The sequence below is a fragment of the Myotis daubentonii genome, chromosome 2 (genome assembly GCF_963259705.1).
Source record: "Myotis daubentonii chromosome 2, mMyoDau2.1, whole genome shotgun sequence".
Lineage (NCBI taxonomy): Eukaryota > Metazoa > Chordata > Mammalia > Chiroptera > Vespertilionidae > Myotis > Myotis daubentonii.
In genome coordinates, this window is record NC_081841.1 from 219,013,694 (window position 1) to 219,074,641 (window position 60,948).

The window sequence follows — 60,948 nt, forward strand, 5'->3', positions numbered from 1 at the left end:
AATATGTTATTCTTCAAAAACACTCACTTATCCTCAACACGCTTCATTTTGAATTCAACCACTTCGTGACTTTTCTGTAAATCTTTCATGAACAAGGTCTCAGGTGCGTCCTCTTTAATTGGTGAAGGGTTATCAACAGAGAACACTGCCAACACTCCCCACGGCACTTCTTTCAAAAAATCACGGCACCAAACTTTTCCTGAGATGAGCCGTCTGGACGCAGATGAAAACAAATCATGCTCCCAGGCCCGCAGATGCTATTTGAACCCGACCTGTCAAAACAAGGAAGGCTTTCAAGTGCTCCATTAGCGTCATATTCTAGCCTGGCTCTGTTTTAGAAAACTGAGTTATGTGTGCTCTGATTCTGACAAAACTGCTTGGGAAAAAAAGGAGTTTGGGGATCTTGGCTAATAAAACATTTTTGTAGCTACTAGAATTGTTTCATGAAGACTAACAGAAGGTGTCAAATGCCAAGGACTCTGAAGGGTCGCCTCTGTCATCTTGCAAATCTGGACAATGATTTCATGATCCAGTGGGAAGAAGGAACACACACACACACACACACACACACACACACACACACACACACACCGGTCTCAGGGATACCAGTTCCTCTCTTCTCTTCCCTTCTTGGGTTCTTGTCTAGCCCAGAGAGTTGTTGTCAAACTCATGCTTGATTATGTATGGACCTTGTTCAAAACCTTCTCCCACCCTCTTCCTTCCGTTTCTCTCCCAAACCCATGAATATCTTCCCAATCCTCCCTCTGCTCCTATCACAACACACATGGGTGATTCCTGGGTTTGCTTTTACATCTTTGGATGGCCCCCCTGGCTAATATGACTCTCAGTACATTTGCAATTAAAGGTGTTTCTAAGTATGGTATTAAACTTAGTAGTGGTACTCCAGTAGATGTTGGGATGTTTATTTTCATTCTAAAATTTCTATACCATTATACTTATGTATGAATGGAGCTAATTTTGCATTGCCTTTTAAATCATGCTAAAATTAGCATTCAAACTCAAGATGAAACAAAAAATTACTTCATGGGCAATATTCTGCATGGCTCCGAAAGGTGAACTCAGGAGAAGTGAATTCTAATATTCCTGTAAGTTAAACATCATGAAGAAGATACATTTCCTGCCAGAGTGTTCCTAGCAGGCTTCACACACCTACGTCTACATCAGCAATGCTTTAATTATCTATTTTTGTCAGTTTACTGTTCTATTTCTCTTCGCCATTCTATCAGATACAACATCCCTCTGTTGTTCAGAATACATGCAAACGTTTAGCCAGCATCGAGAAGTTGTCTTGCATTGGCCTGACTGATCATCACAACCAAACTTAATTATATCATTTCATTTAAATGTCAGGGTCCACCACTATTGGATTTACAACGTATTTGAAGACGTCCTTATGTCTATTGTTCTTAGATTTTAGAAAAAATCATTCCCAGTCATTTATAGGTTCAAGAAATTCATTCACCCAGTGCACGAAGATGTGCATTTTTCCCAAACCTGCTTTTATCCAGGCACCTCCTGGTCAGTAGTTAAGGGGGGAGGGAGCGGCTTTCCCAACACTCTGTATATCGGAGAGAGATTCTCCGCAGGGACTGGGGCCGGCGTTGTCCACTCTGGACACAGAGGGCTCCCGGGGCACCCTCTCCCTGCTGCTGCGATGCTGACCTGCTTTGGGACAATGGCTCAAGGGGGTCAAGAACTGTCATAGGGGACGCTGTCTATGTATCTCCCTCACCGGGGGATCTTTCACAAGCCTGCGCAGAAGCTCTGCTTGGGATGCAATGCAGCCACCATGGGGCGAGTCTCATAGACTGAATTGAACTGACCACGGATTTGAAGTTACTGCCTTTCTCACTGAGTTCAAGCCAAATGGAATTGCTTCCCCGGCCCGGCTGTGGTCGGTGGCAGGCACTTTCCTCTCTCTGAGCTTAAAGGCATCCAGGCCCTCACTCGCTTTATTTAATGTTCTTTTCACTTCGCTGCAAATGCTTTAACTCTGGCTCCTGCCGGCTGGGAAAGTGATTGGGATTTCATGGGACTGGCGCCTTTTATTTCTGGGAAGCCACACCACAGCCCATAAATTAATACCGGATTATGCTTCAGTGCGTGCTCTGCAGGCTGCTATGGGACTGAAAAAGAGAGGCAATTAAAGGATGAAGGAAAGTATGATGATCAGATGAAAAGTGAGCTGGTGTACCGAACCTGACGGTCTTTATTAGCATACGCACTTTCTTATGTGGAAACCGAGAAACTGACACCACTGTGGTCATCCATGCTGATCAGCATCATTTCTTCTGCCCAAACCCACACTCATGGCCCACGAGGAAAAGGCCCTCCCCTTCGTCACAGTGTGTGTGGGCAAATCTAAATCTCTCTGAAAGCCAGTTCAGCTATTGTGGTCACAGTCTCAGCAGGGCCCGGCCTTCCAGGCATCCCCACCAAGGTGCCAGGCCTCTGAATGAAGCCCTCTTCAACCCTCTGGCCCAGCACATCCAAAAGCAAGTGCTTCCCAGTGAACCTCAGTGAATGTCAAAAGGCCATCATCCAAAAATGAGCAAACAACAAGTGCTGGCAAGTTCACAGGAAAAGGGAACCCTTGTGCACTGCTGGTGGGAATGCAGACTAGTGCAGCTACCGTGGAAAACAGTATGGAGTTTCCTCAAAAAATTAAAAATAGAACTTCTGCTTGACCCAGCGATCCCACTTCTGGGAATATATCCTAAAAATCCCGAAACAAAAATCAGAAAGAATATATGCACCCCTCTGTTCATAGCAGCGTTATTTACAGTAGCTACGATTTGGAAACAGCCCAAGTGCCCATCAGTAGATGAGTGGATAAAAAAGCTGTGGGACATTTACACAAAGGAATACTACACTGCTGTAGGGATTTCTTACCCTTCAGGACAGCATGGATGAACCCGAGAGAATTATGCTCAGTGAAATAAGCCAATCTGAGAAAGACAAATATTACATGATCTCACTTATTTGTGGAATCTAATGAACAAAATGAATTGACCAATAAAATAAGACCCAAAGCAGGGAGGCATCGAACTGACTGAGATACCTTGATCTGGGGGTTGGGGGGACAAGGAGAGGTAAACCAAAGAACTTATATACTTCATAGCCATGGACACAGGCAATAGGGTAGTGAAGACCTGGGGGAAGGAGGGAGGGGCTGGAAGTAGGGGGTAAGTGGGGGCGGGGGGTAACAGGAGACATCTGTAATACTATCAACAATAAAAAATATACATATAAAAAGAAAAGCATGCAGAAGAAATCACCCTGTCTTAATTCTTAACTTCCCCAAATAGTTCAAGATAATAAAATATTGTTGGCAACCTATGGCCCATACCTGCTATAGTGTGGCCTGTGAGCAAGAATAGATCTTACATTATTAAATAGTTGAAGAAAATCAACATAACACTCCTGTGTTTGGAGACAACAAAACCCAATGAAAGTCAAATGTCCATGTCCATCAAAAAAATGTATTGGAACAGCCTGGCATCTGTTTATGTTGTCCTGGTGGCTTTGTAATTCGATGACAGTGGAGTGGAGTGATTACAACAGAGATCTTTCAACTATTTCCTATGTGACCCTTTACAGAAAAAGTTTAATTTCTGGTTAAAGCCAAAATAGGTTAGCAACCACAATCTAAGTGAAAAGTCAATATGGAGCCAGGCATGGCTCAGGGATTGAGCATTGAACTATGAACCAAGAGGTACGGTTTGATTCAGGTCAGGACACACGCCCAGGTTGTGGCTCGATCCCCAGTGTGGGTCGTGCAGGAGGCAGCCGATCAATGATTCTCTCTGGCCATTGATGTTTCTATATCTCTCTCCCTCTCCCTTCCTCTCTGAAATCAATAAAAATATATATTTTTAAAAGTCAATATGGCCCTAGCTGGTTTAGCTCAGTGGATAGAGTGTCAGCCTGCAGGTCCCAGGTTCAATTCCGGTCAAGGGCACATGCCTGGGTTGTGGGCTCGATCCCCAGTGGGGGACATGCAGGAGGCAACCAATCAATGATTCTCATCATTGATGTCTCTCTCTCTCTCTTTCCTTCTCCCTTCCTCCCTGAAATCAATAAAAATCTATTTTTTTTAAAAAAGTCAATATGGATTTTTGCAAATGGAATACCTAAGAAACACATTTTAATGGAACTGTTGATTTCTTAACCACATACCTTTAGAGTTAACACTCAGGGGATGCTAACAACTGAAAAAATGTAACATTGAACTTCCTGTACTGTTTTCTCCCTTACTGCACACCAGTGGCAACATTTCATTGCAATGGGGGGACAGGATGGCTGTAACGTTCCTTTAGCTCCTACCACATGCCGGGCACTGTTTAGACCACAGACAGTAAGTACACACAGATAAAGAGCCTGCCCTCTTGGAGCTCACAGTCAAATGGAGAAAGATAGCAATCAAATAATCCCATGACACAGTCTGCAATGGGTTTATCGAAAGAGCTGCGTGTCGCCCTCTGGGAACTACCCTGGGAACATCTGACCGGGCCTTACATACGTGTCAGTCTGGCAGTGGTGGGTCAAGGTTAACCAGGCAAAATGGGCGGGAATGCCAAAGAGAGGATAATTTTCCAGACTTTAGGACTATGATCCATTTGCAAAACTGTAAGGTCAGTGTGGCTGAACAGTGAGGAGGGTACTAGTACAAGCTGAAGGCCGAGAGGGCAGGCCTTTGCTATCTGTCCCACTGATTACACTTTTATCTGAAGAGTCGTGAAGTGTTTTAAGAGGCGGCCTGGGGAAAGAGAAGGACCCTGGCTTTAACGGCATCAGATTCCCATGTTGAAAACCACTTTGTGGTCTGGAGCAGATGATCCGTGGCGGCAGGTGGCGATACAGAATGGAAACGAAGAAGGGTGGGGAATCACCAATCATTGTTGGGGAAGTAGGAACAAAATCCTCTCCCAACCTAGAAGTCCTGTCCACAAAGGTTAGCAGAGGACCAAACCCTTTCATCGTGTGGTAAGCACTAAGCCCGAATGTGGTGCCATCACACACCACCCGCTAAGTGACTGCAGAGACAGAGGAGACCTCACCCTGGTGTCCAACTGAGCAGCGGAGTGCCGGGCACCAGCCGCCAATCCTGAGAGGACAGGGCAACCCCCCACGGCTCACTCACCCCAGGGGAGTTCCAGCTACACGGAGGACAGCCACGGTCACTGCAGTGCCGGCCACCGGGAGCACACACCCACACACCGCTGCCCGCTGCATCCTGGTGGTGGCCAACGAGGCACCTCGCCCACGTGCACCCGCCCTGTGATGCAGAGGCAGGAGCCTCCCAGGGGGGCTGGCCAGGTGCCATGTGGAGCACCTGCTTTAGGTAAACACAGGACATGCCCTGCGCCGACACCAAGGGAAGAGGTCCTCACAGGAGGTGGTGAGTCCAGCACAGTCTGTGTGGGCCCTTCATCTCTTGGTGACAAAGTGTTCCGGGCCCAACGCCCATTCTTATGCTGCCGAGTGAGGGCAGAAGGACTGCAGGAGACTGTCTCTCCCTACAGGAGCCCATCTGGGAACCCCTCACACACATGCTTTCAAGACAAACAACTAGGCTCCCGAGGGCTTGACTGCACACTGGTCACACACCGTTCCTCCTAACTTTACCTGGTCCCTGGGGCAGCCATCTGTGCAGGCTGGTTAGCTTTATCCAGAGGAAAACCACACTTCTCAGATCCTGCAACCTGGAGCAAGGAGCGCACTGAGGTAGGGCCCAGCCTCCCATGGGCACTGGGAGACCTGGTGCTCTCTGCTCTCGATGTTTACATTTCAAAGAGATGGTTCCTAGGTCCTGAGAAAGGCATTTCTGGGTCAATAAGCTGACAAAGAGTCTATCAGGTTCTTCAAAAAGATTTGCAGACATTTCAAATCGGACAAAGTGCTTACACGTTTTCTAAAGCAAATGGTCTGAGAAAGAGAAGGGCCAGATCTCATCTTCAACAGGGAGAATTAAGCCTCTTATTTTTAATTGGTTTTTCTCCTTATACCTGTCTAAGGGGGGAAATAATGTATTTCAAAAAGGATGGAGTGCTGAGAAATGAAGAGTATCCATTGAATTTCGGGTCACAGATGGCATTGGCGAGTTTCATGGAGACTCTTACTGGGCTGTATCTGGAGTGGAAAGATGTACTCTCATTACATCTTTAATCTTGAATTTACTCAAGTTTCCTCTCTGTCTCCTTTGGGGAACATTAACACACACAGCAAAGAGCCTGCCAGGCCCAGATGCTTCCGTGAGAGACTCCCTTGGTTTGCTCCTGCTCCTCTGATACTCCTCAGATCTCTCCCTGTGCCTCTACCTTGAATAATTGCCTTCCTCAGCTCCATCCTGGGCCCTATTATCCCTTTATTCTCTTCCACACTCTCCCTCCCTCTGCTGCTTCAGCGACTCCTATGGTGCCAACGCTCCAAGTCTGAGCTACAAAGTAATGACTCCCAGTGCGCTCTCTCTCTCTCTCTCTCTCTCTCTCTCTCTCTCTCTCTCTCTCTCTCTCCCCTTCCTCTCCTCTCCTCTTCTTTCTTTCTCTCTCTCTCTCTCTCTCTCTGAAACTTAGACTCTTAGATCAACACCCCTGCTGGATAGCTCCACTGGACTATCCCACAATCACCCCACAATCAGATACAAATGGAATTTAGTTCCTCACTAAACATAGTCCTTCTACCATGTTTCCTGTCTCAGGGGATGGCAACGCCATCCATCCAGTTGTTCAAGAAGTTGGAACTCTCTCATCTGCCACCAAACAGCCTATCAATCACAGAGCCCACTTCACCTCCCAAGTATTTCAGATCTTTATATTTTCACCACCCTCACCAGCAGTTCCATAGACTGCCCATCATTTTCTCTCATGGAAATTATTCCAGCAGACACCTACCTGATCTTCTAACTTCTCTTCATGGATCTTCTCTGATCCACTCTCTAAACCCAACCAGAGTAAGCTTATGATAACCCAAATGTGATAACAAATATCATACTTTCAGCAATGACACTGGTACTCGGATAGAAGACTTACCTTTAACATGTTCCTGCTGACCTCACCAGACCCACTCTCCACCCCGCCCCCCAGTCCTCACACTCTGTCCAACGCTACCCCCTTATTTGCCACTCTCTCTGGTATCCCCCACCTTCTACCCTCCACCACTCTTACAAGTGCTTCCTCACTCTTTTACTCTAGATAGTCTCTCCTATGGGATCACTCTCATCGGAATGTTTATTGCACTAATGTGTCATTGTCCTCCCTATGTGGTAAGACAGAGAACTATTTTTGTGTCAAATACTATCTCCCCAGCTGCAAGCAAAATGCCTTAACCTTAGTAGGAAATCAATAGATATTTTCATATCAAAGGAGCAAGGAAAGAAGCAATAAAACTTATATGGAGTAATGCTGGAATTGGCCGTAAGGGAACCTGCAAAAGTGTAGGATGCTAAGACCGATGAGGGTGGTTTCAAGTTAAAATTCGGGACAGGGCAGACTTGTTACCTGGAGGCAAATAGATCTTGCTTTCTGGAGATTAAAGTTAGAGGTAGAATTAACGACATTAAAGCTTTCATAATAAAAACCCACTTATTAGTGAGGAAAAATGGTCTTTTGTTTCCATTGGGATATGACAGGTAAGTGGTGAGATGAGGCAGGCTGTGAATTGGTCTGCAATCATTCATGCCCTCAGTGTTTTGCACAAGTGTGATAACATGCCACCTAGGATTCTAAAAATGTTCTATTAAATTTCAACTTTCCATGTAAAAATCCTCTTCCCAGATATTTTAAGTGCTATAGCATCAAAGTATAAAATAAAATAAAGAATTTGAATTTTCTTTTTTATTTAACTTTGACTTTGATGAACAATCCAGAATCCAACTCCCTCTCTCTTCCTGGGCCAGGCAGGACAGTGGGAGAGGGTGAAAGTGAAGGGCTTTCTGGCTGCCTAGCTCCTGGCTGTAGGTCCCAGCCCACCACCAGCTTCCTGCATCCTTTTAGGAAAGGAATTTCTTCATACACTGGCCGCTGGCCCAGGGCACATTGAGGTATTGTCTTTCCTGTCGGAGAATGTTCTTCACCTTCTGGAACGGAATGTCCCATGGTTTGGTGAGGTGGGAAGATGTTCCTACGCCAGGGCCTCCTTCCAGGGAGAGAAGAGAAAAAAAAATCTTCTAGGAATTATCCTTGGCAAGATAATTATACCTTTGAGGATTCTCTTCTTTTTTAAAAAATATATTTTTATTGATTTGAGACAGGAAGGGAAAGGGAGAGAGAGATAGAAACTGATGAGAAGCATTGATGGGCTGCCTCCTGCAAGCCCCCCGACTAGGGATGGAGCCCGCAACCTGGGCATGTGCCCTGACTGGGAATGGGACGGTGACTTCTTGGTTCATAGGTCGACATTCAACCGAGCCACGCCGGTTGGGTGAGGATTCATTCTTGACATGACATCAACGGGCGTTTTTTTTCTTCCACATATGGATATTGCTATAATCGGCATGTTCGTTTCTAATGCATAGAAATTAGACCAAATTCTATGCTTCAGGGCAAAAGAAGACAGACGCGGTCTGTGAATATCATCATGTTACGTTTTCGCCTGGGTCTGCGTTGCTCCCTGGCTAACTCTGTGGCCTCGCGGTGCTGCTTCCCACAAGATTTCCTTGGAATCCTTTTCCTTGGCTGCACTTGAGATCCCCTCGCTGAAATGTCCGCTCTGACCGAGAGACCCTTAGGAGGCGCGGCTGGAGGTCGGCTGGACCTGGGGACGGTAAACTCTCCAGCCTGCACAGCGTCCTCGCTGGACCTTGGGATGAGGGGGTTGCCACATCTTTCTTTCCTCAGGCTTCCACTCAATCGGCTGCGAAAGCCCATTATGCCCTGAACACCGGACGCGGCAGGTTCTTTGTGAATAGACTTGCTGTTTTCATCTGGGTTGCTGAGTCAGGAAATTGACGTTCTACTGTTGTGCTTTTAAAAGTATTTGCTGTGACTTCACTTTTTTTTTCCTCCTTCTGACAGTTGAAGCAGGAAGGCGGATTAGCTTTCTTGATTCCAATTATCTTCCCGGTGGTATATTGCTGATACGCGCCGGTGTCAGATAAATCATGGGAGGCGGAAGGGAATGTCACCTGGCGAACGTGACCGTGTTTGAGGGAGGGCTTCAAAGGAATTTCTTGTCATTGATGAGTCTCCAAGAACTTTTTTTTTTAAGACAGAATTCTTTTGAAATATTTGAGTTGGATGCCTTTTTTCCGGCCCAATTTGCTGAAAGATTACCACGCACATGTCAACTGTTGTTTTCAGAAAAGACGATGTAAATTGAGATTGTCAGCAGGGTGTTCTACTTGATATCATTCTACATTTCAGTGGACTGGAAGGGGTTCCTCGTGACACCTGAACCCCCTTTTTCATTTTGTCAGACTGTTGGTCATAACCTAGGAGGACCAGATTCCTGTGCCACCGGGAGAGAGACCGGAGACCAGGGTTGGATAAAATCCCCTGAAAACATGTGTCTGAGCTTCTGTCCTGGGTTGGGAGGTGATGACAGAGGTGGAAGCACCTGTGCCCATTCTGTACACAGGTCCCCCTGCAGTGTCTCACCATCGGTGAAGTTAGTTTCGCTTTCTTTTATTTCCATACTAGAGGCCCGGTGCACAAGTTTGTGCACGGGTGGGGTCCCTCGGCGTGGCCTGTGGGGATTGGGCCGAAACTGGTAGTCCAACACCACCTGCCGCTTCCACTTATCCCAGCCCCACTGCACCAGCTGCGGGCTCACGCCCAGTCAGTCCTGATCGGGAGAGGCTCTCGCTGCCACAGCATCACCAGCCATGAGCCCTGTGTCTGGTGCCTGTCCTGAGAGGGGCTGCGGAGGGCGGGATGTGATTGGCCTTCTGGGCAGGCGATTGGATGCCCTTACTGGCCCAGGATCCGGATCCATCCCGCTGAGTTCGCGCCTGCTGTTGGGAGCCACCTGGCGGCTGCTCTTCTATCGTTTCTTCCTTGTGGGGCGTCTAGGGAGGGGAAGTGGCCGCAGTGCCCAAGGACGGCTTCCAGGAGGCCGGTGGCGCTGTGGGGATCCTGCCAGAGGTTCTAGTCCATTGGTGCCTGGCCTGTTCTCCGGAAATTAGACCTGCAGGACTACTGAGGTTGTGAGTGGCTGCCGCCGGGCTGGTGGGCCACCGGAACAGGTCGGGTCGGTCAGCTGAGCGGCACTCCTGCTGTGGAAGTGCACTGATCACCAGGGACCAGCTCCTGCGTTGAGCATCTGCCCTCAGGTGGTCAGTGTGCGTCACAGCAACCGGTCAGCCAGTCATTCAGTTGCTTAGGCTTTTATATAAATAGATTTGTTTCACAATCACTTATTATTATTTCATAAATGTATGCCATTTGTTTCCCTGCTGCATCACCTTTGTCTTTTTACCACATCAAGAGAATCTGAATCACAGCTCAAATATAAAATGTTATTCCTATTTTTTAAAAAATGTGTTTTTTATTGATTTTTAGAGAAAGAGGAAGGAAGAGGGATAGATAGAAACATCGATAAGAGAGGAAATCATCGATTGGCTGCCTACTGCACACCCCCTACTGGGGTTCAGCTTGCAACCCCAGCATATGGGGAATCAAACCAAAGACCTCCTGGTTCCTGGGTCGATGCTCAACTTCTGAGCCACACCAGCCGGGCACTGTTATTCCTATTTCTGAGGCCAGGATACATCCCTCCACGCTCTGTAAGGTGAAAGAGCCGTGTACAGAGTTCCGATTAACGAGGAAACGGAATGACTAATTACATGGACAACGTGGAAAGTGGCCGCTGAGCATGAAATGTGGGTTCTTTGCCCTATGGGTGATGTCATCGTGTCTCTGTGTGACTTCAGGTATCACTGTGATATCAAACCTTCAGACAGCATAGGTAGCATCCCTGGGATGAGGAGAGATCAGAGCATCTCCCCTTCACCCTAATCGGTGACTCTAGAAAATTCTAAATACCTATCTGGGCAGAGAAACACAAGTTCCCTGTATAAGCAGCCTTTCAACCAGCTAGGCTTGTCCCAGGGCAGCCTGGTTCTCTGCCCGGCACGGCTCTGCCTCCCACAGGAAAGGAAATCTAGGCTCAACATTCAAATTCCCAGAAACATGGCTGAAGCATGCAGCCTTCATCCTGAAAGACCTCCGTAAACGCCAGTGATGTCAAAGGTGCGGCCCCGGCCTCGCCAAGGACCACGCTCACGAGATGCGGCTCATTCATTATCCGGGGGAACTAGTCGGAAATGAAATGTGGGACTGTAGCTTTTTTTTTTAATTGATTACAGAGAGGAAGGGAGAGGGAGAGAAAGATAGAAATATCAATGATGAGAGAGAATCACTGATCGGCTGCCTCCTGTACGCCCCCCACTGGGGATCGAGCCTGCAACCCAGGATGTGCCCTTGGCCGGAATTGAACCTGGGACCCTTCCGTCCATAGGCTGATGCTCTATCCACCGAGCCAAATGGGCTAGGGCAGGAGTGTAGCTTTTAAGACATTTTAGCTGTTTCTGGAGAAGATGGATGGTGAAAACCTCTAGCGTTCGTGGTATTTATCACGACAGCAAACTCTGGGAGCACCAAGGCCACGTCCACATGTTCCCTCGCTAGCAGCTCCCCGGGAGTGTAAACATGACTGAGTGCCTAGAGCTGCCTCGCTGTGGGCTTATCACACATTCTGAGTGATAAAGGACTGCCAGCCAGTCCTGCACGGCCCACAATGGGCTCCCATGGCCCTGAAGGGAAAGTTTATGATGAGTACAAATCACCCCTCAAGCCCATAATACCTCCTGCTGAGCAGTATCACAATAAGGAGGGAAAAGGAAATGAAACTTTAAATGAAACTTTGACTTGAATTTGTATTCTTTCTACTGTTAGTAGAGTTGACACAAATCCAACAATAAACAGTATTATAGGAGCCTGGCCAGCATGGCTCAGTGGTTGAGCATCAACCTATGAACCAGGAGGTCACAGTTGGATTCCCAGTCAGGGCACATTCCCAGGTTGCAGGCTCCATCCCCAGTGTGGGGCGTGCAGAAGGCAGCCAATCAATGACTCTCTCATCATTGATGTTTCTCTCTCTCTCTTTCCCTTCCTCTCTGAAATCTATAAAAATATACTTTAAAAATAGTATTATAGGAAATAAGAAAATATCTTAAATATCTCCTTGAAAAATAGATTTGTAAAATACCAAATTTAACATCTTATAAGATATTTATATGATAACATTTACTTAGTAGTTAAGGCTAGGATAATGGTGAAGCTTTATACATGTTCCCTTCTGAGAGGCTTTTTCACCTAAAGTTTATAATAATTCTAAAAATAGATAATCCCATGGTGTAGACCCATGGTTGGAAAACTGCAGCTCTTGAGCCACATGTGGCTCTTTGGCCCCTTGAATGTGGCTCTCCCTAAGCCTTAGGAGTCCCCTAATTAAGTTAATAACAATGTACCTACCTATATATAGGTGTCCCACAATTCACGCAAGATTTGCAATTGAATTGAATTGCAAATCTTGCATGAATTTTGGGACACCCTATAGTTTGTTTAAAAAATTTGGCTCTTAAAAGAAATTTCAGTCATTGTACTGTTGATATTTGGCTCTGTTGACTAATGAGTTTGCCGACCACTGGTGTAGACAAAGGAACAACATATCACCTTGACTCTTTGGCTAGCCCACGGGTTAATGAAAGGGACAACTAGGAACAGAAACTCCAACTGTTTGAAAAGTGTACATTAGCCTTACTAAGATTCCCATAAATTAATTTTGGAGTTACTGTTCTGGTAATATTGTTGTGTAAAAACTGATCTCTGCTGTTTTTTGTAATATATTTTTATTAATTTCAGAGAGGAAGGGAGAGGGAGAGAGAAACAGAAACATCAATGATGACAGAGAATCGTTGATTGACTGCCTCCTGCACCCTCCACACTGGGGATCAAGCCTGCAACCTGGGCCTGTGCCCTGACTGGGAATCAAACCCTGACCTCCTGGTTCATAGGTCGATGCTCAACCACGGAGCCATGCTGGCCAGGCTGATCCCCAGTCTTAAAGCTGTTTCATTTCATTTTGCTCATGACTTTCTGGACCAGGAGCCTGGGAAGGGCTGGGTTGGGCTGGGCAGGTCTCCCTGGGGACCACCCATGCAGTTGTGGCCGAGAGGTCAGCTGGGGCCCGTCATGTTTGGTCTAAGCCTGAGATTCAGTATCTACAAAATGGGGGAATGACCACTCCTACTGTTAGGCTTCCCAGGGAACCACCGCATCTTCCCCTGCGGGGACTTGATCCCGGAAGTGAGTCAGTTAGCAGTCCTGAGCCTGGTTACAGAGGGAGGGCTGCAAACAGCAAGGGAAATACCTTTGCTGGGTTCTTGCACAGCAGAAACCAGGTGAAGAGGCGGAACTTCAAGGCATGCGCAGTAGGAGACAAAATGGCAACGTACAGCGGCAGAGTCTAGCCCAGAAAAAGAATCAGATTGGATGAGGGCACAGAACCCTGGAAGGTCCAGGAAAGGGATTGGTTTGGGGGAGGGCCCAGCACAAGCCCATCAGGAATTAGGAAGAAGGTTGGACAGCTTGAAAGGCAACCTGCTGATTCCCCCAATCCAAAAAAACACATGGAAGATTATCAGGAATCTCGGGAATGTAGTTGCTACTACAGCCTGCTTGCCTTCTACGTCCCTGAGGGCATATTATTTCCCTTCACCCCAATAAATATTGCCACTACACCTAAACTTCTCCCACACAGGTGCCCTTTGAAATTCCTTTCTCGGGCACCTCAAGAACCCATTTTCACTGGCAATGCTATCTCAGAGTATAACTGTGAAAGCGAAAATATGTATATGTATACCATGGTTGGGCCATGTAAGTATTAAATGATAATTAGAAATATACGGCCCTTCCTTATGCTTTTGAGATAAGAAAGGGAACCAGGGAACAAGAAAGGAAAGAAAGAAGGAGAGAGAGAGGGGGAAATGAATTTTTGAAATGGAAATAAGCCAGGATATTTCAAATAAGAAATTTGCAGTGTAATAAAGTCAAATAAACTGAACACCAAAATTACTCGGTTAACATCAAAAGTGGATGTAAAAATTACATTTGTAGAAATGATCGGAACACATACAAGTAGTATCCACATAATCTGACAAGTTCATGTTAATAAATCATTAGGTAACCATCTGCAAGGGAGAACAACCAACAAAATACAAAATGATGTGCAGACATAATTTCCCCCCAAGATAGTCCCACAGTGCCACTAGGCCCTGTCACAGATCAGAGTGTAGTGAGCTCAAATTTACACCCACAGAGGTTCCAGCTGGCCCAGCAGGAAAACGGAGACCCTGGGACTGCAATGAGATATAAGGGTGGTCTGTGAAGGAAGCGCCATGATCGGACGGCTTAATATTATTTCCCTATTTCATAAAAGTCTGATGCACTGAGAGTTTAAATAATGTATCTGAAACAATGATAAAAACAGAAGAGTGGCGATATTGATAAAAGATAAAAGAAGGGCAGGGATTCTCAAGGCGGTTAAACCTCAGACCTGACCTTTCACTACCTGTCCGAAAGCATCCGGAGAGTTCATTTAGCAAACCCTGATGGAACCGCTCACCGAGGCTGTGAAGTTCTTCCCTGCGGCAGTTCTCAGACAACCAGGCAGACAGTCAAGCTTGAGACATTCATTCCCAGGCACCTCCTCTGCCTGCCTGAAATTCCTCTTCATGTCATCCATCTCCGAAATACTCTTACAAAATTATTACCCTTTTCTTCTGACCTGGAGGAACCCGCACCTTCTCTTTCAGACTCCGAACAGCAGCCTCTTTTTGGTGTTCTAAAGACACACTTAAAATAAAAAGCTTACCTACATTTCTTTTTCTTAAAAAAAAGGGGGGGGGGCGGGCAAGGGACTAGCTCGGAGTATGTACTGATTTAACTCATTCTCTCATAATTAGTCACAAACCTGATAATAATGCAGAAGTATGATCTCTATGATGGAAGAATAATACCCCTCTCCATTTCCATCTTAAGTTCCATGTGGTTAAGTGTCCAAACCATATTTTTTAAAGTATATTTTTATTTATTTCAGAGAGGAAGGGAGAGGTAGAGAGCAATGGACACACTGATGATGAAAGAGAATCATTAATTGGCTGCTTCCTTCACGCCCCACACGGGGATCAAGCCCACAGCCCGGGCCTGTGCCCTGACCAGGAATCGAACCATGACCTCCTGGTTCATAGGTCGATGCTCAACCACTGACCCACACCAGCTGGGTCATCAAATGATATTTTTTGAGTAGTTTTCTCACCCTGGCCCATAAGCTGGACACTTCTGACATCAGCTCCTAGTGTCACTGTCCATCTGAGACTCTCAGCCTTTTTAATTGTTTTAAGGAAGGACAAAGTGTGCTTAGATGTGAGGGGTAGTGTAAAAAAAAAAAAGATAGGTTATGTTTAAACATGTTTTATATTTTCCATAGGAAAATAATTCATAAACAGGAAACTTATTTTTGTAACACCGTTAACCTTTGCTTCATGGCCTAATTTTTATTAGGAAACTCTGTCACTTATAGAGAGCTATTACGCAGTTTACATAAACAAGAGGAACTCTTGACTACATGAGGCCAGAATATCCTGGCCAGTAAAATCCAAAACTGAGCAAAGTGCTCTGCATAAGAAGGCATTTCAACAATTGCAATATGATTTTGTTTGCTTATTAGCAAATACAAAAAATTGGTGGATTCCTCCCCAAGAACAAACTCATGTTGTAATCAATAATCACTTTTATACACCAAAGGGAAGAATAGAAAAAATACTCAATAAGCCAAATGGCTTCAAGATCAAGTACTGTGATGAACTAAGACAATGATGGTGAACCTATGACACGCGTGTCAGAGGTGACACGCGAACTCATTTTTTTGGTTGATTTTTCTTTGTTAAATGGCATTTAAATATATAAAATAAATATCAAAAATATAAATCTTTGTTTTACTATGGTTGCAAAGATCAAAACATTTCTATATGTGACACGGCAGCAGAGTTAAGTTAGGGTTTTTCAAAATGCTGACACGCCGAGCTCAAAACGTTTGCCATCACTGAACTAAGAAGAAAACATTTTTAAACTTATCCAGTGTTAAACCTGCGAGCGCTTCTCTGACTGGGCATGGTATAGAGAGCAATAGGTAATCTTTGTGATTCTGATACATTTACTCTGATAGTTTGAGCATCATTCCACCTATGTGAGTAATTATGAGAGAATGAGTTAAATCAATACTCCAAGCTAGTCCCTTATTTTTTTGTGTTTTTTTTTCATAGAAAATATATGTGGGTAAGCTTTATATTTTGAATTTATCTTTGAATTTTAAAAAAAGCAATGAAATGCAATAACAGTGCAAGGAATTGTCCAAGCGGGGTGATAGCTCATGAACGCCTTGTTTTTATGACTTCCTGATATGTTTCCTTGCAGAACACATATAAGATCTGAATGAGCCAAAAGAGCGATAGGTAAGTATTCTTTGCACATCGAGGAACTTGGGAAAAACCAGAAGGGACCCAGATTTGAAAAGAGGTTCAAACACCAGAGACTAGGCTCCAGTGTCTCAATTTTGCTGCTGGTAGGAACCCCTGGGAAGCTTTAACAAGGATTCTCAGTTGTTCTGTTCTCACTGGTCTGGCTTGGGGCCGGAGCATAGGAGTTTTTAAAACCCCTCCACTGTCCTTTAATATGCAACCAAGCCTGGGAGTCCCCTGTAACACACCGGCACTTTGAGTGTGGTGCCGGGGCCCCGGGGGTTCGGGGGACATTCCCACACGATCCATGAAGTCCTAACATTATCACAGTACACGAACGCCTCGTTTCCCTTTGTCCCCGTGCTGGCATTCCCAGTGATGGCGTAAAAGCAATGGTGGGTGAAACAGCTAGCACATCAGCATAAATCAGGACCTGGGTACCAAGCTATGCTAATCACCGCCATATTTTCCACCATCACACACTTGCGATTCAAAAAAAAAAAAGCCAGTCTCCCTTATGACTGTCCTTGATGAAGCAGAAAATAGTATGAATTTTATAAAATGTCAACCCTTGACTGTATGTCTTGTTAATATTCCCTGTGACAAAATGGGAGTCACGCTTCAGGTATGTCTGTTACATACTGAAGCATGATGTCTTGAGGGAAAGCACTTGTGTGATTGAGTTATGAGCTAACATTAGCCAGTGTTTCCGTAGAACACCATTTTATTTGAAAGAATGGCTAAATAGACTTGGGCACTTGGAAAACATTTTACTGAAAACGAGTAAGAGAAGCCTGGCCGGGCCGGGGTGGCTTAGTGGTTGAGCATCAACCCATCAACCAAGACGTTGCTGGTTCCATTGCCCTGTCTGGGCACATGCCAGGGTTGTGGGCTTGATATCTGGCTCTGCCTCCAGCTCTGCTGCATCGCCAGCCGCACCTCTTCCAGGACTGGACTAAGGGAAATGGGGCTTCGCAAACCCAGGGATGTAATTCCACGACAGTGAAATCACTCCTCCTCCCATGTGACTCTCAGACAATTCTTTTTCTCGAGGTACCATAAGGACCCCACTAGCAACGGAGAAAGGCACTCCATGCATTTCTCAGAGAACATTTGTAAGGAGTTGTGTGTAAGTCTCCGCGGCCACCGCTCTGCGACAAAGGAACAGGCAGCAGGAGAGGAGAAGAGAGACGAGGGGGGCCTGTTGCCTCTGCAGTCTTGGACTTATCCCCAGGCGGGGCTAGTACTGGCCAGAGCAGGAGCGTCACCCCTGGGTTCTGGGTTCTGAGGTGAAGGTGCCCTGCAAGAATAAAGTCAGGAAGATGGATGAGATCAGTGATCTGTAGAAATGGCATCCCCTAAGGAACAGCCAAAAATCTTATGGGGAGAAATTTAGAAACACCCTGAGCAGTGGTTCTCAACCTTGGCTGCACATGAGAATCACCTGGGAATCTTTTTAAAATCCTGATTTCTGGGCCTCATCCTCCGGAAATTCTGTTTCTTTGTTACTAATGTTGTGGCCCCACCCCATAACAAAGAAACAGAATTTCCAGAGAATGAGGCCCAGAAATCAGGATTTAAAAAAGATTCCTGGGTGATTCTCATGTGCAGCCAAGGCTGAGAACCACTGACCCTGAGGAACGTGACAATAGCTGAAGCCTGATTGTACCATGTATTTCCAGCAACACTCTAATCAAGGTAAATGGATGGAGCTGTAACACAATCCAGCCGTACCGTAATCAGTGATAGTGAATGGATTAAGTGCTCTAATCACAATCAATTGTCTTGTAACCCACCTGAAGAAAGACTGTACTCACTCAAGGTGGGGGGGCTGCAGATGGGGAATCATGAAACCAGAATTCACTGAGACTCCAGGTCCTCCAGTGTGAGAAGAGGAGGCCCCAGAGCTGCACTGAGCAAACAGGTGGAACCAGGGCTGTTTCCATGGTAATGAGGACCAAGGGCTTGTTCGCATGTAGATTCTCGCAGGAGAGATGCGCCTATCAGCAACGCAGCAGCTTTTATCAGTTTTGAGGCCAAAGGATTGCATTTTTAGAATTATAATAACAGCCAAAGTACAGTCATGGAAATAAAGTAATTGGATAATATTAACTTAACCATTTATGGCAAGCATGTCAAACTCGCGGCCCGAGGGCCACATGTGGCCCACAACCAATATTTTTGCGGCCCAGCCAATATAACAGATGTAAAAAACATTTTAATAAAAATTTCATAACTTAATTTTTACAATAGCCTGTTATTATTAATAACAGACTACAACTTTGCTAATGCCTGACTACTATAATCATGTTGCATTCATTTCCTTTACGCGCCTTAAGCGCGGGCGCACCATTTCTCTCCACCAATACTAGCAGCGAATATTCTAGCAGTCCCTTGCCATCATTAGTCTTGTACGACTTGTTTGGTGTACTCAACAGGAAATATTTCGCTTTTGGAGAACAAGAAAAATTGGTTTATTTGCATTACGCTTATTAATTTGTGCAGTTATTCAGTGTCTGGTAAGTTAATGTTCAAGAAAACATATTAATTTTTATTAAAATGTTCTATTATTTTATGTTAAAAGATTAGTCATTTATTTCAGCCCTTTGTATTCAGCATGTCTCTATCAAAATAACCTATGTTTCTATGAAAATTGAAGCTTTTTTTTGTGTGTGTGGCCCGCATAAACTTAAACCTTGTTTATTTGGCCTATGTTAGCCTTTGAGTTTGACATGCTTGATTTACGGAATTCCTGCTATATTCCAGCCACTGGCCTAGGAGCTCCGGAGTCAGTTGAGTGAAAGAACATCCATGTCCACCTGGAGCATTCATTTAAAAACGGAAGACAGACGTGTATTAAACAAAAAAGTATACAATAAATCATTGTGTTACAATTTTGATTATTTCTGGTGTTATCGGAGAAATGTGTGGCTGGGCTTCCTCCATCCCTTGCTAGTGGGACTGAGGTTCTTGGGGTATCGCTGGGACAGTATCTCTGGAGGCCCTCATGGGAGAATGAGCTTTTGTTCTGTGGAATTACATCCCGGGGTTTGCGAAGCCCCATTTCCCTTAGTCCGGTCCTGGAGGAGGTGCAGCTGGGATGCAGCAGAGCTGGAGGCAGAGCCAGGGGCCAGAGCTTCCGTTCCAGGCAGGAGCTGGGTCTGGCGTAGCACTAGGCTGCTGCAGTCCATCAGTCCCCCGTGTGAGGCCCACATGGCTGCGGCTACGTGAGAGGATGCAGGGGGGCCGAGAGCACACCCCCTGCCACAGGAGTCCAGAAGCCCCGGAAACACTAGCGCAGCCAGGAGCATACGAGGGCAAGAACGCCAAAGCACAAGAGCAGACCAAGAGGACAACTAGAGAGAAGCACGTATGAAAGACACAGAATAAAAGTAATTCTCTGTGAGTGAAAATCATCGTTCTTAATTATATGCTTATCATCTATCCATCCATCTTAGCCTCCTCCCTCTCTATCCATTTCACCCTTGGTAGGCCTATAAATAAAACAAAAACTAACTTTTATAAAAAAAAAAAAAAAAAAAAAAGGACAAGTGCTAAATGTCATTTCACACGAAACAAGCGTCACCGTAAGTATTCAGAAAGTAGCACCCAAGCTTTAAGTGTCACCTGCGATGATGCATTTCTTTCCTGCGAAACCATCTCCCTTGGTGGGTTAGTTCCTGGAGTTCCGTGGGGGGCCCTTTGCTAGAACCTGAGGTCCCTTCTGACCATATCCACACGGGGAGGCGGTTGGTCGCTGAAAGTGTCTGAGGACAGCCCTGGCAGGACTTACGCACCTCACAGCGGGCCCATCTCAGTTTGAAGAGCTCCAATTTTAAAATTTTGGGTTTTTTAAATTAAACCTATGTCTCTTCATTCTGTTTCCCTGGACCTGTATGAAATGAACACGATTCTGTCTTTTTCCTATTGGGGCTCAGATTTCTGCAGGTGCTCACCATGCTCTGTCCAGCATGCTTTCCTTAGTAAAAAGGGATAGAGAAAAGGAGTCTGCTTTTTTTAATTTAAGAAAGAAATACTTAAGTACCTGCGTCAGTTCACGCGCCACTATACACTCACTGTGTACACCATCATTCAGACATGCGTCTGAACACAGTCTCATTGAGAAGGGCTACCAGGGAAACGTGCAAATCAAATCTGAACTAAAGTACAAACAAATATGGATGATGCAAACTCAGGAAAGGAATTTATTTATTAACTGATTTCTGTATTGTCCTATTTCATTCCATTTCCAAATTTACAAGGGTTTTTTTTTGTTCATTGGTAATATCCTTGCTTTCCTCATTTTCCCCCATGGGTCGACAATTCTGTGACCCTCAGGAGTGTCACCAGGAGAAAGTGTAAGACGGCAGGATGCCATCGCATGCCGGGCTCCGTCCCTGTTGTGTTCCATGGCGACACTCCCACCCAGTTCAAGACAGAGCTGATAACCGCCCTTCCACCTCCACGTCTCCACGCCCGGTAACAAATGGAACGCTGGAGTTTCTGCAGCTGTTTCCGAGCTAATTATCCGCACTCATTTCTGATTACTTAATAGGCCATGGTAGGATGTGTTTGCTGCTATGTTGAGTTTACACATTAGTCTTTAATGCGCTGATACGGTTAATTGTTGTCTCGCTGCTGCCTGCTAATAGGCCATTCCTGAAAATGAGACCATAGCTCAACGGAATTTGCTTGTTTATTTTAAATAAGTAATAACTACCAACTCAGATCCTAGATCCAGCGTTCACCATTTTAAGAATGCACTCTTTAATGCCATATCATTTCTAATGCATTTAAATTATTCAAGTTGGGAGAAAACGAGTTATTAGACTAATGAGTCAATAACCAACGCAAACACTTAGATTTAACATTTCTCCTGCTCTGTACAGTTTCCTAAGTTGTTTTCCGCCACTGGGAGCAAAATAAATTCTTTTTAATGCTGAATATAATAACATAATAATGACGAAAATAGATGCACATTAGAAGCAGACAAGTATTCATTGATATGGAAGCCGAGATGCCGAAGCCGGTGGCTGGGAGGGACCGCCATGTTGATCTGGAAGGTGGATGTGGAATAGCGGTGATGAGACTGCTGATGTGCTCTGCCGTTTTGGGTTTTATGATAGCAGTTGGGCCCCAAAGCGGGTGTGCCGTTTTAAACATTTAGAAGGCAGTGTTTTGGTTGACTGCCCGTCTATTTGTGTTTCTGACGGCAGGAGCGGACGGAAGGGCTCCTGCAGATGCTCTGGGGGTTCCCTTCTCTTTCCCTCTCACAAGGTCCGTTTTTCCTATCGTCACTGTTTCATTTCTTCATCTCTATACACTTCCTGTCTTTTTCCTCCCTCACTGCTCTTCTATTAGAGAAGCCGACAGGATTCAAATAATAAATAGAAGGTGTTTAGACACCCCCAAGCCCTTGGCTCTCATTCTTCAACTTCCAAGAAGCAACAGGGTTCTCGCATTCTCTGGGGGCCCCAGGCCTGGATCTGCCTTGGACGGAAGCTGGTTTGACTTTGGGTGGTGGGCACACAACATAATACACAGATCATGTATCATGGAAATGTACACTTAAAACCTATATATTTTCATTAACCAATGTCACCCCAGTAAATGTAATAAAATAATAAAAACACATCAGAAATAATGTAGATGCCAATGCATGGGACCCTGTAGACGGCTTGGCCCAGCCCTCTGGGTGGAACTGTGAGATCCTAAGACCTGCGTCTCCAGAAACAGCCTTTCGAATCACTGAAGGCCGTAGTCCCTCCTGCCCTCAGAGGGAGAGAGTGGGGTTAGGGGACTGCAGTGCATCACGACTTATACTCACTGTTGGGAGGCAGGATCTCTCTAGAACGCGGTGCACACCTGGGTCGCTCCGACTCTGCATCACCCGATTCTTCGCGAATTAAGGCTTTTAGTCGTCCTTTCATGGTTCCTACTTCCAATCTTTGGATGTGCCACTGGAAACATAAAACTCACCTCAGCACCTCCTTCCTAAATGTTCGGGTCTCTGTTCCTCAAACACAACATGTACTTCCTCATGCCCACGCTTTTTTCCTACTGTTTCCTCTACCCTTCGTGCCCTCTGTCTATGGTGAAATTCAAGTCCTTCTTTAAATCAACTGCCACTGCTCTCGCTTTTCTGAAACTTCCCATGCTAACAGCTGTGATGATAGGAGGGGGAGGAGTACTGTGAATAATAAAGATAATAAAATGAAGTCAAGTGCTTTAACTGACAGGGACTGGGCTGAGTCCTTTAAATGAATGCACTTTATCCTAATAAGGCGCTGTGAGATGGTGCCATTTGATCACCATCAGACCGATGAAGTAATGAGGACCTAGCACAGTGGCTAAGGCTCCATCAAATATCCTGTCCAAGGTCTCATGGTCAAGGTCAAGGTCAAGGTAAGGGGTGGGGCAGGTCCTTGAACTTGCCCTCTGACCCCAGAACTCAATCTTATTCCAGAATCTGAGTGATTAAACCCTATACAGACCGTCTCCCACAACACTGGCAGGCTAGACTCCATTATCCCTTTGCTCAAAGGCCCTCTGCTTGCATCATTAAACAAAATTATAACAAAGAAGTAGATGTTAATGCTAAGACTGACAAATGCCATCACTGAAATAAAATAAACTTGCAGGGTGGTCCCAATAGTAGAGTGAAGATGACTGATAATAGACAGTGAAATTAAAGTCAGATAAATAAAATTTACTCTTACTCAACTTGAATGAGAAACGGAGGGAGGGAGGGGGGGAGAGAGAAAGAGAGAGAGAGAGAGAGAGAGAGAGAGAGAGAGAGAGAGAGAGAGAGAGAGAGAGAGAGAATGGAGCCCAGGATACGTGGGACAGTAACTGCTGATGATCTAATCTTGCATCACTGAAATCTCAGCAGAGGAGGAAGAGTATGGGACTGAGAAAGTGATTGAAGAAATAAGTGTTGAAAAGTCCTCAGATCTGGTAAAAGGTATTACACCGACACACCTAACTTTTTACAGTTAGCATTATGATGGTACCACTTCCCACAAGATGTAGAAACTTGCAATCACATAGGTCCTTCGACCTCTATCCTTATACCATGGTTGTCATATGCCTTATATCTACATACATTATACTAGAAATGTTACAACTGTTTTATGTTAAACAGTCCTATGTATTTTAAAGAAACAGAGGCAACAATAATATTTTCTATTTATTTTGTTTCCATTTTAGATTTTCTGATTGCTTCTTGAAGATTTGAACTTTCATCGGGAATCACTTTCCTTTAGCATTGGCTTCACTGATAACAGCTGCTTTGAAATCCTTACTTGCTAATGCCAACATCTCGGTCATCTTGGGTCGGGTTGGTTGTCTTTTCTCTGAAACTGGGTCACATTACTTGGTTCTTATGTTGCATGATTTGGAGCGGATCCTGAACATTGTGAGCATGATGCAGTGGAGACTGGATTTGGTTTATTCCTCCATGGAGACTCGATGTTTTTGTCTCAGCAGGCAATTAATTGGGTTGGATTCAAATGGGGATTTTTCTTGGGTGCCAGATCTAATCTGGGTTTAATTCTTTTACCGTTAGCTGCTCTGTGTTCAGTCTGCCCCTCCCACATGTGTGTGACTCAGGGGTCAGTCCAGGACCCAGAACTTGGGGCTCCCCCTCTCAGAATGTCTCCTGAGATTTCCCTCTTTCCAGTGGCCCCATGTTGCCCCAAATGCCTGTTAGCTCTGCCGACCTGCGGGAGTGCGGGTTGTCTGCCAGAGCTGTGGCCAGCCTGCCTGACCCTGACTTGCTCCTAGGGCTAAAAACTAAAAAATGGAAAATCACCTCCAGCTGCTCCCTTTTCCACGCCTCGCACCCCTCCAGAACCCGCCTGCTTTTCTCCACATCCCAGTTTTGTTTTTTATTTTGTCCAGAGCCTGGACGTGGGTTCAGCTAGAGCTTACTCCACAATGGAAGCGGAAACCTCCTTGAGGTTTTGACATGACATTTTGTTAAAACTCAAAATTAAGTTTGGAAGAATGTCATTTCTAAACATCTATCCTCACCCTGGCTGGGCAGCTCAGGGGGTTAGAGCATCCTTCTGATACACCAGGGTTGCAGGTCTGATCTCCGGTCAGGGCACATACCAGAAGCAACCCATGAATGCATCATTAAGTTGAACAACTAGTTGATGTCTCTCTCTCTCTCTCAAAATAAAAAACAAAGAAATCCTTTATAAACAATGTCCTATTTTGTCTATCCATCTGGTTCTTCGAAGTTCCTCAGTAAAATTCTCTTCACATAAATCCTGCACATTTCTTATCAGAGAAGCACCTAGGCTTATCATATTGAAATTCATTGTTTCATTTGCCTATATTTCCTTGTAATCACTTTGCTGATTTTGGAGATGGGGTTTGTGGCAGCCATACTTGCAGCAGGCCCTTCTGCTCCTTGTCATGATCAATGGACAGTTTCATTCCAAAAGCACATGCTGAACGTCACATGGCTTCACCAAGACCGTCAACGGTCCGGTCTGGTTCCTGGTCTGCCCTGTAGAGTCGCTGCCCCCTTGAGATCTTTGGGTTAAGATCCCTGATCTCAGGTTGGTTCTCATTGTCTCTTCAGTGCAGAGTTCAAACATATAAGATAACTAGAGGCCTGATGCACGAAATTCATGCAAGGGGCTCAGCCCTCGCAGCCCAGCGGCCTCATGGCCTCGTGGCCCTGCCCACTGGTCGTTCCGGAAGGTTGTCCGGAAGGTCGTTCCGCTGTCTGGTCTAATTAGCATATTAGCTCTTTATTATATAGGATGAAACAGACTCTGTCTTGCTGGTAACCTCACATGCTGTTACCTTCAAGAGCTCTGCATGGACAATTTAGACAGAATGGAGAAGAGGTGCAAGCCATTTTCCATGCTGTTCTTTTTGTTTTTTTATTTTAAATAGATGGAACCACTCTGAATGGAAATTTCCCACAAATATGCAGAAATACCTTAAGACTGAGTTTTTCTTTTCTTTGGGATAAATAATCATCTAGTTACCTGAACTAAATGTGAAAAGTAATAAAAATAAAAAGGAGAGCTAATTTAAAACTAGAAACAAAATAGAGCTCATTATTGAGTTTTTGAAGTTGACTTATTTTTAAAAATTAATTAATAGATATTAAAATCAAGATCAGGAAAATTTAAGTTAACTTGTCTCCTAAAGCCATACAGACACTTTCTGTTCTCCCATGGTATTTTTACACTCTGAATAACCGCAGCTTTCCATGAAAACGCATTGGAAGTTAGGCAAATGTTTGGTATATCTCTAGCATCTAATAGGAACTTGTTTGTTGAATAAAATACAAAGTAAAAAAGAAAATACTATTTTCCATAAAGATCTCATTTCTTAAATGTTATTTAGAAAAACAAAAAGCACCTTTAATCGCATGAGTAGTGGTGACACCTGAGAAAATTATTCATTTCAGACAGAAGAGCTTAGTATTTTATTGTGCTGCCTAATCTCCTAAAAGAAATAATTTCTTCCCCAAAGAAGTTACAAGAGACCAATAGCATGCTAAAAATACTTTATTGTCATTAATAAACACATTAAATATACATAGTAAGCGTAATACACTGTGCATCTGATGGAACTCAAATAGCATTCATCAAGGTTAAAAAAAAAATACAGCCATAGAATGGAAAGATGAAACACACACAGAAAATGAACAGTTTTCAAATGTCGCATGGCTTTGCCATGCACCATAGACAGTCTACAACCTTTCTGATAAACTCCAGGGGAGGGACTGAACATGCGTGGTTTGGAGAGACGAGCTGCCAGATGTTCTGCCGAAGGAGAAATGCTAGCTCCCCGGAGTAGTGTTCACTCCCGGCCGGGTGCTGCCCACTGGAAGAAACTGCACTGTGTTTCTTTACCAAGAGGACACACGAAAAACTTCTTCCCGTTGTTAGGACCCATCTTCAACACTGTTCTCAGGATGGAGCGTTTGCCGTGGTTGCAGAACGGGAAGGAGAGGTCTGCCCACTACCAGGACAAACAGAGAGATAGAAGAGCATGGAGGGAAGTGAGAAGTAGCCAGGGGTTCGACCTGGGTGCCTTCGGTTAGTGCCATATTGCCTTCATTGCTGTGACTATCAATTTGATGTCGTAAAACCGACAGAAGTCATTCATTGTTACCATTGAAAAAGCCTATCTATATATATAAAAGCCGAATATGCTGTGTCCTCTTGCGAGTTCCACTGACTGGGAGTTCGATTGCTCACTATGACGTGTGCTGACCACCAGAGGGCGGCAAGGAATGAAGGGAGGCCCCAGTCAGCAACCAGCAGTTGGCAGCTGCTAGGAACCCTACCTGTGCATGAATTTCATACACTGGGCCTCTAGTCTCCTATAAGAAGCACCTCTTACAATTTTGCTTGGATCACACAGAAAATTGCCATAATTCAGAACTTTTATTTGTCTTGCTGTAAAGCAAACACCAATGTTCCTGCAGATCTATTTTAGTTACTGGTAAAACTATTAAGATCATCTGGTCAGTGTGGGTCAGTGGTTGAGCATTTACCTATGAACCAGGATGTCACGGTTTTGATTCTTTCAGGGCATATGCGTGAGTATTGGGCTTGATCCCCAGTAAGGGGCGTGCAGGAGGCAGCCGATTGATGGTTCTCATCATTGATGTTTCTATCTCTCTTTCCCTCTCCCTTCCTCTCTGAAATCTATAAAAATGTATTTAAAAACAAACACTATTAAGATCAGAGAATGTTCATGATTCTAATAGTAGACTTCCTTCGTCTCCTAAGCAAAGAATGAATCCAATACAGAATTACTCGAACTAATTTAGGCAGTTTCACTGTGCTACTCTTGTTCTTATTAAGTTTGGCCTCAAGATGGGTATCAAGCAGGCTGTGATATGATTAATATTGCTAATATTTCTCCATGACATCTATAAAAGCTTCCCAAGGAGCCAATTTGTGTGGTAGGAGGGAGTCAGTCTTGTGCTGGGGTTAAGATCTGAAATCATGATCAGATTTTCCCTGGGAACTTCCTTAAGAAGATCCTGCATGAAGACAGATACCTTCCCTCTCAACAAGGACAACCTGAACATTGTGCCCAGCTCAGGAACAGATCCGTTTTTCTCTTCTCTGTTATGCACTAGATCAGTGATGGCGAACCTATGACTTGCATGTCAGAGGTGACACGCGAACTCATTTTTTTGGTTTTTCTTTGTTAAATGGCATTTAAATATATAAAATAAATATCAAAAATATAAGTCTTTGTTTTACTATGGTTGCAAATATCAAAAAATTTCTATATGTGACACGGCACCAGAGTTAAGTTAGGGTTTTTCAAAATGCTGACACGCCGAGCTCAAAAGGTTCACCATCACTGCACCAGATGAAGCAGTTGAAAAGCATGTATAGTCAAACGCGAGAGTGACACTCAGCACAGTGGGATGCTCACACTCTGAGGAATGCAGAGTGAGAATGACCAGAAGGACCTGATTGTTGTTGTTGTTAATCCTCACCCGAGGATATTTTTTCCATTGATTTTCAGAGAGGGTGGAAGGGGAAGAGAGAGAAATGTGGGAGAAACACATTGACTGGTTGCCTCCTGAAAGCACCCCAACGGGATCAGGGATTGACCTGCAACCCAGGTAAGTGCCCTTGATCAGGAATTGAACCTGAGACTCTTCAGTGGTGCATGGGCCGACACTCTAACCACTGAACCATACTGGCCAGGCCCAGAAGGACCCAATTCTTGTCTCCCATCTCCCATTCATTTTCAGGGGCACATGCACAGATCAACGAGGTGTGAGGAATCGCCGACATCCGCACGGTTACTGTGCCATCACAACTGTTGGGTCAAGTGCGAGCAGTAGGAGTCGCTAAGTTCACTGTAAACCCAAGGCATGGCAATGGTTTTCCTATGTACGTCTACGCAGGGCACCTGAAGGTTTTGACAACAGCACCGCGATGAAGAAGAGCACATCTGTACCCTGAATTATTTAGCCACCTGGGAAAATTACTCAATGCCTTTCTATTTTTACAAACCAAGGGCAACACTTCTACACGGTGGTTACAAACAGGAGACACTCTACTAATACAAGAGCTATTATTTGATTAAATTTTTTGATGAACCTCCTTGAATTTTAATTCAGGCTTCAGATTTAATGACAACATGGCTATTTAAAATTTAAAGCTAAGACCTGAAAAGGATGGCTACGTGCTACATTTCAATGACTGCAGTATTCAACTACACCAGAGTAAGACTGATAAATCTCATACTTACTTCGAAAAACCCGCACTGCGCTTCCCTGGGAAGGGGACACGTGTAGAAGGGCCTGCCCTTGTTCTCACCGCCCTTGCTCACGACCCGGAGGACACAGAGGCGGTGGTGCTGACTGCAGCGAGGGACGGGAGCCAGGGGCGCACAAGCACCATCCGTCGTGTCCATCTGAGGTTCCCTGTAACGACAGGTGACAAAACAACTCCAGCACATGGTGCAAAGGGGATCACTCACAGCTCCTCACCCCGTAGAATACAAAGTAATTCTATCAAAATATGGACCCTGGTCAACTCCAGGTAATCACACAACTGCTAAGGCTAATTCTTGGTTTTCCCAGGTAAGTCTAACTTCCTTGCTAGGCCATCTGTGTGCCCACAGCAGGTCGTTTAAATATGTACGTAACGGCGCAGCTGCACGGCGATGCAATGCAGCCAGCTTCGCTAGTTTGCATCTGTGATGGTCGGTTCTCCTCGTACCCCACGTTAGTGCGACCCCTTTTATTTCCTCTAAAATACCCTCAGGCCCAGCTGCCCCCCCACCGGGTGAAGTGATGAGATGCAGTCTCATCTCATTGCTTTCTCACCACAGGCCAATGCTCAGCAGTGGCCCTGCCTCGTCAGGGAGTCGCTCCTTCCACTGCCCACTTACAGACGGCTTCCTCACTTCCCTGGGTCAAGGCCACTGTAGTAGCTGCAGCCGCGGCTCAGCGAGGAGCAGGCAGTGGGCGGAGCGGAAACGTGCCCGATTGAAGCGGGCCGGGATCCTGGTGCTGACCATGAGACTTACATAAAGTCCATTAAAGGACAGCACTTTATCGTAGACTGAGAGAACAGGCCCGGTGGCTCAGTGGTTGAGCGTTGACCTATGAACCAGGGGGGTCATGGTTTGAATCCCGGTCAGGGCACATGCCCGGGTTTTGGGTGCAGGAGGCAGCAGATCAATGATTCTCTCTCATCGTTGATGTTTCTGTCTCTCTCTTCCTCTCCCTTCCTTTTTGAAATCAATAAAAATCCTATATAATAAAAGGGTAATATGCAAATTGACCCTAATAGCAGAACGACTGGTCGCTATGATGTGCACTGACCACCAGAGGGCAGACGCTCAATGCAGGAGTTGCCCCCTGGTGATCAGTGCGCTCCCACAGAGGGAGCTCTGCTCAGCCAGAAGCCGGGCTGAAGGCTACAAGCGCGGTAGTGGTGGCAGGAGCCTTTCCTGTCTCCTAGTCAGTGCTAAGAATGTCCAACTGACAGCGTGGGGAGCGGGCCTAAGCCATCAGTCGGACATGCCCCGAGGTCTCCTGGGCTTCCAGAGGGATGTCTGACTGCCCGCTTAAGCTGGCAGGTGGACATCCCCGAGGGTCCCGGACTGCAAGAGGGCACAGGCCAGGCTGAGGGAACCCCCCCACTCCCCCCACCCCTGTGCACAAATTTTCATGCACCGGGCCTCTAGTATATATATGAATTTTTAAAAACTATATCTAGCAGTTATTCTTAATGGCTAAAACACTGGTCCCACTGTCTAATTTATAACCCAGGAGCTGGATAAAATTCAAGTGTATCTATGGACCGTTCTGAAAACAGGCCTCATCCACGTGTTGATGAGATCAGTAACTGAGAGATCAAAAGGCGGATTAGTTACCACACAATTACTAAAGAAAGCGGAGCTGGCTGCCAGGGCTCCAAGGGGACCACCTGCTCTGTGGGTACCATGTGGGGGGCTCCTGCTCGGCGTCCTGTCCGCAGACGAACACTGCAGCTGCCAGACAAGCGGGAAAATGAACTAAGTGGCAGCAATTTGCGATTTATTCCTGGGGAAGTGGCTGGGTGCGGGAGGGCTGCTGGGTAAATGCATCCCATCCCTTGGCACTTATTTTGCTGGCGGATCTGGACTGGTTTAGAGGCTCAGGCCTGGGGTTCTTTTTCCACACGTGCCCACGCCGCACCGTCTCCAAGCGAGGCCGTGAGCTGTGATTAATCACACCACCCGCCTGCTAATGGCTGAGGAAGAAATCACTGAAATTTAAGGTTCCATTAATGTTTTTGTAAGTCCCTAATTCGTTAGTGAAATTGTCTGAGATTTCCCCACAAAGCACCAAGGAAATAAAAATATGCCAGGATATTTCATCTCGGTACAGCAAATGCCACGATACTTTAAAATGATCACATCTGCTGCTTTTATGCTCAAAAAGGCTCCTTGAAAACGATTTTCCTACAGGACTGCTCCCAACTCAGACCCCGTCACCGGCTCCTTCGTGAACTTTCCATCATGAGCCGTGAACTAGGGTTAGGAAGAGAAGGTGGGGTGCTGATCGAGTTCACGCCTGGCCCCCACACTTTAGTTCAAGCGTCCATCATTTGAGAGAGTGATGGACGAAACGTAAGGCAGTCATTATACATGATTATAAACAAAACATTTTTAAAAGTCAGTCAGGGATGAATCATCGGGATTCACTGATGGTAAATTTAGAGTTGGGATGGGAAACTTGAGACAGAAGCATCTACGGACCAAAACTGTCTCAGAAATCGGTTAGGCTTTAAGGATTCCCAGAGGCTGGTCTAGGACAGTGATGGCGAACCTATGACACGCGTGTCAGAGGTGACACGCGAACTCATTTTTTTGGTTGATTTTTCTTTGTTAAATGGCATTTAAATATATAAAATAAATATCAAAAATATAAGTCTTTGTTTTACTATGGTTGCAAATATCAAAAAATGTCTATATGTGACAAGGCACCAGAGTTAAGTTAGGGTTTTTCAAAATGCTGACACGCTGAGCTCAAAAGGTTCACCATCACTGGCCTAGGAGCATATGCCACGTGGTCCCTCATCTTGCGGCCCACAAGAGTAATCGGTGCATCAGCCCAGAGCTCACCAGACACCTAGCAGCTCACCAGACACCCAGCAGCTCACCAGACGCCTAGCAGCTCACCAGACACCTAGCAGCCAGACCCCTCTGAGGTCACCGGAGACCCCGCCCATGCTGACTCTCTCTGCTCCGCCCCCATTGGCGAGATGGGCTGCATGGGAAGAGGACTCTTTGCGGTCACTGCATTTGAAATCTAATGAACAAAAGAAACTGAAACACAAAATAGGACCAGAGGTGCGGGTGCATGGAGCAGACTGACAGATCTCAGAGGGGAGGGTGGAGGGGACTGCAAGAGATTAACCAAAGATCATACGTGCATATATGCGCAGCCCATGGACACAGACAATAGTGGAGGGAAGGCCTAGGGTGGGGTGAGAGCTAGGTGGAGGGAAGCAAAACGGGGGGAAATGTAAGACTGTCAATCATTTTTAACATGCTGCCTATAGAGCCTTTCTTTCTGAAGGAAAACCTCCCCGACCAACAGCTTAGGGAAGAAAACTGTGGCGCTGTCCCTCTGAAGGAGGCTGACGTCAGGGTGGGCCAGCTGGGAAGCCCGGATGAAGGACTAACAGGGAGGGAAGGTGTGGACAGACAGCACCAGCAGCTGCCATAATCACCAAAGAGCAAGAGGTGACGCTGTCCTTAAACTTCCGTGTCTCAGCGACACCCACCGGGCCTTCTCCCGGGGGCACTGGCGGTCCACAGCACGCCTGCTGGGCAGTATTTGCCAGCTGGACGTGCAGCTCTCTCACTGCAGACACATGTGCTCTTTGGGCCTTTGTGGTGGAAACAAAAACCACCATCCCACAGGGCTGAGGCGCAGCCACTGTCTCCAGCAGAAACGTCACTAAAAAACCTCAGCTCTCTCTCTTTAGAATAGAAGACACTCACTAACCTGCTGCAAATGGTAGCCTCCCTTTTAGAAAAGCTTTCTTTCGTTGGAAGGAAATAAAATAAAAATGCTAACAGTGGTGACTGATAGCAGGTAAGATCATGGGTGTTTTAAATATTTTTCTTTATGTCCTTTCCAAAGGTTCTGTATTGAGCACATCCATGGTGACAGGCAGAAAAGGGTAACTTGTTACCGATGTGGGGGACTCTGTCTTTCATTCCCTTCCCTCCCTTACATTATAAACGGGAAAAGGAAGAAGCACGTGACTGCCCTCGTCTCCCAGATGTGACTTACAGACCACGGACCTCTCAGCGTCCTTCGTGTAGATGACTTTGACGGCATTGATATAAAAATGAGAAGCAAAAAGTTGTTGTAATTATGTAGAAAGAAAGAAAGAAAGAAACAAACAAACAAAGGAAGAAAGAGATTTTTCCAGAAGATGAACCTGACAAAACTGCTTTCTACAGTGGCCAATTAGACCCTGGATTTTTAAAACGTGAACATTTTATGTATAAAATGCAATTCAAGTGACTTTATCTACATCGATAGCAACAGCAAATTCAGCCCTAAGTCAAAACCCACCCCAGGGACTCAGTTTGAAAAATTGCTATTAAACTGGTGCTTGTGATCACTTAAAAAAAAAAAAAAAAAAGCACACATACATACAAAAAATAAAAAAAACTTAATGCAAATGCCTTCGACATCAAGGTGGAAGCATCACACCTGTTAGAAAGCCCAGGGCTGGGACTTCCGGAGCCTGGCGATGAGCAGTGGGCCGTTTTCTGTCTCTTGCAGGCGGGACTCCATAATCTGGACACGGTGGGGGGTAGGCTTGTTGTGTTGGGTGGCTGAGCTGCACTGCTGGCTCTCTCCTCAGAGGGGCGAGGCGTGTCACTGAGACAAAAGTTAGTGGGAAGAGGGCTTTGAAATTCCCCATCTAGAATCCCGTGTGGGCCTTTCTTTCTTCCCGGTGGCCTGGATTTATTGCTGAAATCGGTCAAGACCAGGGTTGTCGTTCCAAAGGCAGTTTTCCTGTTGATCTTCACTTCTGAGCTTGGCTTCCCAAAGCCATTGCAGGGGTACCTCACCACGTCGCTCAAGGCAGCGGAGTTTTCCTCGTTCTCGAGCCTGGAATCTGGAAGGAGAGCAGAAATTCTGCAGTGTGCCTGTCGATGTAATATTGAGTATTGGAAACATGGTTTTATTTGACGAAAACATTCAGTTCACGTATTACGGTGAACTAATATGTAGAACTAATAACACGAAGTGAGCTTGGGCAATGCATAATCAATCTCCTGCTAGGAAAGGGAGCATGACATGCAACAACGCTTTAACAACGCCGAGGGACCCAGGCCCGGGTTTCACAAGACTTTCCCCTGCTTCCTATGGCGGTGAGGCAGCTACATCGGGGGTGGGGAGCCTTTTTCCTGCCAAGGGCCATGTGGATATTTATAACATCACTAGAGGCCCGGGGCACAAAAATTTGTGCACTCAGGGAGGTCCCTCAGCCCGGCCTGTGCCCTCTCGCAGTCTGGGACCCCTTGGGGGATGTCCACCTGCTGGCTTAGGCCTGCTCCCCAGGGGATCGGGCCTAAGCTGGCAGTCAGACATCCCTCTGGCATCCCGGCAGCCCTCGGGGGATGTCCACTTGCCAGCGGGGAGCAGGCCTAAGCTGCAGTCGGACATCCTTAGTGCTGCTGAGGAGGCGGGAGAGGCTCCCACCACCACCACTCTGCTGGCAGCCATCAGCCTGGCTTGTGGCTGAGCAGAGCTCTCTCTGTGGGAGCACACTGACCACCAGGGGGCAGCTCCTGCATTGAGCGTCTGCCCCCTGGTGGTCAGTGTGTGTCATAGTGACCAGTCATTCCCAGTCGTTCTGCTGTTAGGGTCAGTTTGCATATTACCCTTTTATTATGTAGGATTTGCGGGCCACACAAAATTATCCACTTAAAAATCAGCCTGTTCTATTTGGCCAAACATTGAAGGAACTCACCCCCAATACAGTGGCAGAGCCAGACCCAGTGATTTCCCCACCCCTGCTCTGAAGGTTCTTCAGCTCTCACTTTGGTTACCATCAGGCAGGGGTAACTGAGAGGTGGTGTGACTAAGAGCTTCAGAGCCAGCAGCTAGAGGCTGCGTCCGGGGGGGTCAGGAATGTTTCGGGGAATGACAAGACAAAGTGGAAGGCTCATTAAAAATAAGACGAATTACAGAGATTTAACATTTATCCCAAATGTTTCAACCCAGCATCCTCAGGTTGTGGAATCTGTACTGTAAGGCATTCTCGATTGCAGTTAAGATGGATGTCTGTCATACTCAGAAAACAAACAAACAGGAAAACAGCCGGATGCGTGAAGGCAGTAAAGGTGGAAACCCAAGGCTGGCTTTCTGAGGGCTCCCAGCTGAGGGACGCGGGAGGGACAGGCAGACACAGGAGCGATGCGGTCCCTTTGTCCCTTCTGCTCTGTGCGAGGGGCACCGTGGCCCTTCCTTCCGCCCAGAGAACAAACCGCCATCCGACAGCTAACACAATGCGGGGTCTCCAAGTCAAGAACGAACTTTCTCATCTCTAATTGAAGAAGGAAAGAACACTCTGAGAATACAATAGAGGCCAGAGGCCGCATCCATGCCAAGGTTCTTAATCACCGGTTTCCTTGAGGTTCTGCATCCTCCAAATTGTGAACCACAAAGCGTTATTCTGTGGGATTTCAATGGAATCAGCACAATTGTCTGGGTAAGGACTTTAATAACAAGGGGCGGGCAGCCTAAAGAAGAGAGGAAAAATGCGGCTCTTTTCTATTCCACCTGCAAAGATATTCTTACAGGGACCCTCCCTCCCCATTGACGAAACCTTGGGACTGAATGACAGACTGCAGAGTTGCTGAAATCTGCATAAAACAGAGCTTTCCTGAATAATTCATCAGGACCCCAGAGCGCAGATGCGAGCCTGTCAGTTCCTGAGACACGCAGGCGCACACTTTTTTAGCAGAAGAGTTTTGTGTTTTCCCTCCCGCCCCCCAGAATGTCAGCGTGGGGTACATGCAGCGGAGTGTCGCCCTGGTTAAGAGACATCGAGCTAGAACAAGGTACGCCCCTGACCTGGTGTAATGAAAGGTCTGTGAGAAGGAACACATTCCAAGTCCACGTTCATGCTTACCCGCAGGCCTGGGCGCCAGGCAAGCGTCGCAGGCCTGGGCAGAAGGCATGTTTATCAGGGTGCAGACCCCACACGCCCAGGCCTCTTCCCACTTCCTGGCCACGTGGTCCCCAAGGTGGTCCCGATGGGGCTTCGGGCCGACGGCAGTGTTTCTCGTGGGCGGCCTGCTGCGGAGAATTTTTATAGCTGACCATGAACCCTGCCATTACTGCCTTGTTCTTATACATTCCGGGTGTTTGGGGATCTATTACAGAACCATGAATATACCCAAATACCGTAGGTTTACTATTGCAAACTATCTCAAGAAAATGTCTTCACTTGGGCCCTGTGACTGCTGTGCAAGACAGAAATACCACATAAAAGATTTTATTCAGGATCAAGGAGTCGTGGTTTTGTTGCTGTTTTTTTATACCAACTAAAAATATTTGATATACCCCCAGGAAGCATTTCTCAAATAATGTTTTAACTAAGAGGTTCTCTTCCCAAAGCAAAACTAAAATATCTTTTTTCAGACAAATCAGGGGAGAGGAAGAGTCACATGGACTTTAGGATATTGGAAGTGAAATAGAGTTTGGCTCAGTGGATAGAGCGTCGGCCTGCGAATTGAAGGGTTTCGGGTTTGATTCCAGTCAAGAGCACATGCCTGGGTTGTGGGCTCGATCCCCAGTGTGGGGCATGTAGGATGCAGCCTGTCAGTGATTCTCTCTCATCATTGATGTTTCTCTCTCTCTCCCTCTCCCTTTCTCTCTGAAATCAATGAAAATATATTTTTTAAAAATGTGAAATAAAGTTTTACATTTTCTTCAGGTGCTTCTGGAATTCTCCACAGAAGCTACTAAGGCCTGTGCCAATGGGCTGGTCTGTAATGATGACAAGAATCTCCAGCCTCCTGTTATTTCACTGTGGTCCACCCGTCAGGGGAGGGGCTGTGGAGGTCAGGTGACCGATGGCGTTTTAGTTCCAGGTCATCCCCCAGTGGGCTCCTGGGCCCCATCTGTGGTTACTTCCCCTGTTCCCGAAAGCATCACTGCAACAGACAGACTCAGCTACCGGCTACCGGCAAAATCACCAGTCCGCTGTTTCCCCAATAAGACAGACATTTTGTAAAGAGAGCTCGTTCATGTTTTATGTCATTTCTAAATAAAGCGAGACGTTTGAAGATCGTCCTTCCAGTTATTGACATATCTACACCTCCTCCTAATCACGTTGCAAACAAGACTGCAGCCAAAGGGACTTGCCACTCAATCAGAAGTGGTCCGAAAGTCCCCCGTGGCTCCTCCTGGTTCTTCATGATGTTATTTACTGTTTCCTTTCTAATTTTTTTTTTAATTTTTAAATATATTTTTATTGATTTCAGAGAGGAAGGCAGAGGGAGAGACAGAAACATCAATGGTGTGAGAGAATCATGGATCAGCTGCCTCCTGCACGACCCCCCACTGGAGATCGAGCCCACAACCTGGGCATGTGCCCTGACCGGGAATTAAACCATAACCTCCTGGTTCATAGGTTGTCGCTCAACCACTGAGCCATGCTGGCCGGGCACTATTTCCTTCCAAGGTTCAAACACTTCTGAGTTAGGCCTTCTTATTAACAGCCTGAGAGCTATTCTGTGGTGGTTCCCTTATGAATGGCCTCTTATGAAAGTGGGGCCACTGCTACCCCCTGACCAGGCATCTCACCCTCTGTCGGCACGGCGAGCATCTTGGCTCTGGCAGCGAGGACAGAAGTATGTCATTCTGCTGTTCTCTCCCAAGCGACACACCGTTATTCTGCTGCGGCACCGACCGCAGTGAGGGCGCCCGTAAACCTTATAGTGTTTGGAGACAGCAAGTCCTGCTTTACGGCACTAAAACCAAACAAAGGAGCAACATTACAACGTTATCCACAAAACAGTGTTGCTAAGGAGCCAAAGACAAGTTCTTGAAAGCCATTTCTGAAAATAACTTTTTTAAAAAATGTACGCTTGTATATACTAGTATGTCTGGATAATCTTTGCTTTCATCTGAGAAAAAGATACTGGCAAGACTCAGCAATATTTGTTTAATAAGATTTCCTGTGACATAATTAAGTAATTATTTTATTACTTATTAGTATTCAAAATTGTTCTTTGAATAGCTTTACCCTCTTATCTAAATGGGATATAAGAGTTCCGTAATTCAAAATGTCTTTCATGCTGTTAAGGTTTTAAAAAATTAAACGTAATTATGTAGTTAAAAGAAAAAGAGTAGATTAGCGTTAAATCCGATTATTTTGGGAACACGGAAGCTGTCCACTTTGTTTCAACTGCCAACAGAGAATTTAACAAGACCATCTTCTTGGTTGATCTGACAAAGGAGAGTTTTCAGTTTTTAATCCTCGATTCACTTAAAAAGAAAATAAAAATTCAAATGCCATCCTAGCAGAGAACAGGTTCCATTTTGGTATAAATTCTATTTCAAAAGACATTTGAGATTCTCTGTCACAGTTTTATTCTGCTCACGTATGTTTAAGGCTCCCACAGAAAGAATATTTTGGGTTTACATCAGCAGTGTGAAATTTCAAAAGCCCAGAAATATGGCTCACCATATATAAGCTGAAAATTACACACACATTACATTAATTTAAGCAAAGTACTGAAATACCCAACTTAATCTGGGTAGAAAATGGGTAGCTGTCTATAATTATACTAAAGGCCTGGTGCACGAATTCATGCATGGGTGGGGTCCCTAGGGGTGGCCTACAGAGATCAGACCCCAGATTGTGCCCCCAGCCTCAAAGCCCCAGCTCCAGCCTCCAGCCTCTCAGGCCTGCAGCCCCACTTTGGCCTGGCCCTGCCCCCTCACCTGCTCCACCATCCTGCCTGTGGGGCGATCGATCAGTGCCGGGCACTCCACCCGGCTCCCTCAGGGCCTGGGAGCTGGGCAGCAGCCCCAACCCCCACCGCCGCCACTGGTCGCAGTCTGCGGGGCGATTGGATCCCCACTTGCACCCGCCTTGGCCTGGCACCGCCCACTCACCTGCACCACCATCCCACCACAGTCCCCCTGTAGTTGGGGCCCCTCGGGGCCGGCAGCACCTCCACTGCAACCTGCTGCCAGCACTGCGTTGCCAACGCCCACCATGTTTCGTGCCGCCCCCTGGTGGTCAGTGCATGTCATAGTGAGTGGTCGAACTCCGGGTCTCCCAGTTGAACTCCTGGTCGAATGACCACCCGAGGAGATAATTTGCATATTAGGCTTTTATGATATAGGGTTACCTTGGAAGAATAAGTGAGAATATATAATACTAGAGGCCCCATGCACAGAATCCATGCACGGGTGGGGTCTCTAGGCCTGGTTGGCAATTAGGGCCCATTGGGGCTGTCTGGCCCAGTCCCGATCAGGGTCAGGCTGGCCAGGGCCTGCTGGCTGTCGGAAAGGGCTGAAGGGACAGGGGGAAGGACAGGGGGAGGGAACCACAGGAGGCTGGCTGGCCATGGAAGGTTGGCTGTGGGAGAGCACTGACTACCAGGGCGCAGCTCCTGCATTGAGCATCTGCCTCCTGGTGGTCAGTATGCGTCATGGTGACTGGTCGACTGGTCGTTCTGGTTGTTCGGTCATAACTGTCGCTTAGGCATTTATATATATATATATTTATAGATTAAAACAACCATCAAGGCAGTATGTAAAGCAAGAGGTTCATTAATAAGTTAGGCCAATTAATGAAGAATTCCATAACACCAGCCTTTCTGAACATAGTAAAAGTAGAAATTTGGAATACAGAAAACGGACTGTGGAGAAAAAGTATCTGTGATGCTTTGTTAAAAAGATAAAATGTGTTTGTTGAACTCTCTCTATATGTATATATGTATATATGCATAACTACAACTCACAGAATTTATAGTTTAGCAGGTATTTATTTCATTCTCAAAACAGTCTTTGTGGTAGATTCCGATGGTCCCATTTTACAAATATAAAGCTAACCTTAAAGTCATATAAATAATCTCAACCACACAAGCAGTAGTGGCAAAACCTGACTGAACTGAGGGCTGTTTAAAGAAATTAAGTCTCTCCAGGCTTCCTATGTTTTACTCTATGTGCCCACAATAGAACAGGAGTTCACGTCAAATGCTAACATAGTTGTTCCCCAACATAGTATAAAGATACTTTAATTATAGTTGGATAAGTTTGGACTGACCTGTGACCTAAAATTTTAAGATGTTAACTAGGCCCCTAACAGGACACTCGCCACTACTTCCATACTCTGACCACTAGGTGGCTATATACTGCCTTAACATTCCCGGTAGAACTGAAAGGGAAAACATTGACATTTTCCATAATTAAAAAAACCTTGGTCTTACCCTGTAGAAAAGAAGGCTGAAGTCACGTGTCATTTTCACTAGGTGTTGGATCTGTTCCTCTGTTAACTGACAAACCTAAAAATAGAAAAACGACTGAGGATAGTTTCATAATTTGCTCACGATAGAAAAACGATATGACTCAACAGTTCTAGATAACCGTAGACTTAAAATACATCCCCACATTCTAGAACTCTGTCTCATATATTTTTATTGATTTCAGAGAGGAAGGGAGAGGGAGAGAGAGATAGAAACATCGATGAGAGAGAATCACTGATTGGTTGCCTCCTGCACACCCCAACACTAGGATCGAGCCCTCAACCTGGGCATGTGCCCTGACCAGGAATAGAACCGTGACCTCCTGGTTCAAAGGTCGATGCTCAACCACTGAGCCATGCCAGCCGGGCAATAGTAGTTTTATTTGTAATGCTAGTAACTACAAATTTTAAAAATTCCTACTTAAGTTCTAATTTGAGTTCTAATTCAAGTGTCTATTGAATCCATCTTCTGTATAAGATGTCGTCAAAGTCCCAGCACGGACTGTCAGCCCCTTAAAAAGTCTTGCTGGGTTTGCAAAAAGAGAGAGAAAAAGAAAAGGAGGAAAAAAAAGGGCACAGAAGTAGGTGACCACCAAGGTCACTACCAAGCTTTAAGAAGGTATGAATTTATATACATGCATTAATATCAAAGGACTTGTTAGCACATGGAAGAACTCAGGCACAGACCGCCCTGCAGAATTCCTCTGTGACATGGCCTGGCATAAAGCCGTGTCCCCCTCACAGGATTAACTATCACGTGGCACATGTGGTTTCCATGGTAATTTCAGAAGAAAAACTGTCTGATGACTTATCCTGTGGCACATGTATGAATGTATCCATGTCTATAAACAATAGAAACTAATTTATCTATGACTGTAAAATCTAAAGCCCTCTAATCAACAAAATCATTCTAAAAAAGCATCATATACATTTTCAATTATTTACTTAAAGTTTAGAACGTAGGCACTTCCAGAGTTCATCTTTTTCTGACTATATCTCATGTACTATATTCGGTTACACCTTGAAATGTTAAACTGCTTTTTCAATAATTATGCATGTGCTTTTATAGGGCTAATAGCTAAGCTTCAGAAATGCCATTAATTTTTAAGCCCTCAGACATCATGGGCCAATGATCTTTTACCAGATGAATGGCTGGTTTGAGTGTACAGATAAAAAAGTAAATACTTAATTTATCATCGATGATAAGGATAGTCAAAGTAGCGATATTCTGGGTTTGGTCTTGTTTTTCAGAGACATTTCCATAGAGGTGTAGGTGACTGTAAAAAGCCTGTTGTTGAATTGTGTCATTATTCCCAATGAAAATGTCCTTGTGTGTGGATTAAAAAAAAAAAAAAAAGCAAGCAGAACCAAGCCTAGAACTATTAACTGGTTTCTTTTAAAATTTATTTCCTACTGATTTGGATTTCATGAAGACTGTCCAGGAAATAATTACACAAAATAAAACAGTATCTTCGGAGTCATGTGAAACAAAGGAAGAAAAAGACTTAGTAATAGGGACTACTTGGGTCTGGCTAAAAGTCCTACTGATTTCTTTTTTGGAAACTAAAATATATGTATCCCTCCACCCGGCTTAAGTTCTAACCTCTCCGACCTTCTCACAACTTTGTCCTGCTAATCACCCTTCTCTTTTCAATTTTAATGTCTCCTACTCAACCAATATTTTTCTCTCAACATAAAAATAAGTTCATGTCTCTCCAGGTGAAGAACAAGAAAACAACAATAAAACCCAGTCCCTGTCCTGGCATCTTCCTCAAGAAGCCCAGCATGTTCCCTTTATTCAGCTATTTTAACAAGTGCCCCACATTATGGTCTGTTTTTCCCTAGTCCCTCACTCTTTAGTCTCTGCTACTTGACTTCCATTCTTACCATTCCATTAAAACTGCCTGTTCTAATATATGGGAAACACGAGCCTGGCTGGTGTGGTTCAGTGGTTGAGTGTCAACAATGAACCAGGGGGTCACAGTTTGATTCACAATCAGGGCACATGCCCGGGTTGCAGGCTTGATCCCCAGTGTGGGGCATGCAGGAGGCAGCTGATCAATGATTCTCATCATTGATGTTTCTATCTCTCTCTCCCTCTCCCCTCCTCTTTGAAATCAGTAAATATAATTTAATATTCCAGATACAAAAAGAAAGTTGTGAGCTGACTTCACTCATACAGTTGACAAATCTTTCTTTAATGCCAACAGTGTACCAGACGGTGTATTCTACATGCTTGGGTACACCTTGAACAGAGACACACCTTCCACCTAAGAGACTGCATTCTAGCAGAGAGAGAGTTTAAACAGTAAAAATAACAAGTAAAGATCAGATGATGTTTGAACATGATCAAAATGGTATGAAGAAAATAAAAAGCAAAGCAAGTTAGGGAAGTCTGGGAGTATGAATTGGGAGAAGGGGATGCAACAGTGATTTTATTTTATTTATTTTATATAACTAGAGGCCCAGAGCACAAAATTCATGAACCCTCTCCAATCCCAGACCCATTGGGGGATGTCTGACTGCCAGTTTAGGCCCAATTGCCTGGCCGCCCCTAACTGCCCCCACCCCTGCCGGCCTGATGATCCCTCACTGGCTCTGCATGCCGGCCTGATTGCCCCTAACTGCCCCCACCCCCGCCAGTCAGGTCACCCCTAACTTCCCCCCTGCTGCCGGCCAGGTCGCCCCCAACTGCCCACTCCCTGCTGAACTGGTCGCTCCTAACACCCTCCCCCTAGCCTGGTCACCCCTTACTGCCCCCCCGCTGGCCTGGTCGCCCCTAACTTCCCTCCACTGCCAGCCTGGTCACCCCCAATTGAACCCCGCCACTGGCGTGGTCGCCCCTAACTACCCCCTCCGCCGGCCTGGTTGCCTCTTTCTGGCCCAAGTGCCGCCCCTGTTGGCCTGGTCACCCCACACAGCCTGCTGTTCAGTCGTTTGGTCGTCCCTCACTAACCCCCCTGCCAGCCTGGTCATAGGCAGCCATCTTTGTGAGGGTGTGAGGGTTAATTTGCATATTACCTCTTTATTATATAGGATTTTTTTTTTTTAAATCCTCATCTGAGGATATTTTTCCATTGATTTTTAGAGAGAGTGGAAGAGAGAGGGAACAACAGAAAGAAACATCGATTGGTTGCCTCCACAGTACATGCCCTTGACCGGAATCGAACCCAGGACCCTTAGGTCCACAGGCAGACACTCTGTCCACTGAGCAACACCAGCTGGGCACAACAGCAATTCTAAATGGTGTGGTCAGGTTGGTCTCATTGAGAGGTTGACATGAGATCTGTTTGGGGAGAATGTTACCACACTACACATGGAAGTGTTCTATGCTGGTTTTTAAGTGTTTAAACACACAGACAGCATTTTAAAAACCCCGTAACCTACTCTAACCGCTGGGTGGAGGCCACTGTCAAAGAGAGCTTCGTTTTTGATGATGTTGCCGACCCCAGGCAGCACTCGCTGATCCATTAACACGTCACAGAGCATCCGTCCCTGCTGCTTGCGCACTTCCCTTTCGGCTCGTGAGAAATTAAATTTAGGTGAACACACATCCAATTCTTCCATCATTCTTATCCTCTGTTGGCTTTCCGTTGAGTCTCTGTAGGAAGGAATGAAAGACACATTCACCGTAAGTCTGGTTACAACTTCACAGTCTCATTTAAAATGAGCTTGGATAGAAATAACACTTCATGTTAATTGCGATATAAGTTATATAGCCAAGCAATGAAGAACCTAACAAACTATATTATTTGAAGGCTCTTTTAATATGAGGTATTGTCTAGCTGGTGTGGCTCAGTGGTTGAGCGCCAAACTATGAACCAGGAGGTCACGGTTCGATTCCCGGTCAGGGCACATGCTCGGGTTGTGGGCTCCATCCCCAGGAGGGGGCATGTAGGAGGTATCCGATCAATGATTCTCTCTCATCATTAATGTTCCTATCTCTTGCTACCTCTCCATTCCTCTCTGAAATCAACAAAAATATGTAAAAATAAAATAAAAATGAGGTTTTATCAATTACAAAACATTTTTTAAAAATTCATTTATTTCCACATGTGACCAACTGTAGACCCAACCTTTAGAGTTTCTTAGCTGGAGGACTTTTATTTTATTCTTCACCTGAGTTCTACCGATGAGTCAAAGAAACAAATCAAATCCTTGCTGAGTTGTACTTCCAACACAGGAGAAATTCCATTTTTATTTTTATACTCAAGTGGATTAATCCTGACGTAGCCTTTCATTCCAAAATGGATCCTGAAACAAAATCAAACCCATTTGTGAGCGGCAGGAAGTATATCATCTGTCCAATGTGTGTTCCTTCTCTTCACTTTCTGGATTATAAGCAAACAAATGTTAGTCAGGCCGGTACCCTGAATGGGCCAACGGCGGTAGCTGACATTTTCCGTTACGGCTTTGTACCTTCATAAAAACTACAAGATGTGACAATCCGGTTTTCCACCCACAAATCAAATACATTCTTAGAGAAAGAATAAGGCCCCGAAAATAAGCCCAAGAAAACCTAGCCGGTTCTACTTCTTGTGAGATGAAACGTTTTTTATTCACGGAAGAGTCTAGCATCTCTCAGCGTTTGCTCAGATTCAATGGCTGGGGACGAGATGAGGCTACATTTAAATTGCCTCCAGTTTGTGTTTTTATAAATTCTACAAAACCACTAACATTCAAAGTCCTTATTTCTAGCCACAGCGGCTTGGAAATGTCTACCCACTCCAAAAAGATATCTACAGTTTGAGACACATTTTTTTGCTCCCCCCGCCCCCTTTTGGGATACACAATGAAACGATGTTCTGCAAAATCTTAAACATTAACAAAAAAAAAAAAGACAGGTCAAAACGATACTGTCGTCAATTCTCCTACCTTTACACATATTGGGAAGGGGGGATTTATAAATATTTACGGTTAACTTGAAAGCCACAATGTGGTGATAAAAAATTCATAACCTTTCAGTTTTTATAGGATTGATTAGCATGTCCCGTAAAAAAAAAAAAAAAAAAAGAAAAAAAAAAAGGCAAGTGGCTTTGTGAGACCTCTGCTGATGAAGATCAAAAACCATTCTCAAGATGAAATACGGTGTTCTGCCTTTCACATCCTTCTCCTTATAGCTCCGCTGAGTTAATAAATAGAGCTCTTTTGGCAGCAAATGTTACCGCTCTGTGCTTCTAATTCCAAAGCTCTGTGTTATAGTCTGGTCCAAGGTTAACCAGGCTAACTTTAAGAATGCGGGCTTTAAACTCTGTGTGCCCTACGATCAATCATAAGTGCATTTTACATGCCCATAGCTCCTGACAGGAAAAATGGGTGGCTGTAAGTACTCCATGATTTAGTTTATGGAGGCTCGACCCGGCGAAAGGTGTGCACTGCCGTGCCCAGGAGCCGTCGCGCCTGAAGTCTGCTCCGCGGCATGGCTCGTAAAGTGGATTCTAAATCACTTTCTATAATGAAGCTGCAGCCACATAAAAAAATCTCAAGGGTTAAGATGCCATTCAAATGCTGGAGTTGCCCCAACAAGAACGCTGAATCCAATGAGTGTGTCTTTTCTTGGTCTTCTAAATAAATCTATTCAATTTAGGGGAAACTATGCCTGGAATAACTATGTTTTATCTTTTTTTATTAAATAGTTAAATGCTGTGATAACTGAAACCCGATAAACCAACAGATTTTGTGTTTATTGTTCAGTACCTTTTAACGTAAACTGAGAAAAGTCTGTACCATGAAAACGTGCCAGGCACAGTAAACACCTAAACTGTGGTAACAATGGCCACACTTACTGATCTTTCATAGGCCAGGACACAGGCTCATACTACATTTACATTCAAGTGTTAGATTTGCTTTTCAAGATTCCTCACTGTGCCCTAGCTGCTTTGGCTCAGTGGACAGAGCGTCAACCTGCAGACTGAAGGGTCCCAGGGTTCGATTCTGGCCAAGGGCACATGTTGGGGTTGCAGGCTCGATCCCCAGTGTGGAGTGTACAGGAGGCAGCTGATCAATGATTCTCTCTCACCACTGATGTTTCTATCTCCCTTTCCCTTCCTCTCTGAAATATATATATATATGAAGCCTGATGCAAAAATTCGTGCAAGGGGCTTGGCCCTCGCAGCCCTGGCTTTGTCCAGAAGGTTGTCTGGAAGGTCATCTGGAAGGACGTCTGGAAGGTCATTTGGCTGTCTGGTCTAATTAGCATATTACGCTTTTATTTATATATATAGAGAGAGAGTTCTCATTGTAACATCCTAGTTTAGGAAAATTGTATTGGAACCTTATTCCTACCTGTTGATGCTCTCAAGCGCCCTCCACCCCCAGGCCAGCTGGCTACCTGAGCTCACTCACTGTGCACGTGACGCCTGGCAACAGGGGCACTGGGCCCGGCCTGGCGTGGCCTCTGTCCCCTCTGCAGACACAGCTGGCTCAGGAAGGGACACCTGTGTCTACTGGTCCCGTCGGTACCCGAGCCGGGGCCCTCGGAGCGCTCCTGATGAACTGACGGATTTGGGGCACAGAGAGATCCGCTTCTTTTTAGTTTTGAGAGATCTGCGCTGTCGATGGAAATTTTCCCATCTTGGACAGACGGGGCCGCGGGAGGCCTGGCTGCAGAAAGGAACCCGCGGCAGGTGTCGGGGAGGGCCAGCCACGAGCTGCGGAGTCTTCTAGGCATTTAGCCTCTGCTCCAGGTTCGCCCTGAAGCCGGGCTCATCCTCTTCGGGGGGTCACACGACACCCCAGACTCTTACAACACGCCACTACTGCACTTGGCTGAGTTGGGCATCCGTCACTTGCAACCAAGATTCTAATATAAAATTTATGTCCAAATTACATTCCCTCTAGTTAGAAACAACTTCCTAAAACAGACCAATAAATAAGACCTGGTCCTATTTGAAATGTGAGCCGCATGCTTGCCGGGACCTCTCTCTGCATACCCTGGCGCGGCACGGAGGACACTCACAAGGACACTGCCACAGGCCCACGCTGATGGCCGCTGCGCACTGCTACTAAGGCAGCTGCTCGTGAAAGCTACCAAGTGGGCACACCTGTTCTACGTGTAATAAAGAGTATAAAATAGCTGAATATACTGATTGTAGTTTATGCTAGCAATTTTAAAAAAGAGGTTATAAAGTGATATGGTCTTTTAGGGGAGGGTTGGGGGGTAAGAGGTCAACTGAAGGACTTGTATGCATGCATATAAGCACAACCAATAGATTCAAGACACTGGGGGGGGGGGGAGCGGTTAGGGAAAGTGCCAGGGGGTAGGGGAGGTGGGGGGGAGGTCATTGGGAGGATAAAAAAGGAGACATATGTATTACTATTTGTAATACCTTAAACAATAAAATAAAAAAATAAAAATAAAAAAAATATGGTCTTGCCCAGCCAGTGTGGCTCAGTTGGTTGGCGCTTCATTTTGTGTAGGGAACAGTTGGGGGTTTGATTCCCAGTCGGGGCACATACCCAAGTTGTGGGTTTGATCCCTGGCCAGGTTGCATGCGGGAGGTAACGGGTCAATGTTTCACTCTCACATTGATGTTTCTCTCCCTCTCTCTCTCTCCCTCTCCTTTCTCTTTTCTCTAAATTCAATAAAAAAATTTAAAAAGGATTAAAAGATATGGTTTTAACCATGTAAAAAGGAAAAAGGCAGGTCTGCTTCTACTTAGGATGGAGATGCTAACGAGGAGAAAAAAGTCACATTTATTTGAAATTGAGGTGTGATTGACATATAACATCCTATTAGTCTCAGTTATATGTCATAATGATTCGATATTTGTATCCATGGCAAAATAGTCACCACAATAAGTCTAGCTAACACCCCTTACGTTACACAGTTACCCCCCAAAAATGTTTTTTTTCTTGAGATGAGAACTTTTATGATCCACTCACTTAGCAACTTTCAAAAACGCCATGCAGCACTACTAACGCTGTGCACTTCATCCCCGTGGCTTTCTCACTTCATAACTGGAAGTCGGTGCCTTTCGGTAACGGTCGGCTTCCTTAATTGCCAGCGACGGGGACCCAACTCAAAGCAGTTTAGGTGTTGGGGACTCACAGGCGCTCAGGAAGGGCTGAAGTCGCCCCTGCGGGGAGCAGGGGTGTAGCGGACCTCGGGCCCAGGTGGAGGGAGACTCCCGCTGCTTCCTGTGGGCTGTTTTTCCTGACAAGCCCGGCGACATGGCCATGTCCCTGTTCATGTCACATCCCCGGCTTCTTGCCTCACAGGGAGCCTGACCCTGCTCAGCTCCGGTCAGAACGTCTTGGGAAAAACTTAGACTGGCCCAGCAGACGGTGTCTGAGAGAAAAGGTTAGTGAGGTTACGTTCAATGCAACTTGGACGCTGGTTACTCTGGCCAGACGACCAGTGTCCAGAACGAATAACGTCCCCACGGGACAAGTGGGCGTGCCGGGCAGACGACAGCGGGCGTCTACGAATGTAGAGTACAGGAGTCAGTGAGAATCTTCATCACACTTCTCTTTTGTCTGACACGTTACAGATTACAAAAGCCGATTACAAGCACGATGTCTATGGCCACTGTTGTAAGCTGCATCTGAGGAGTTCCACGAGAACTTTCACCGCGCTGAAGAGAACTGCCACTTGAGCTCTTGCCTGTCTGTCTAGAGGACCATATCGCTTAGACGGCGATAAATTACAAAATCGATCATGTAGAAAGCTTCTCTGCGATGGCAAGGCCTCTCAAATATTCAGATATCGTTTCTGCGTGGCTGTGATAATTGCAAACCATCAGTCATACCCCTCACATACCCATCACAACCTGGAAATAGCGAAGTGTGCTGGAAAGACAGAGCCATTAAAAAAATATATCCTTAAAATGTGGGTGCAAGATGCAACAGCTGCGTTCCTGTTGATTGCCAGCGGCAGCCTGCAGGGTGGGCGTGTCTGGGCGGCGGACTGGCAGATGGACTGGATGCGCCCCCCACACCGGCAGTGTGTGCACGCACGGCTCACGGGGATTACACCTGGCAGCGCGACAGTGAATGTGTAAACGTGTTGGTTCTTTAGTTCTCAGTTTGCTCTCATGAGCACTTGTTAGACGCACAACAAAACACTGAAAACGGCTTTGGTTTGTTATAGAGGAAGAGCGCCTGGGAGTGCTCAGAGGTGTGGGTATTGGCCACACATACCACACCTGCACAGCTACAGCAAGTGTGTACGAAGTAATGCGCAGTTTCTGCGGGGCTGTTACAAGCACTTGAGCGCTACGGTACATTTCTCAGCAAGAGAAATGCTCCCTCTCTGATCTGTCTCTTCCTGAAGCGCATACATTCCACGGCACTGTCCCTCACAGAGGGCATTGCCTCTAATCTAGATTCACAACAAGCGAACCCCAGGAAGATGCAGGGCCTGCCCTGTCAGATGCCCTCAAATCCACGGGCAATTTTCATTGTGCAAAGCTGCGCCGCCTTCAGGGGAAAACTGCACGCGGGCATTACGCACACTTCAGGCCATGAGCTCTCGGAACTGCAGGCCGCCGGTGGGTGGAAAACAGAAGTCAAAAGGGAGGCCCGCATGTCTGTCTCCCGCTCCCGCCTGCAGCCTCATGCAACTAGCACATTTCCGTCTCAGAGCCATCCGTCCTCCCAAGAAGCGTGGGACTTCCACTGTGAACGGGGCTACCGTTGATTTTAGGAGGCTCAGTTCATATTCCAACACCTGATCTGCCGTTGACCTTGAATTGATCAAATAGTCGTTGAGGCTGCAGGGAGTGAAAGGCAGCCGCCGCCACATTCCTCCCCACGGATCCCGAGGCTCGCCCTCTCCAGGGATGGCGCCCTTGGGCCTAGTGTGAAGAGGCGATTGCCCTTGTCCGCTTGCTGATGGCCCTGCACCAGAAAAGACTGCCCCTTATCAGCCCGGTGGGGAGCCCTTGATCAGACCTGCCTCTCGCCCTCCGGAAATAAACCTGCGCCTTACACCAGAGATCAATCACACGTCAATGCTCCCAGCCGATCTGACAGGGACTCCACGGTGTCCTCCTCGCTCACCGCCGGGAGTGTTCCACCACCCAGCCCGGGACGATAGGCAGCCCACAGCAGAGAGCTCTGCAGAACCCCGCGCGTGAGCTGATCTTATCAGCTCCAGGTGGGAAGTGACCATGTCGTCCAGGGACAGCAGCTGCCGACCATGGCGAACACCTCCAAGGACGAGCAGTGACATCAACGCGGAAGTCCTCCAAGCTCACGGGAGACCAGATGCAGGAGTATCAGTGCTATGGTCTCTGACTATCTCATCACCGTCACGCATCGCCACTTCGCGCCCATGATGGACCTGCAGTGGGAAGCCTGGGGGACAGTGAGAGGGCTTTTCTTTTATGATAAAAACTGCTCAATATCTTCGAGAAACGGGAAAAACATTCGAGGAAGCAGTGCCCATCGTTACGGTCTGCAGTGGCGCAGGCTGTGTTTGACAGACCTGGATTAGACAGGCATGTTCACCCAGGGGGGCCTTTTTTCTTGTTCTGCAAAAGTTAAGAGGCAATTACCTACATTTCAACCTTTTTATTATTAAGGCAACCGAGGCAGCAGATTGCGTGGCCTGTGTCAGCAAAACAGCAGTGAATTTCCAGGGGCCCCGTGGCACAGCGGGGAGCCTCTTAGCTCCGGGGACAGTTTCTGAATTCTACAAATAAGTTTCCAGCTCTGTCCCAGGCTTCCGAGAAAGAAAGCAGGGGGAAAATACAAAAATCTAGAGGGCCACTGAAACCAAGCGAGGAGCTGTCATAAACATCAAGAGGCTGATGTCGCTAATGCAACAAACACTTGGTGAACGCAGAGGGGGCGAGAGCTGCGTAGGGAGCTCGGATAAGAACACGCCGGGCTGTGCTGCTCTAGTATCGCTTGGGAAGTCCTCGGAGCCCCTCGGTTTCTTAAGAAAAGAAATAAACAGCCCAGCCCTCCGATCACACTTTCCTCTGCTGCTGCGCACTGCTTTCCATGATGGACTCCCAGCCCCCTCCATTAGAGCCCCCTTAAAAGTGGAGCACTTTCTACATGAGTCAACGTGACACCCGCACACGGCGCGGAAAGCCTTCTCCCCAGCTTGAAACAGAGGTTAAGATGTGCTGCACGGGCTTATCTTACCGTAAAGCTTTCGGCCCAAAGTACAGGAAGAGCTCCTTCCCCAAAGTCTCCACGCCGCGGTACACGTGTCCATGCAACAGCCTCAGGGAAACCCCGCCGGAGCCGCTATCATTGTTCTGTGAGGCAGCCTAGTGGAAAACACACACACACACACACGTGTAAACAAAATTATCACTTCATTCTTAAATGTGCTTCTGTTGCTTCCTGCCCAGGTGTATGCCAACGAGAAAAAATGATCTCCAACAAGCCCATGTAATCAGCTGTTTACATGCATTTTGTCCAATTACTAGGCAGTCATTTAAAATAAGAGAGGCCAGAAGACTGAGGTGGAAAAGAACAAAGAAGTAATTGGCGCACAATCACAATGAGGTTCTTCCAGGACCACGCAGCTCTGCGGATGTGAGAAGGAAACACAGAAAAATGATGCGAATGTCTTAAAACCAGCGAGGACACGGCCTTCCATTGTCAGAAGCACAGCCAGGGTTCCCGAAAGAGCATTCCGATCACAACAGCTAAAAATGGTGGGGAGAGTAGGAGAAGGATATTCTGAGCTGCGATGATGAACTCGGAAGCCAGCACGCAAGAGGAAGAGGAGGTCCCCCATCCAGTGAGAGTGGGAGGGAACACCCAGGGTGAGCAGCACCCGAAGCCACCCTACCAGAGGCATTTACGGGGACCATGGCACGGGAGCTCCGGCTTTCACGTCCGGTGGGTGTGGGGAACCAGAGAGCAAAGCCAGGCCCCCAGAGGAAAGGACTCTTACCCGAGGCCTGCTCCTCTCTCCTTCCCCAACAATGTCAACAATAAAGGAAAAGGACGCCCACCACCCTCCCCCCATCCCATGCAAAACAAAGTGCATAAGGGATGAAGGAATAATGGGTATTAAAAAAAAAAAAAGATTGAGAAATGCCAGGAATTGAATTTTGTCCCTTCAAATCTTGAAACCCCCTTGTGCCTGTGTTTGAAACAGGGCCTTACAGATGCAATTAAGGTTTGATGAGGCACAGGGTGGGGCCCTGATCCAATGGAGTTAGTGTCCTTCTAAGAAGAGAGACCAGAGAGCTGGCTCTCCTCCTGTAGGCTCAGAGGAAAGGCCCTGTGAGAAGAGAGCGGGTTTCTGCCCGCCAGGAGGAGAGCTCTCACCAGAAACCAAACAGGCCAGACCTTGATCTTGGACTTCTAGATCCAGAACTGAGAGAAGATGAGCTTGTGTTTAAGCCTCCCACTCTATGGTACTTTGTTATGGGTGCCCACAACAGACTAAGACAAGAACAGGCATGACTGTTCCACTCATCCCTTCACATTGCAAGGGCTATGTCAATGCCAGAACTCCCCGACTGCCTGAAGTTCACAAGGTCAGGTTAAAGGGGTTAGTCCCCTCCGTCCCGTAAGAACGGGGTGACCCATGCACAGCGCACAGGGGAGCCTTCCCGTTCTGCACAAACCCCTAAAAGGACCGGTGGGGGATCCTAGCACCAGGACCGCAGACACGCAGGCCACCCCGCCCTCGGAAGACCTGCCTCTCGTTTCTCTATCTCCCCTGGATGAACCGGGGGCCTGTCAACGATGACCGAGCACTGGCCCGGCACGATGGAGGCCCCAACGAGGAAAAACATGCTTTGACACTTGCCTTGTGTTTATAAAGGAATCTGTGAGAGCCCTGAACTGAGAAGCACCGAGAGTCCCCATGGGTTTCTCCCTAACAAAAGCCTTCCCGGCCACTGACACACACCTCAAGCCAAGTGCAGAGGAAGAGAGTGGGTGTCGATGTAGGTTTCCATGACAACCAACCAGGAGGCAGAAAGTTGTTATCAACTAGCCAGGACACTTTAAGAGGATGGCAGAGAGAGCAGATGAAGATCTGTGATGAGTAAACTTTGCCTCCACGTGGGTTAGGTGTTATCATTTTAGGATCTCGAATATACGGTAGAAGATGTTTTAACATTTTAAACCTTCACTTCTGAGTTCATGGCTCGGTCTTGCTTCCCCACTGCTCCATCAGCAGCCTCTTCTCCCCTCCCAGCATCCTTTACGAGCGACTGTTTACCCACGTGCTCTGATCCTCTGGCTTCTGCTGGGTTCCCGGCGGAGGCCGGTGGGCATCCCATCCCGTCTCGTCCAAGCCGCCCAGACACCGCAGTCGCTGTCCCTGCTTCTTGGTAGGGAGGATGTTTGCTACGGTCATCCCAGTGCTTTAATCGCCCCTAAATCTTTAAGTTTCCCAAGTTAAATCTCAAACTCCACACCCACCCAAGCCGTTGGAAAAGGCCATTCTGTGCAGCCTGTCACCCCCGCCACCCTCCTCGAACCCGGGCTTCCCTTTCTGGGAGGTAAGGAGCCCTCCCAGCCGGTGCTGGGTCTATGGTCTGCGAGGGGACGTCTTTCCCGGGTCCGGGCTTGATGTCTCTTCCTAAGTCCTGTTTAAGCAGCTACACATCAATGGTCCCCAGAAATGCCCCCCGCCCCCCCGTTTCTGTATTTCAGACCCAGGGGGCGGTCCTTGCACTGCGGCACCAAGTGGGGTACGTGCGTGTCCACCGTGGGTCAGAGCCACCGAGGACGGTGCGTAGTGGGGCTGCATCTTGTGCACTCCCGCTCCTTCTGCTCTAAACAGGAGAACCTGGTGTCTTTCCCCAGCAACTTGGCATCGGGCTTTTTCCAGGGCCCTTCCCTGCCTTTACCCTTGTGATGTGATATGAGATGGCAGGCTGTGAGTACATAGCACTCACGCGAAGCCTATTTTCTGTGGCAGCCTGGCCCCCGGTGAGCACTGAGACGCAGTATCTGATTGGCCGCCTGAAAACTTCTGGGCCAGTTGCCAGGGGTTGTTTCTCACTGCCCGGCTCTAAACCCCACTGCCCACTCCACACCTTCCAATGTGGGAGCCACGGGACTGAGCTGCTCTCACTTCGCTACTTCTGCTCCCTGCCCAGACCACTCTCCCTCCATGAATCCTGACTTCGGTGTTTTGTAGCAGCCCCTGGCAGAGCGGCGGACGCGGTCACCTTGAGGCAGAAGGCGCTGCCACAACACCTCGCAAGGCAGTGCAGGAGCCCCCGCTGTCTCCTGGGGAGTCGGCTCCGTGGCTACATGCACGGTGTGACAAGAACTTACCCCGCGTAGTTTAAGCCTCGCCCCACCTACCGCTGCCACTGCTCATGCCATTCACCGGGCTGTGTCTGCCACTGGGCACTCTGACGACAATGGTGCCCGTGCCCTCTGGAGAGACACCTCTGCTCATTAAAGATGCACCCTCCACGGCTGCCTCATTGCACTCGCGCACTGTAGAGGAGTTCATCTCCGCCCACTGTGTCTGAGCCTTGTCCTTGATGTTGGGGGTGTATCAATGAACACACACACACACACACACACACAGGAGTATGCACATGGCCATGTGCTAGCACACACACACACACACACACACACACACACACACACAATGAAAAGCCTGCCTTCAGAACGTTTGTATTCTACTGGGAGGAGATATTTAACAATAAACAGGATAACAATATATGAGAACATTCTGAAAAGAAATTGAGATGAGAAAGAGCTCAAGATTAGGGGAGGGCATAGCGGGCTGCAATTTTATGCAATTTTAATCGGGGCGTCCTCGTGGGGAAAACGATATTGGAGCACGTCTTAGAGGAGGCACGAGTGAGCCACACCTAAGCAAGAGGAATGGCAATCGATACACATGCCCTGCGGGGGGCGGAGTGTCCTGTGTCCCGAGGGAACAGACACAGAGCAGAGGGAGACGGGACCCACAGGAAGTCTGACATCATAAGAATCAGATCATGTGCCCCCCAGGTCCACGCTAAAGGCCTGGCTCTTCCTCTGACAGAAACGAGGTGGAGAGCAGATAGGATCTCCATCACTCTTTTAAGTGCTCTCCTCACTGCTGGGCAGAATTCCCGCTAAAGGATCCAGGGTAGAAACAGGAAAAGAACCACCCAGACAAGAGCTGGAGAAGGTGCGGATCATTTAAAGCCACCCTGTTATCAAAACACCCAGGTCTAACCCCGCAGTCAGACTTCGTTAGATGTTGTTGGAACTGGCTAAACAAAATATTTAAGAGTACGATTCATCTCAAAATGTTTGTGTGCCACTCGTTCTTAAATCGATACATGACATACATTTCAGAAGAGAACAATGAGAAACAGTAAAAACCTGGTGAAAAAAAAGATATGTTCTTAATGAAAACCTCTATCTTTTTTTTATTTTTGCATAAATAGTTAAATGCTCTGGCTCCTAACAATGTTTAATAGGCAGAAATTCAAACCCAGCTTATCTTGACTTCTGCCCTGGGTGGGGGGTGGGAGGAGGGGGGGCAGGTTTCTAGGTGCTAAAATCCTAGGCCCTGCCTCAGGGCTGCACAGAAGCTACAGTGAGCACGTTGGTTCCATATTTGGCCAGCAGAGCCGAAACGTCCTCTCTAACCAATGCTGAGGGGCGGGTACAAACAAATCCAGGATTCCTCCCTCAGGCAGCAAAGCAGTCCTGGAGCAAACATCTCTCTACTCCCCAACTTACTGCCAACGGCCAGCAATCTCAGAACGCGGAGTGGATCTACCCACGGGAAACCTGGCTACCTACAAAAAGGAAGTCTCAGGGGCCGGCCCTGCAAAACTTCCCGGTTCCTGGACGGCGTGTGAACCAGAGAGCGCGCAGAGCGTGCCCCTGTGAGTGAATTCCGTGCCGCGCAGCGGGAGGAATCCCAGAGCACGAAGGGCAGTGGACTTCACATGCATGAGACCACTGACCCTCTCCGCACGGCTGTCAGGGAAAAACGACACGTGTTGTCCTGGCTGACGGAGCCTCAAAGGGAACCGCAAACCAAGCCCTTCACGGAGTAGTGTACGTCTCACTTCTCTTTCTCGTGTTTTGTCCTATTCTTCAAATTAAAAAGAACACGCAACACGCCATCCCCACGAGAAATGCTGAGACAGACATGGAATGAGAGGCTCCACAGACACTGAGAAGAGATGCCATGGCCCGAGGAAGGTGACTGTGACCTTCAGCACAGAGGTGGGCAGAAGGGGAAGTGGAGGAAGCGCCCAGGTAGAGAAATGGTCTGGAAACCTGCAGACCCGACGTGACCGGTGGCCAGTGCGGCAGCAATGGCTCCAGGGGCGGGTGCTGCGTGACCTTGCCTGGGACGAGCTTTAATACTTGATGAGGAATTAAGATGAGATGTTAGCATGACCCCTTCCTCGCTCACAGGCAGAGTCTGTAATTCTCCTGCTACTAGCCGTCCCCCCTGCGGAGCAGAGTGAGTGTGAGGCTTTCTACCTGGCATCAGGTGGGCCCCAAGCACGGAGCTCACCACCCCGAGTGATGCTGTGACGTGGTTCGTCCTCCTCTGTCTGTAAGCTCCTTGGGGACAGCAGGGACGCTGAGGAAACCCCTGAGCGCCCCACTCAATGCCTGGAGGGCAGTGAACATTTTGGGGGTTAATCTGCTCCCTCCTCCTTTTCCTCCTAAATCTGAGTGTGGCTTTAAAACCCAGGCCCGCTGTCTCCCCACCCACCACCCCCATCTTGCTTTACCAGCCCAAGATTTCTTGGCAAAAACTTCCACTCTGCCATCTGCTTAACCTACTTTGAAAATTATTAACACCCCAGACTCCTGTTTTCTAATTATCTGCAATGGAGTGCGGTTTAAGTATAAGAGGACCAAATGCTCATGACTATCAAAAGCTAGATGAAAAACAAAATATTACATTTACCAGAATCTCCCACCAAGTAAAAAGAGCTCTATGGGAAGGTTTCAAGAGGGATTCAGGAAGGCACTGATGTGCTTTCAGCAACCAGTCCTCGAATGCCCTGGTTTTAATGAGACGCTTCCTTAGCAATTAAAGGATTGCTTTAAAAACATGGATTCCAATACTTCTCTTTAGTCTTGAGGAAAATGATACGTAAAAATCCTTTTATTCAGCTGTCTATCACACTGACACCTGACCCAAGTCATAGGAGTCCCAGTTTCTAAAATCGTCAGCTCTGGACAGTATACTTGGGACAAAAAAATGATTTTTTAATGGGTGATTGGCTATGTCCAGCACCTGCATATATGCTTTAACTGCTTTTTTAAACTCCGTCTTAGGGGGTAAATTCTGGTATACCAGTGACGGCTTGCCCCACTGATGTTGAGCGCTATCGCGGGGGAACTAGCCAGGGCTTTTGCATGAAACCTAAGATTTACAAGGTATTTACCGGTCCTACTGTAGAATCCCCTTTGTATGAGCTCCAGCTGCCCAAATCCAAGAAATGATTTCCCACAAGCCTACTGTCTTTGCTATAACCATACACAACAGCCCGATATATACTTGACTTGCCCATGGTGACCCTTATAATCCGGTCACTATATTTTTTGAACATTTCATCCTCCCCGCCCCCCGCTCCCCTGGAATAGAGCCGGAAATCTCCTCTGCCAGGACTGTAAGTATGATTGAGAAGGGTTCACCTTCCCTTTGTCAAGTGGCTTAATAACAGGAAACCGTCAAAACCACATGGATCTTGGGAGACAGCACGCGCCTTCCGGGGCTGATAACCACGCATCCCCCTTGGCCGTGGGGAAGGGAAGATGAGCTCCTCAGAGCAGATGAAGGCTTTTCCACAGAGAAACGTTTCAGGTTCTAGTGCAGTGACGCCATCTCCCCAGAGGAAGAAAAGTATACCAGGTTTATTCTCACAGTTTCTTCTCCTGGCTTTCCTACCTTTTCAAAAATTTCCTAATACAACACTTTTCTTATTCAGAGGTCACGTCTATGCCAATTTAAGCCATCAGAGTGCCCACGCCCCCCAATAGAGGTCTCGGTCGGTCCATTCATCAAAACACAGCCTGCAATTTTCTAAGTGCGGAACCTTCAAGCACTTCACCCGGAGGCGAAACGCTTTGCACATAATTTGAGGGCACAAATGATTACAAAAAAGACAAAGGGTTCTGGTGAGAAAGCCCTGATCTGGGAGAAAAAGTAACAATGACCAGGATTTGTCCTTTCCCAGGCACTAAACTACAAGTTTTAGATTTTTCTCTAACCTAACCCTGAGCAAATAAGCACCTACAGATCAGGAAGTAAGGAAGGGGTTGAACCAAGAGAATCGGATGTCCTTTTCTGGACATCACACTGAACGTGATGATTAAAGCTACCGTGGCCGTGGGACGTCACCGCCCTCCTCTCCTCACCTGTAAGCCTTAGCCGTTGCCGGCTACCTCTTGTTCTGGGATTCTATCTAATGCTGGTAACAACGACCCTGAGACATTAAGGGAAAACCATTATCAGCAACCATTTAAGAAGGTGAGGAGGTACCCAATCCATGTCCCACAAAGGGAAGAGCTGCTTTTGTCCCCCTGGTTCCTTCAATATTCAACGTTTTGTTGAATGGGTAAATTTTCATAAGAATATTTTCACATTCTAAGAGACCATCCAAGATCCATCTATGGGACAGCCTGAGAAGATTTTAAGAAACACTGTAATAAGAGAGGAGATGCAGACGACGTACTGACAAATAAAGTCAAAATAAATAAAATGCAAAGGCAGTTGGAAGGAGGAGGGAAACATGATTTTTCCAAGTTTGAAAACTGTACTTTCTCAGTCTTAGGACCTCATTTGTTTCAAGTTGAAAGCACATGCTAATTTCACAGCAGGCGACTTCCTGCGGGAACAAAGGTTACCAGGAAGCTTCACAGGAGAACTGAAAGCCAGCAGGATATCGCATGAAACACAAGGGTCTGCACATCCAGCCGACTTTCAAAGCTGGATAGCTTCATCAGACTCTTCAGTAAGTTCTAAACTCACCCCAGGAACAGCTCACCAACCGCAGCAAAGGCCCTAGTGGCAAGATGCTGTGCTACAGATTATTTTAAAGAGAAATTCACTTAAGGGAACCACAACTGGGTTTCCCTTCCCCTTCATCAGATGACAATACTGCCTGGGAAGGTTTGTGCTAAATTCTGCGTGTGCTGTTTAAGAATTATAAATTAGTTCTGACACACTTAACAGCTGCCGCATGTTGGGCCAGCCAGGAGCTAGAATTGCATGCTGAAAGCTTGCCTTAAAAATGTAATGAAAGCCCTAACCAGTTTGGCTCAGTGGATGGAGTGTCGGCCTGCAGACTCAAGGGCCCCAGGTTCGATTCTGGTCAAGGGCATGTACCTGGGTTGCGGGCACATCCCCAGTAGGGGGTGTGCAGGAGGCGGCTGATCGATGTTTCTCTCTCATCGATGTTTCTAACGCTCTTATCTCTCTCCCTTCCTCTCTATGAAAAATGAATAAGATATATTTTTGAAAAAATGTAATGAAAAACAAAAGTGACAGGTTGCAGAGAGCTGACCATTTTCATGGCGGAAAACGCAGCTGTAGCTGTAAGGGAGCCTTCCCTTGCTGGGCTGTGCAGTTCAGCCAGGGGACCTGCAATAATCCTGCTGGGCACCCCAGGCCGCCTGAGTGCTCAGAAGCTCGCCACTGCGCAGGCGCCCAGCGCGGCCCCCCTCCCCCCAGCCCAGGAAGTCAAGATAAACTTTGGGAAACCAGGCCGGGGAGCCAGGACCAGAGCGGAGAGCGGACACTTCGGACACTGCGCACCTTACAGGGTCTTTATCCCAAGTTCCCCCGCGACCCCAGAGCAAGTTACAGGAGCGGCTCACCTGGGGGGGCACCGCGGCCGCCGAGGCAGCGTGGGGCGAGCCAGGGCCCCTCGGGCTCTGCGGGGCGCTCCCCCGCACGGCCGTCACCGCCTGGCCCGGGCGCACCCGCGCCCGAATTTTCTCTCCGTTCAGAGCACAGCCTGGTCCTTCCACCATCTCCGGAACCGGCCCTGCGGCCCTAGCGTCAGGGCTCGGAGAGGACAACCGGCGCGCAACCTAGGCTCTGCGCTCACTCTGCTCTTGGTTCAAATCTCCCGCGCCCGGGCGCCTCCCCGCCCCGCCTCAGGCCCGCCACAGGCCCCGCCCCGTCCAATCGCAGGCCACGCCCCGCCCCAGGCCCCGCCCCGTCCAGCCGCAGGCCCCTCCCCGGAACCGCTCACCTAGTCAACTTCTTGGCTAGGCCCCGCCCATCCCTTCCCAGGCCCCGCCCAGCCGCGCCCTGCAGCGCAAGCGCAGTGAGTCGCCCCTCGGGCTCTGGCAGTGGGATTGTAATGGAAGGAATGCTGGAGTCTGGTGAGTGCAGCCAGCCACCGGCTACACGGTTGAGAGCAGGGGCAGTTAGGCCCGCAGAAGCGTGGGCGTCATTTTCTCTGCTCTGAGGCTTTGCCCTCGTCCTTGGGCTGCCCGGTACATGCCCGCTTTGTGACCTCGTCCTCTTATTCTGTCCTGAAATCCACGTTCCTGTGGCCGAGCAGGCCCCTGGGTCTTGTATGGCCTATTTATTAGCAAATGGGAGGGAGGAGAGGGGCTCGGAGGAGGTTATTAGGACTCACAGCTTTTATTTCCCTCTCACACGTTTGTCATGTCTTAGAAAACGTGGCTTTATCGACTGAGTGTTCCATTCATCTTCCCACTTCCCACAGCAGCCCTGGGATTGCACTTGATAGATAGTCAACAAATATTTGTCGGATTGTGATTACTAACTTAAGACTGAAAAAAAAGTTGGGCCTTTCTGTCTCCAAATACTTGTTCTCAAATCGTTAATGTCATTCTTATGAATTGAGATGCTCAGAGAAGAGGTGGAATCTGAGTGGACCATTTAAGACAGTGGTTCTCCACCTTGGCTGCACATTAGAATCGCCTGGGATTCTTTTTAAAATCCTGATTCCTGGGCCGCATCCTCCGGAAATTCTGTGTCTTTGTTAT

General features: G+C 46.9%; 1 protein-coding gene across 3 annotated transcripts; it reads right to left on the reverse strand.

Moving 5' to 3' along the window:
* Positions 1-26,080: 26,080 nt before the first annotated feature.
* On the reverse strand, positions 26,081-60,065 carry NEIL3 (nei like DNA glycosylase 3). Of its 3 annotated transcripts, none has more exons than XM_059685793.1 (10): positions 59,803-60,065; positions 51,160-51,287; positions 44,182-44,316; positions 43,450-43,663; positions 40,028-40,102; positions 37,389-37,555; positions 35,710-35,873; positions 33,276-33,687; positions 28,799-28,973; positions 26,081-26,533 (listed from the first exon to the last, which is right to left on the reverse strand). In XM_059685793.1, the coding sequence occupies exons 1-10, from the start codon at positions 59,956-59,958 to the stop codon at positions 26,372-26,374; spliced, it is 1,788 nt and encodes a 595-aa protein (XP_059541776.1). In that variant the 5' UTR covers positions 59,959-60,065; the 3' UTR covers positions 26,081-26,371. The 3 variants fall into 3 exon arrangements, with proteins under 3 accessions (XP_059541776.1, XP_059541775.1, XP_059541777.1); XM_059685792.1 differs by having other exon boundaries at positions 35,710-35,876; XM_059685794.1 differs by lacking the exon at positions 51,160-51,287 and having other exon boundaries at positions 35,710-35,876; positions 59,803-59,936.
* Positions 60,066-60,948: the final 883 nt, after the last annotated feature.

What these genes read in the sequence shown, in the direction of transcription:
- NEIL3 (XM_059685792.1), bottom strand. Translation starts at nt 59,958, where the DNA reads ATGGTGGAAGGACCAGGCTGTGCTCTGAACGGAGAGAAAATTCGGGCG. An exon ending in CGGCCGCGGTGCCCCCCCAG is followed by an intron (nt 51,288 to 59,802) that starts GTGAGCCGCTCC and finishes GTTTTCCACTAG; the next exon opens with GCTGCCTCACAGAACAATGA. An exon ending in TCAGCCTTCTTTTCTACAGG is followed by an intron (nt 37,556 to 40,027) that starts GTAAGACCAAGG and finishes GTTTGGTTTTAG; the next exon opens with TGCCGTAAAGCAGGACTTGC.